The sequence below is a fragment of the Archocentrus centrarchus genome, chromosome 2 (assembly GCF_007364275.1).
Source record: "Archocentrus centrarchus isolate MPI-CPG fArcCen1 chromosome 2, fArcCen1, whole genome shotgun sequence".
Taxonomy (NCBI): domain Eukaryota; kingdom Metazoa; phylum Chordata; class Actinopteri; order Cichliformes; family Cichlidae; genus Archocentrus; species Archocentrus centrarchus.
In genome coordinates this window covers 12832027-12883022 of record NC_044347.1, presented here as the reverse complement: position 1 = coordinate 12883022, position 50996 = coordinate 12832027, and the positions used below count along the sequence as shown (strand labels likewise).

General features: G+C 41.7%; 3 protein-coding genes across 6 annotated transcripts in view; 1 reads left to right on the top strand and 2 right to left on the bottom strand.

Annotated features, from left to right (window-relative positions):
• Window positions 1-2900: 2900 nt before the first annotated feature.
• On the bottom strand, window positions 2901-21489 carry cyp27a2 (cytochrome P450 family 27 subfamily A member 2). 2 transcript variants are annotated; one of them, XM_030749830.1, is made up of 10 exons: window positions 21162-21489; window positions 19397-19587; window positions 18161-18360; window positions 17882-18079; window positions 17626-17789; window positions 13263-13429; window positions 8089-8170; window positions 7749-7985; window positions 4985-5118; window positions 2901-3770 (listed from the first exon to the last, which is right to left on the bottom strand). In XM_030749830.1, exons 1-9 carry the CDS (start codon window positions 21411-21413, stop codon window positions 5002-5004), a joined length of 1608 nt encoding a protein of 535 aa, XP_030605690.1. In that variant the 5' UTR covers window positions 21414-21489; the 3' UTR covers window positions 2901-3770; window positions 4985-5001. The 2 variants fall into 2 exon arrangements, with proteins under 2 accessions (XP_030605690.1, XP_030605699.1); XM_030749839.1 differs by lacking the exon at window positions 2901-3770 and having other exon boundaries at window positions 5020-5138.
• Window positions 21490-22781: 1292 nt separating this feature from the next.
• On the bottom strand, window positions 22782-41668 carry map3k2 (mitogen-activated protein kinase kinase kinase 2). Of its 3 annotated transcripts, XR_004021246.1 has the most exons (18): window positions 41340-41668; window positions 37904-37976; window positions 37469-37587; window positions 37332-37372; window positions 37134-37233; window positions 35391-35504; window positions 35005-35101; window positions 34627-34757; window positions 33723-33802; window positions 33564-33628; window positions 33097-33189; window positions 32773-33012; window positions 32525-32673; window positions 31438-31569; window positions 31059-31188; window positions 30779-30956; window positions 26553-27329; window positions 22782-26395 (listed from the first exon to the last, which is right to left on the bottom strand). XR_004021246.1 is itself a non-coding variant. In XM_030751033.1 (17 exons), the coding sequence occupies exons 2-17, from the start codon at window positions 37956-37958 to the stop codon at window positions 27110-27112; spliced, it is 1944 nt and encodes a 647-aa protein (XP_030606893.1). In that variant the 5' UTR covers window positions 37959-37976; window positions 41340-41668; the 3' UTR covers window positions 26407-27109. The 3 variants fall into 3 exon arrangements, 2 of the variants coding, with proteins under 2 accessions (XP_030606893.1, XP_030606906.1); XM_030751033.1 differs by lacking the exon at window positions 22782-26395 and having other exon boundaries at window positions 26407-27329; XM_030751046.1 differs by lacking the exons at window positions 22782-26395; window positions 41340-41668 and adding an exon at window positions 38757-38775 and having other exon boundaries at window positions 26407-27329.
• A 4309-nt stretch (window positions 41669-45977) lies between these two features.
• Window positions 45978-50996, top strand: part of sumo1 (small ubiquitin like modifier 1) — a 7772-nt gene continuing 2753 nt past the window's right edge. Inside the window, exons 1-4 of the mRNA XM_030755389.1 lie at window positions 45978-46108; window positions 46482-46556; window positions 49852-49929; window positions 50033-50104. Of these exons, the coding sequence (XP_030611249.1) occupies window positions 46097-46108; window positions 46482-46556; window positions 49852-49929; window positions 50033-50104 (237 nt within the window). The 5' untranslated portion in view covers window positions 45978-46096. The remainder of the gene's footprint in view (window positions 46109-46481; window positions 46557-49851; window positions 49930-50032; window positions 50105-50996) is intronic.

Genomic DNA, 50996 nt, shown 5'->3' with positions numbered 1-50996 from the left:
GTATATGACAACAACATGACACTAATAACGCTTCAGTAACACTTGGCCTATCACCAAGTGACCAATTTTTCCCTTTTTTTTTTGTCCTTGTAATTAAAAAAAAAAAGGACTCCTTCTTGGAGGCTGCTTGTAGTTTCTTCTGGACTACACATGCATCCTCATTTGCTCCTTTAGGAAAGATGTCTGTGTTGTTGTCTTTGGTTGACTTGAATTTATTCAATAATGCATATCAGTTAAGACTGTATTTATGATTTATTCTGTGGCAAATAATATTCATATTATTACAGCTACTCCCACTTCCATTCACCAGCCTCTTCACTGGGTACACATGTTCCACTGTTCGTTAACGCAAATATCTAATCAGCCAATCACACGACAGAAACGCATTTAAGCATGTAGGTGTGAGGAAGGTGACCCGCTGAAGTTCAAACTGAGCATCAGAATGGGGAAGAAAGGTGATTTAAGTGGCTTTGAATGTGCCGTGGTTGTTGGTCTGAGTGTTTCAGAAACTGCTGATCTGCTGGGATTTTCCCACAACCATCTGTAGGGTTTACAGAGAATGGTCTGAACAAGAGAAAATATCCAGTGATTGTTTGATTGCAGATAAATTAAATATTTATATATACTATATTACTGTCACTCGTTGTTTCTAGTTAAACACACACACACAAGAAAATTTAAACCTACTACTACACCTGCTCCTCTAGAGTGGCAATAGCTTCCTCAAGGCTCTTTTATTTCGAGGAGTGCGTGCTGGCTATTTTTAGCACGACCAGATCCAAACAAACTGTGCTGCTCAGCAACATTATGGGAACACCTGATCATCACTGTATAATACAAAGTCAGTGAAACCTCTGAGATATTTGTGTGTCCAGTCAGGAAGTATAAACCATCGTGAATCAATTTCAGCTGCTTTGGTGCAAGTTAAGGTGGCAACAGGTGCGCTGGAGAGGCAACAACAGGACAAGTGACTAGTGCTAGTGTCGCTGTCCTTAACATAAACTACTATTCATACACTTGGAGCACCTGGTAGACAAAAACAGCTTTCGTTTAAAGGCTCATGAATGTAAAAAAAATACAAACCGGATACAGAAAATGAATTTGAAAGAGACGTGATTTCACTTCCTGCACCTTTAGCTTTGGCTAATTTGATGTAGCTCCTCACTCTCGGTGTGGAGGCACAGTTTATTTTGCTGCTGCTGCTGCATGCACTGCAACAAACACATCCACACGCTGAAACCATATCAAAAATGTGAATTAGACTGCTGACAAAAAGTAAAAGCATGACAACAGACAATATAGAGAGGCACTCTAGCTGTGCAAGGAGTCTCAGTGTTTGCACTGAGACCTTTGTAACTCTTCAATATCACATCAGATCTTAGTTCAGTCTGGAAAAGCTTGCGGGACTCATGTAACACTGTGCATTCTTTTTGAACTGCTTAAAGCACCAAAGCTGATGTTTGGAATGAGAAATATTTTTGTGAACACACCTCCAAATACCAAAGAGGAATAACAGAAACGCCTTTTAATGTAGATGAAGTAATTCCACAGGAGCCAATATTATTACACGTTGTCCTTTACAGTACTTACCATTGGTGATTATTTGTAATTGTGTGCTGGTGTTCAGTTACTGGTTACTGGTGTAACCAGTAACTGAACAATATGGGGGAAAATGCTCCTTATAGAGAAATAAAAGCTTAAACTGGGTGTGGGAAAACTATTTATTTAGCAGATATGCAAAAAAAAAAAAAAAAAAGAAAGAAAAAAGTACCAATCCATGCATTATAAGAGTAAGCGTTTTAAAAACAGGAAAATTAAACTACAACCCTCGGGGACAGGGGTCCAGTTTTTTTCCCTAAACGTTTTGGAAGAGAATGTGGGAAACTCAAAGCATGAAGCAAGTTTCTGAAACCTGTGTTTCTGCTCCTTTATATAGTTCTCCAGCTTTCTGAAGGTCTTCCAAAGTTCTTCTTTGGACATTGGCTGCTTTTTCACTCATTTGCAGTCCAGGCCTTGTACCGGACCATTTTCACAGGAATGTTAAGCCACTTAACACAGAGCTATGAATCACTCGAGCAGTAGTTGAATCTATGAAAAATCCCAAAGATAACATGGTTTGACAGCCATAAAATTGTATTTTTGCACCAACAAGGTGATTCCCAAAGAGCTGTTAGCTGAAAACTTGGCATATCTCAGCATGGTGTGCAGTGTGTCCTTTAAAAAACTGGACAACTGGCAGATAAAAGAAGAAAAAAATAACCTGACACAGGACCTGAGAGATGGATCTTCAGCTGATCCATCTACTGTTCACTGAAGCCTCATCAGAAATGGTCTCAGTGGAAGAGTGGCTGTCAAGAAGCCATTCTTAAGGAAGGGAAACGGGGAGAAAAGGCTGCAGTATGCCACATTACACAAGAACTGGACTGCAAATCAGTGGTAACAGGTCTGATGGAGGGATGGATCCACATTTGACATTTTTGGATCAAATTAATAGTGAGTGTCTGCAGCCATCTGTAAAACATGGTGGAGGCTCTGTCATGGTTTGGAGCTGCATTTGAGCCAGTGGTGTTGGAGATCTTATCAAAATTGATGGAATTATGAACACAGAAAAGTACCATCAGATTTTGATCCAACTTGAAATACCATCTGGAAAGCATCTGATTGACAACAACTTTATTTTTTTTTTCAGCATGACAATGATCTCAAACATACTGCCAATGCAGTAAAATCATACCTGGATAGAAAAACACACAGTGGAACACTATCAGTCATGGATTGGCCTCCCCAGAGCCCGGACTTCAACATCATTGAAGCAGTGTGGGATCATCCTGACAGAGAACAGAACAAAAGGCAGAAACATCCAAAGAAGAGCTTTCAATGTCCTTCAAGAAGCCTGGAGAACTATTCCTGAAGACTACTTAAAGAAATGAGAAGAAAGCTGCCTCAGAGAGTTCAGACTGTGCTGAAGAATAAAGGTGGTCACACCAAATATTGACTTTCAAGCTCATTAGAACTCCACTTTGTTCAATACATCGGTTAAACTGCTTTGAGCTGATCTGAAGTGGACAGTAACTCAAATAACCACTCATTACAACCATGATACATGATTTACTTGGAAAAAAAAAACCTAGCCCATACTGGGATCACAGTCACATTTACATTTAACATCAGTGTAATGTAACAGAATAATAGTGGTTAAAAAAAAAAAAAGGAAAAAAATACATTTCTATTTGTTCATAAGTGCTCAGTGAGAAAAATCTACATCTACAGCTTCAAACTACAAATATTAAATGAATATTATTAGAGAAAGTTGGTGAACGTCCTTCTTCAGGTTCTCTCTCCAGTCTGCGTCTTCTCTCCTCATTAATATGTTTAATGCGGAAGTTACATTAAAAACCACCTGTGCTAAATAAAATGTTTTATCAGCCTCAGCATTAACATATAAACAGACTGCCTTTCCTCACAAGGAGGCAGCACACACCATCCATCTTAACAAACACCTTTTCACACTTCCAACACCCTTCTGTCAACACCACCTGTTCCAGCTTTGTACCACCCAGAAAGATGAATAAGCATAAGTATACAAAGTTCATTCAGTTAGGCTTACACACACACACACACACAGTGATATTACGGCTTATTATTATACAATTACACTGACTGTATAATGCAGAGGGCAAGCTGTGGCGATTAAATTTAAAGTTCATGTTTATATCGACACAGATGAAATTAATCCGCAGAGAAGCTCTTTTCCTCTCTCCTTGGGTTCTCTGAAAGAAGAAGATAAATATTAAATTGCTTCCAGCATGAATGTGTTAAAGAAAGAAAACAAAAAAGAAGCTTATTTTAAAGTAAATACATAATTATGCTGTAAAGGCAGGTAATAACTGCATCTGTTTTGGGTTAATGATAAGGAGGGCCCACACACACACACACCCGGGGGAGGCTTAACAAACACAAAGCGCAAAAAAAACTCACCGAAAATTCACAACTAGTCCAGAGGCTAAAACAGGAGAATATGAGGAAAAACACAAAGAGATCAAACATGCAGGCGAACACGGTCAACTGCAGGTGACACTAATGACTCACAAAGCCAGCAGAGAGTTTTTACCAAAATAAAACAGGAAGTGACTAAAACAAAAGGTCCAAAAATGTACCTCCTGTTTGCTTGTTTGGACTGTAAAATGTGAAACTTGTCTATTAAATCTATTCCTAAAGAGAAACTTGTGTGTTGAAAAGAGTTTCACCTCTCACTATGTAGAAATCTGTTGTTATTAATCTGTTGATCCAGGTTAATAATGGTCCAGTGTATCCTCTGCTGAAGGAAGTAATAGAGAAAGTGCTGGAACATCTTTCCCAGGCTTTAGAGGCTGCAATAAGGCAGGAGTTACACTGAAAAGATAATCATAATCCCACTGTGACCGACTTCAAAAAAAAAAAAAATCCAGCTGGAAAAATATCACTTCATTCAGCAGGAATTTATGGAGTGAAGAAACTGATATGCAGTTAAGAGACCATCAGTCCCGTCCAATTCTCTGAGCACAGCTGCTTTCTTTTTCCTTTTATGAATTCTCCTCCAAAAGTTTTTTTAACCAATCAACCACAACATCACAAAGGAAGTAAAATAACCAGAGTCTCACAAATAATGAAATTGCCAAAATCAAACAGGAAGTGACACAAAACATGCAGACAAATGGGGAAACATGGCAGTGAGGAAATATATCAGAAATTTACAAACTCCTGCATGTGTCAACCTGGGTTGGTTATTTACTCACTGCCATCATTGAAATTTGTGAAAAGCAGGCACTGACAGGAACTGCTCACAGGGCCGCGAGGGCTGACGTGCATTAGTCCACCGCACCCAGATTAACAAATGCCAAAGGTTCACGTATCCCTGATCCAATTACTCATTTTTGCTTTTGAGTAACAAGCTGAAATTGCACAAACTCTTAAGTTATACTGAGGAAAAAAAACATATGCTGACCATCACTGGCACCAGCTTCAGGTTCTGGGCATGAAGCGCAGGTTGATGGGCTTAGAAGGGATGAGTAGCGTCCGAGTTTTGGCCTCCACAGTCGGTGCGCCGTCTTCAGGCTGGATCTCGTAGTGCTGCATCAGCTGCAGAGCAACAGCAGGAACTGATCAGTAAAAAAAAACACCATCTTGTTTAGATTTTAGTCTCCTTAGCACATAAATTAGTTGCTTCCTGTGTTGATTACATAAGATGTGGCTAAACATTTGTGTAAATATATTAATAAAATTTGATCTTTTTTTTTTGAGCGCGAAATTTGTGATTGATCGGGAGTTTGAGAAAAGTTAAGAAATTTTTGGAATGGCCCCGTTTTGCTTTTCCTTATTTCCTGTCATATGTCTTGTTTTAACGGTGCATACTTTGAAAAATCTACAGTAAGCCTGGAGAACTAATGCTCAAGACCACTTTAAACATTAGACTGAAGGCTGTTGGAAAAACAAGCAGCCTGTTCCAAAACAACATTTGTTATCAGGAATTCGGCTCCCCTGCCGGCCTTGGGTTGGCAACCATATCTCTCTCCAAGGCTCTGTGTGCGGCTGCTCTTCCCCCCACTCCGCGTTGTGATTTGTGAAGCTGGGTCTGGTGTACCACGGCCGCTGATGAAATTCCACCACTATCAGCGAACTGTTTTGGCTGGATCCTGGCATCTGGCTCCACAATGCCCCCACCTCTCGTCTCCGTCTGCATTCCCTCCTGACCTGACCTCACCTACCGCCGCTGTCCTAGCTTTACATGTGCAAATGCTTTGCTAAGGTGGTTTTTTTGGACCCTGGTGCAGTGCTCTTTTTGAGCACTGTACCAGATGACTTTTTTTTTTAACCTAACTTCCCCATGATGTGTTGTTTTCTCCTCCTGCCAAAGGTAGCGCTGCAAGTCGGCTGCATGACCCTAGGACACATATCCCCCCATGTGTGTTGTGTTTTGTGTATTCTTGGATGGTGTTCTGTAACTGCAATTTGCAATGTGTGAACTTGTTCACCCACATGGCAATAAACTTCATTCATTCATTCATTCATTCATTCATTCATTCATTCATCATTCATTCATTCAACAAAATCTGGCTGCTTGGAAGCAAAATATAAAGAAATGAAGGGTGACTCAAGACTTTTGCACAGTACTGTACCTACTGTGTTTGCTCGAGTTCATATGAATTCTATAAACACTAAGAAAAGGCCCTTCAGTGCATTCAATGGACACACAAACTCCACCCACCGCTGTATGAAGAGCAGCCAATCAAAAACAGTTGTCTCAAAGGGGGTGGAGCTAAAACATCTGAGCAGCTGCACCAAGGCTCAGCACAAATATTCCAGGGTGAGGGTGTGTCACCGGGTCTCCCCGCCTTCCTGCAATAGCCTCACCTGTGGTGAGTAGGCTGATCTACTCATCTGCTGCTCATGTGCACTCATTCAGGGGCGGCTATTTAAAGCTGAAGAAATTCCTCAATCACCGCCAAATTGTTGCGTCAACTTCAAGTATGCACGCTGGCTCCCGCTCCTGTCGTTTCGTCAGTCAGTTTGTCTTTTCTGTGCAGACCTTACCTACTCTGTGTGTGTATCTGCCCACAAAGAACCCTGAAGCTGTCGCCTAGTTAATGAAGCTCATTAACCGGTGTAGACTTTTCCCAGTGTTCCATGGGTGAGTCCTCTTTCCAGTGTGGTTTGACATCGCATTACTATCTTTTTTTATCCTTCAGCATGTCACAGCTGGATGTCGGACAAGTAGAAGAAAGAGGTACTTGAAAGGACAGACTAATGTTATGTTTTTACATCCACTTTATATAAGGGGCTCCAGGAGGATATTTTTTTTTTTTTGCCAGACTTTGTTTAGCATTCATCATTTTGTTATAAACAATCATAATTCCCGACACAGGGTTTGTGAAATTTCTTTTGAATAACCTTTATATAATACGGAAGAGGATTAGGGCCACTATAAAAAAAAAAAAAAAAAAAAAAAAATGGGGCATTGGAAAAAAACAAAAAAACAGCCAGAATTGTGACTTTAATCTCACAATTCTGACTTTATTCTCAGAATTCTGACTTTATTCTCAGAATTCTGACTTTATTCTCGCAATTCTGAATTTAATCTCAGAATTCTGACTTTTTTCTCGCAATTCTGAATTTAATCTCAGAATTCTGACTTTTTTCTCAGAATTCTGAATTTAATCTCAGAATTCTGACTTTTTTCTCAGAATTCTGACTTTTTTCTCGGAATTCTGGGTCTTTGAAGTAATCAGCTTAATGACAGAGACATGCAGAGGCGTGCAGTTGGTGAACCAACCTGCAGACGGACAATGGCTGATTTAAGTGAGTGAGTGAGTCAGAATTCTGAGATTAAAGTCAGAATTCTGAGAAAAAAGTCAGAATTGTGAGAAAAAAGTCAGAATTCTGAGATTAAAGTCAGAATTCTGAGATTAAAGTCACAATTCTGGCTGCTTTTTTTTTTTTTTCCAATGCCCCATTTTTTTTTTTTTTTTTTATAGTGGCCCTAATCCTCTTCCGTAATATAACCAGGCAAGGCAGCCTGGAAAAAAGGCAAAAGTCTCTTGAGCAAAGCTGCACACATTTAAATACATCTCAACACAGCCACGCACTGGGAAAACACTGCCCTCTGGTGGTGAAAGTTTGAATTGAATTGTGTAGAGGGTAACTACAAAAAGTACTTTTAATGGAGTTACTTGAGCTAACTATCCAGGAAAGAGGATTTCCGCACCACTCACCCTGGACAGAGCAAAATGCATCTCCATCTCCGCCACCCTTTTCCCCACACAGGCTCGCACCCCGACACCGAACGGGATGAAGCTGTACGGGTGGTGCTGGTAGAAGCCGGGCATGGCTCTGTTGCTGCGGCTACTCGGTGCCTCAGAGTAAAACCACCGCTCCGGGAGGAAGCGCTCTGCATCCACAAACTCGGACTCGTCGTGGCAGGCTGCGTAATGGCACAGATGGAACTGAGTCTAGGGAAGAAAAGTACAAGAACAAAATTTATTACATGAAAAGAAACATACATCATGTCGTGTGTGTGTGTGTGTGTGTGTGTGTGTAACAGTGCCTTCATACCTTCTTTGGGAACCAGTAGTTGTCAAGAATCACCTCATTCTCTGAGATATAGCGTCCGTTTCCAGGTACCACAGGATACAGACTGGTGGAGGAAAAAGCAAACAAATCAAGCTCCACAGATGTGACTCATGGAGCATTCCCATGCTGTTTCTTTATGTTTCCACATTAGGCATCAATCACAGCTGACATGTTGTTCTTTGCATAAGCAAAAATGCCTGAGGACATAGGCACAAAGGGCAGGGTAGATATTTACTCAATGTCCCGCTCCTTGTTTTTATTCTTGGACTCTACTGGAGGATTCACTGTTCAAAATAGTTCTTTGTTTTATGCTAAGCCTCGGTGCTGCCCCCCACTTCACCCTGGGGGTCTGAAACAAGCCCTTTAATTGCCTCAGAACTTTCTTCTGGTTGGCTGCCCCTTATAAAAGGTTTGAGCAGCATGTGATTGGGGCTACGAAGTTCACTCAACCAAGGAAGTTATGACCTTCACAGTGCATTTACAGCAGTGAGAGAACCCACAGAACCCAAGTTCCCGCATGAGCTTTAACAGTTCCATTTTGTTTTTTTAAATGTGGTCCTTTGTGGTTACTCCGCACTTTCCCCTCTTATTAAGAAAAAAAGGTTACTTTTGGCTGCTCTCTTATCAACAAGGGGTCCCCACAGGGGGCAGAGCTCCACATGTTTGCTTTGGCAGATTTTTTACACTGGATGTCTTTCCTGATGCAGCCACTGTGGGATTTTTTTTCCCTCCCCGGAATCAAAACAGTTATTTTTTTTTTTTTTTTTTTTTTTTTTTTGCTTGTTTAGTGAATTAAAAACAGCTTGCAAAACACCAGAACCTCAAAAGTGATGATCCTCCCAGGATTGCACTGTCCATGAATTCAGATTGTTGATCTATCCACTCCATAAAGTTTATTTGGGTTTTCAGGCTTATGATGACCTCCACTCACTTGCACTGACATGTCATTGGACCTCATGCACGTTCAACACTTGTAATGTCATGGTTAGCTGTGGCAGGACTCAAAAGGCAAACTGAACTTAAATGTGGTTTTATTGAGAAGGATGACAAAAGATTCAAACTGGACAGGTGCCAGAACTAAACTAAGGGACCGTGAAACAGGAAGAGACACAAAAGGGATCATAGACAACAATGCAACAAAGAACAGAGAAAAACTAAGGGCTTAAATACACACACTAGGTAATCAGGGTAAGTGGGAACAACAGGTGAAACCAATGAAACTAATAACAGAGGAAGCAAAACAAAACACACCGCACAAGGAACTAGGACCTATCAAAGTAAAACAGGAAAGACACGGGACGGAGACGCAGACCAGTCACAACACTGGGAATAAAACTCAATACAAAAACACAGGTGGCCAGGGACATGACAAAAAGGACAAAACAGACACAAGAACACAGACGCTGGGGAGACAGGAACAAAGGGAACTAGGAAATCAAAATGTAACAAAAACGAATAACAATGCTGGAACTAAGATGGAAAACAAACTGGGAAAATAACTCAGTGGAAACACAACCTAAACACAAAACTCTGGGCATACGGCCCAGGACCATGACATGTAATCAGCTCCTTTTATCTGGTTAATCTGGCATGGAATAATGAGGGGAAAGACATCACCTGGCCAGGAAACTGCTTGTCAGTAAATTGTCTGATTAGCTTTGAGCTTCTGGAAATGGAGGAGTGTGTATAAAAGAGACTTTATTATAATTTTGCCTCTGTAGAAAATTGCTGTCTAAAATCCTATGGACCTGAATGTATGGCTAGTTTTCTGGATGGTTGTTTTCCAGGTTGGGAAACTCCTGTTGTTTTAGGAGTGCTTTCTATTCTGAAGACAAACGTATTACTGTTCCGTGGCTTTAAAAACATAAAACCCACACGAATAAATAACATCATTATAAATAATACTGAAACAGATTGGTGACTCGTCCAGGGTGTACCCTGCCTCTTGTTCCATAACAGCTGGAATAGGCTCCAACCTGCCAGCAACCCCAAACTGGATCCAAGGAAGAGGACAGACAGAATGACCTTCACTTGATTAGAAGTCAGTTAAGCGGGTCTGAAATAAATGGCTCAGTGGTTGGACTTCATGTTGGACAGGACACTAGAGAGTCCAGTCTAAAGGGGGAAAAACAGAGAAAGCTCCACTGCCTTTAGCTAAATCACACAAGACGCCATCCAGGCAGATTTGGAGTTGTTTTTATTGGAATCTCCGGAGTCTAAAGTTCAACTTGGAAATTATCAGGAGGACAAAATTAAACAACGAAAACTCAAAAGAAATGCTTTGCTTTCTGGTTGTGCCATGATCAGAGTCCCCACTACAGGTTTCAGTTAAAGGCTTGATTCAGTCGATTCTAAGTTGGTGGGATTCTGCGGGATTTCTCAGGAAATTAAGGACAGAGTTCCTGGAATGTGTTACCAGTGTTAACTTTGGAGTCTCCAAAAGTTTTTGGGATATGTACAGACCCTTGCAAGATAAGCCAAAATGAGTCACAAATACATCTAGAAAAGAAAAAAAAAAAAAAAAAGGTTTATTATTTTTAATATCATTAATTAATGTCTGGTGTGGAGGGAGGTTTCAACCTTGGCAGAGGCGTGTGTTCTGCTCTTGTTCTTCCTGTGAGGAGTGATTGTTGTGCTGGCTGATAAGGTTTTTTTTTTTTTATAAAAACACACCTCGCTGATATTTAATCGTCTAAGAGGCGAACCGTGTAAGAAGAACACAACGTGCATTTGAGTTTCAAAAGGTGATGACGCACAATGAGCCTACCATTTCAGCAAACCACTTGAGGTAATGCAAATGCCACAAGAGTTTGCATTCGGCAGCCCGCAGAGGCAAGAAACTGAGGTAAACCCAGCAGATTCAGTGAGCACATTTCCTGTATGTGCTTCCTTAAATTTGACTCATATGTAGGTGAAGGTTTTCACACTCACTCAGTCTGAACTGTTAAAGCTGAATGTCCTGATGCTTATAGCCAGGTGAACAGTGTGTGTCTGTCTCAAGATTTAACTTGTTTAAAATACCACAATCCTTTATCCTGCAAGCTTCACACATGGCAGATATGCAGTGCTGAGTCTGACATTATTTGGATGAGCTGCTCTCATACAGTATTGTGTAAAAGTCTTGAGCCACCCTTTTTTTTTAATATATATTTTTCTTTCAAGCAGCCAGACTTTTTTTGTCATTTGTTTAAAATGGTCTTAAGCAGGCTTTCTGGTTTTTCTTAGCCGAAAACTTGGCATATCTCAACATGGTGTGCAGTGTGTCCTTAAAAACTATCTACAGCAGATGAACAGGATCTGCAAGTTATGTCTTTAAGAAACAGGAAAAAAAAAAAAAAAATCCAGCAAAGACCTGACACAGGACCCGAGAGCTGCATCTGGACCTTCAGATGATCCATCTACTGTTCACTGAAGCCTCATCAGAAATGGTCTCAGTGGAAGGGTGGCTGTCAAGAAGCCATTCTTAAGGAAGTGAAACAGGGAGAAAAGGCTGAGGTATCCTATATTACACAAGAACTGGACTGACAATCAGTGGAAACAGGTCTGATGGTGGGATGAATCCACATTTGACATTTTTGGATCAAATTAATAATTATGAAAAAGGTCAGCAGGGAGGTACAACAGTGAGTCTCTACAGTCATCTGTAAAAGATGGTAGAGGCTCTGTCACGGTTTGGAGCTGCATTTGAGCCAGTGGTGTTGGAGATCTTGACAAACTTGATGAAATTATGAACACAGAAAAGTGCCATCAGATTTTGATCCAACGTGAAATACCATCTGGAAAGCATCTGATTGGCAGCAGCTTCGTTTTTCAGCATGACAATGATCCCAAACACACTGCCAATGCAGTAAAATCACACCTGGATAGAAACATACACAATGGAACGCTATCAGTGGATTGACCTCCCCAGAGCCCGGACCTCAACATCATTGAAGCAGTGTGGGATCATCCTGACAGAGAACAGAACAAAAGGCAGAAACATCCAAAGAAGAGCTTTGAATGTCCTTCAAGAAGCCTGGAGAACTATTCCTGAAGACTACTTAAAGAAATGAGAAGAAAGCTGCCTCAGAGAGTTCAGACTGTGCTGAAGAATAAAGGTGGTCACACCAAATATTGTATTTCAAGCTCGTTAGAATTGTACAAACTCTGCTTTTGTCTTATTTACTGTTATTACTCTTATTTACTTCCCATTTTCCGAGCAACATATTCAAGAGAAATTCAAGAAATTAAGGAGTGGACCAATGCTGGCGTCAGTGTATCAAGAGCCACCACACATAGATGTCATCAGAAATGGAGCTACAACTGTTGCATCACTGATATCAAACCACCTCTGAACCACAGACAATGTCCGATGTGTCTTACCTGGGCTAAGGAGAAAAAGAACTGGACTGTTGCTCAGTGGTTTAAAATCCTCTCTTCAGATAAAAGTAAATATTGAAGTTTTCCACAGTTTATAATGATTTGGGGTGTCATGTCATCTGCTGCTGTTGGTGGTCCACTGTTGGTGTTTTTACTCAAGTCCAAAGCCAATGTAAATGTTTTCCATATGATTTCATCCTTGCATCTGCTGACGAGCTTTATGGAGATGCAGATTTGCCAAAACCACTACCAAATGGTTTGGTGACCACCTTATTACTGTGCTTGAATTTTGAGATGCACTAACATACGCACGTATGTTTGTGCAATCAGTCACACTAAAGTATCCCCAAGCCTCTTATCTCTAGGTTTAATCATCACAGTTCGGTGTTAATCCCTTACCCCAACCCGATTCTAGCTTTAAACCTAAAGCCAGCCTGAAGCAGGTAACTGGAAGGGTGTGAAGTAAGTGAGAGTGGTCCAAAAAGTCCTAACTTCTACAAAATCTTGTCACCGATGGTCTAAAACAAACTGTTGCCTTCAGTCACTCACTAGTGTAGTTTGAATGAGTGCACAGCCCCACATTTTGAACACATTCAGTGACTGGATCCTTAAAGCTGGTTTGGTCTCTTTGCAAAACGCCAACTTAATGACTGTCCACATGCAGCTGTAAAATATATCACAGGTTTCTTAATAATTTAGGAATTATAGACTTACTTTAAAAACCATTACATCTTTGGTTAAAATGCTCTGGGTCAGTAAACCCGACTCCTTTGAGATGCAAACAACTGTCAGCTCACCGTAACGTCTCCTTTATGACGGCCTTCAGGAAGGGCATCCTGCTCACGTCGTCCATGGTTGGCTCCTGTTTGTTGGGACACACCGAGTTCACTTCGCTGTACAGTCGGTCCTGAGCCACGCTGTCCCTTGCTAAATGGTACAAAGCCCACGACAATGTGTTGGACGTCTGTGGTCAGGTGGGAGAAGAATGGAAGAGGTTGAATAAATACCTGTGTAAAGTTTTAAGCTCATTCTGTGTTCACAGACTGGAAAAAGTGACCACAAAACACTAAAAAAAACCCCCAAAAAAAACAGTTTTTTAGTGTGTCATTTTTTGTACATAAATGCTTACAATCCAAAATAAAAGTTTAGTTTCTTGTTTTCCCACCTTCAAAAATAGTTCAGTAGTACTGTGTACACAGCTGCAAAAACAGCCCTCCTTCACAGTCTGGGCTCAACAGCTGGACGCCACAAAAACACCTCAACTGAACTGAATCAAAGTCTAGAGTGGTTTTATGGTAGTCTACTATCCCTCACATATAAGATATAAATGAGTCTCACGCACACAGCAAGGGTTACTAGGCTCAGGGTAGTCTTAAGAGCCTGAAATGAAGGCAATCGATTCATTAAGATGTTTTGCTTGGACCTTCACACAGGAGAGAACAAACAACCTATCAGCAGACCCACGGCACAATAAAGGAGAGCCACCTTTTAAGAACAATACTCTGTAGTGCATCTGCACCTAACGAAAAAAGGATGCAGTCCTGAGATCCCTTCTCAGGTGATTTAACTACCACTCACACCTTAACCCGTGTAACCTTAATAGCTCTCATAATGGTGGGGCGGAGCAATGTCTCAAAAAAAAGGATCCACACCTTCGCCCTTGATTCATAGCTTGGCTCATGTCACTCTTAAAAACTCACATGACAGGGAGGGTCAAGGACTCTCAGGACCCCCTCCTCTAAGGGTTTAATTAACTGAGACTCTCCATCAGTTTTTGGAACTGAAATTAAAAAAAAAATCTAAATCCTTGTTTAAACAGGTGGGTTTTTAACTGAGATTTAAAGAGAGATAAGCTATTCATGACCTTCAGAGATTGTGGAAGTGCGTTTCAGAGATGAGCAGCTGTGCAACAAAATGCTCTAGACCCCATTGTTGAAAGACAGGCAGAAGGTATGGTAAGAAGCACTGAAGAAGAAGAACAATGTGAACATGAAGGTGTGTAAGAATGGATGAGAGCAGCAGTACAGGGGGGTGCAAGGTTATGGAGAGATTTGTAGGTGAGTAGAAGAATCTTGTATTTGATACGATGGTTTATGGGGAGCCAATGAGGTTCCTGAAGAATAGGAGTAATGTGTTGAGTAGTGAGTTTGAGCCCAGAATCTGCTGCCATCAGTAGATTATTGGTGATCTTAACTCTGTGCTGTGTAAAGGATGAAAACCAGATCGAAGAGATTATTGTTAGAGAGATAATTGTAAACCTGGTCGGCTACAGTCCGTTCAAGAATTTTAGAGATAAATGGCAGATTAGAAATGGGCCAAAAGTTATTCAGATTACTAGGATCAGCCCCAGGTTTCTTTAACAAAGGAGAGATTACAGCTGTTTTAAGTGATGATGGAACCTGGCCAGAGGTGAGAGAGAGGTGGATGATATCTGTTATGAGTGGTTATGAGTACCAAATAGACTCTCAGGTGAGGGATAAAACATCTTCACGTATTACAAAGAAGTCCAGTGCCTTCAACTCAAGTGCTTAAGATGTTAAAAAGAAGACAAACATGATTTATATTAGATCCTAACCCATATATGTGTTCATGAAGTTACTGTTACTGTTCCATGTGCATCAGGGCATGCACCTGTATCACTTTCCTTCCTGCATGCCATGTTAAAGTCAAAGAAATGAAGGTGCCTCACAGCCACCTGTGGGCAACAGTCACGCTCGAAAAGCAGTCAAACATAGATAAGGAACAAATGTTTCAACATGGTGAATAACAGATATGATGCTGGAGAGGAGAAAATGTAAGAGCTCTGTGTGCACACTGCTGAGAAAACACACATAGACCCCCACCCCCACCCCACCCCCTTCTGCACCGCTGCACGTTACGTTCACTTCAATTACGTTGCGCTCTGTTATATTATAATACCGGAACGACTGAGTCTGAAATATTCGTGGTTTGGCTTTGATCCAACAGCTTACGTGCCAGGACAACAACAGCTCACTCCTTACCTTTCAAAACAGGCAACGTTCTCAAAGCAAACAGCAACACTGACTCCACAACAGAAACAAATAACACATGCAGGTTTTTGTTTTTCTTGTTCAAGATTCAAGGCCAAGATAAACTGCGCAGTTTCACTCATGACAGCAGATCAGCTGTCATGAGTGGGCCCAGCATGGGTATAAAGGTTTCTGGATGCCATACTGAAGCCATTAAAGGTGCTGCTGGGCCTTTTGGTCACTAAAAAGTCTCTATAACCAACTTAATGAGTCCAGTTTATTTTAAAGGATGAATCATGAACTTTTATTTGTTAAAAGGAAACTTCTTAAAATAATGGACCCTGACTTCCTACTATTAATATCCTGTTCACCTTAAGATCAGCCTATTTCTTTTCTCATATCAAGAGCACGGCATAAAATCGCTGATGAAACTGCTTCAATGCTTACATTGGATGACAGAGACGTCTCAATTCCACAAACCTTCAATATGCTGCTAGTGGCAAAGGACGGGGACAAGCCTCAACCTCACCTGGGAATGCAGCCAGGCGGGCTCTGTGACAGCTTGCTGTACGTGCAGCACCAGATGTGAGCACCACTGGATTTGTGCCTGTTTTGAATGCCAGAGGTTTTGATTTCCAGCTCAGACAGACTCTGGAGGCTGCCAGAGTCTGAATGCTGTTCTGAATCAGCGCAGCGAGTGTGCGGCTTTGCTTTGTGTGAATGTATCAAGAGGGCTCTAAGGTGGGAATGGTTGTAGTTTTTGGAGGTGTAGGTGCAGGGAGAAAGAGGCTGAAATGCTTGAGTCAGACTGAAAATCAAGACAAACAAGTCCACACCTCTAAATCTGTGTGCAGAATGATCTGTGGCACTCTGCCATACAGCTTTTCACAACACAGAACAGCACAGAAACAACAGCAACACAGAAATTCTGTGTAACTGCTTTGTTGTCACGTGTCAACGTGTTTAGAAAAGGCTTGGTTATTTCACAACGTAATGTAATATGAACTTAGGAACACTTTGTCTATAGTTGTACCAGTTCTCCTAATTCATATGTATGAAATATTGCAGTCTGACACATAATCACCTGCGGGAAAGAGGCTTTCAGTGGCCCCCAGAGAACATTTAACAATGAGTCCACTAAAGGAAAATAAAATGCAGCCTCAGGTAGCAGGATTGCTGATGTCTGTAGGTCACATATTTGAGGTTATGCAAAAAAAGTTGGGGCACTGGCAACAAAATGTCCAGTAACATGATTCGGTATAAAAACAGAGCATCAAAGAGAGGCCGAGTCTTCACCACTCTAAAAGACTGTGTTCAACAATTTAAGAGCAACTTTTCTCACCATAAAAGTGTAAAAACTGTGTTATATCATGTAAAATACATCATATCAATAATTCATAAAAATCCAGACTATGTACCAGAAAGACAAGGGAAAAAAACAACTTTAAAAAAAAACTACGCACAGTGCCAAAACTTTGGTGCCGTCCTCTGATTCTCCTCCCAGCATACTTAGAGTCTGCTCTGGTCCTCAGTTATGCTGACATTTTAACTGAGCTTAACTGAAGTTGATACAGAGCGCTGGAGGGAGGGGGAGTCCCACCACAAGTCACAAAAGATGGTTATTACTGGCAGCCAAGTTCATTTTTGCAGTGAGCTGATGGTTTAAGGGTTTATCCTTTTTATTTAGATTTTATTTATCCCTCTCTGTGCTTGCTTTTGACCCACCAACTTGACATGTTGTAGGTAGAATGCCGGCCATTATTAATGAACTGCCTGCATCTATTGTGCATATAAATTAAATTACCCTCAGAGCTCCCCCCCCCGGTAAGTTAAAGTGTTAATTGATTCATAGAGCCAACTCTTGCATGAAGTAACATGCAAGGAAACATTCCACCTTAAAAGGTGTCGGTTACAGATTGAGTAAAAATAAAAGGTGTTTGGCAGCAGTTTAAACTGTAAAGGTTAACCAAAATCAATTCCTCTCTGCCAACAGTGAAAGGATGGTTTAGGAAGAGGCATGTGATCTGCAGAAGTTGTTTAAGAAGCTGCTAATGTAATAGAAAATCTCTGCAATAACAAAAATATCTCAATTAAAATGTGTGTTAAAAAATAATTTTTTTTCTTTTGTTTAAGCACAAAACCAGACCACAGTATCGTTCTTTTTTCTCACCGTATCGACTCCTCCCAGCATCAGCTCTGTAACGCTTGTGTAGACATCCGCTTTGCTCAGCTTGTCAGAAGACAGCAGGTAAGTCAGGTACATGCCCTCTGCAGGCTCACCCCTGCTCACCTGAGCTTCAATTTCAGCCATTCTTCTGTCGATGAGCATCTGAGCTGCCATGCAAACACACAAAAGATACTTATGAATTTAAAGCGACCCCAAAACTGCATGAATCTTCCAGTTTGTAGTTTCTTTTTCTACATACCTATATCAGAGAGGTCGTCCCAGGCCTGAATGAAGCGTTTCCAGAAGGGGAGAATGTCGCGGCTCCAGCGTGGGAAGAGGAGAACTGGATCAGAGAACGTCAGCATGTCGTTAACAGCTGCAATGAAGCGAAGAGTGTCGTGGGGAATTTCCTCCTGCAGGCAGCCCAGCCTGGTCTCAAACAGGATGGAGGACACACCTGTCAGATAATAGATAAATAAGTACATAAATAACAGAGCTACAAACCCTAACTTTTGGTATTAGCTGCTGTCCTTCCCACCTTCAAAGCCAAACTTATAGAGCTCAGCTGCCAAGTCTGAAACTGTGGCCTGGTCCTGACTGCGAGTTCTTAAGAGCTCAATGCGCTGTAGGAGATCTCCAACCACCTGGTGGATGACAGAGGCATAGGCCGACACCTCCTGCAGCTTCAGCATCTTGGGGTTGAGGGCACTGCGAAGCCGGTACCAATCTAGTCCTGTTCTGTAAAATAGAATAAAAACTTAAAGGGACCAATAAAGGAACCCTGAGGAACTCCACAAAGCAGGTTTTGCCAAAATCAAAGAAAGACTTATCATTTATAGTTGTATAAACTTGATTTTTGTCAGTATCAATCAGTGGAGTTCATCAAGGCTCCATTATATGTCCTCAGCTGTTTTGTCGAGTACTGACAACCTTTTCTGTCAAAACACACTTCAGGGGTTTCAAAAATCAAAAAGTAACTTTTTTAAAAAAATTATTTGATTCCTATAAAACTTGTTTTCAAACTTATGTCAGTTCTGTTCAGTAAAGTCTCTGACACTATGACATTCGAAAAAAAATGTTTGTTTTTTTTAAACCTAACTTTGAAATTGTCCACCAAGCAGAGTCCACATTTCTAGTGTTACCTTTGTTGCTGCTCTCACTGAGGAAGCCAAACGAAAAGGTCTACCACTTAAAGGCAGATCAACATGCAGTGGATTTTTTTTTTTTTTTTTTGAGAATAACAGATTAAACCAAGCATATACTACAGGTCAAGAAAAAAATACTGCCTCAAAAAACAAATGAAGGATTATTTAAGTCAGTGGAATTCCTCCCTCGGCACTCCTTTTTGGATCTGCAGTTATTTTTTGTAAATTCTCTGCTTGCTAGAAAATAAATACAGAACATCCCTATACTAGTATGTTCTTAAGGGTACCCATGAAGGAGCCCTGAGAAACACCGCTAAAGTTTTTTTTTTTTTTTTTACAAAATCAAACTTTTAAATTAAAAAAAAAAAACCCACAAGCTTTATTTTTTTTAGCTTAAGAAGATCCTTCACAAGAGCAGATGTTTGCTACAGGGGCTTAAGTTTAACAAAAATCTTCCAAAAATTGAAGAATTACTTGTGGTTTATGGCTGTAAGAACTTTCCATTTGGTCAGTAATAGTCAGAGGAGTTCCTCTGAGCTTCCTGGGTACCCAGTTGTTTGTTTTGTTTTGTTTTTTTGAGGATTTGCCAGCACATGACTAAAACTCTTTTAAACATCATCTACACTCACTCCACATGCAGTCCATAGGCCTGGCCCCTCAGATCCCTGTACTCCTTCCAGTGGGGCAACTCAGCTCGGACTGGGTAGCGTCCTTCCTGCTGGATCACCTGAGCAATGAGGTCAGGTGTCGCCACATTGACAATGTCCAACAGGCCAAACCTGGAGCGCCAGATAGGCCCATACAGACTCTTCTGTAACCCCTAGAAAATTAGTCAAATGAGTTAATTAAAAAAGTGTAAACTGAAGTTTAAAGCAACTGAGACAACTTGAGGTCCATTAGTAATAGTCACTGGTTCCACTACTTTTTAGATTAAAATTAAACCAAATCATTTAATCAACCCAGTTTTATATAGATTAATCTACATACTAGTTTAAAAAGTTGACATATTAATACTGAAAACAGCTAGACCATTAGGAAACTGATTACATGCATCTATGGTAAGATTACAACAAGAGAATGCCACTCAGTGAGTGTGCATTACATGAGGAAGCCTTTACTTTACATAAACTGCATAGCATCAGTATCCCTTATTACCCATTCATGTGTCTCATATTGAGGTAATTTAGCTGTAATGAGAGCAGGAAAGGTCCTCATGAGTCAAGTGCAGGATAGCAATCAACTTTTACTCCCTACACTATAGTCAACAGGGAAAACTGTGAATCACCACAGATACACACATTTCTACAAATCCCCGATGAATGATGGAAATTACCACCAATAAAGGGTTAAAACAACTACTTAGAAGTGGGTGAAGCCAGTGGAAGGCATGTGTTCTGCCTTCATTAGTATTATTTTAAAGGGGAGAGAATAATGATGTGATGTGATCGATGGATCTATCCTTACTCAAAGGTGATTACCAGACAGTATTAATATGCTTTGAATTAGACCAGTGGAGCTCCTCAGGGCTCCTTTATGGGTCCTCAGCAGTGTTTTGAGGATTTGGGCCAATATTAGTCAGTGGAGTTCCTTTTCCTTTAAAGGGCTTCAAAAACCAGAAAACTAACTCTTAAGCTTAAGAAGATTTTTCAGAACAGCAGAGGTTTACTATGGAGGCTGAACCACAACAAGAGAGCTGCAAAAACTGAAGGATTACTTAAGAAACTGAATGGTTAGATTATGGGATTATGGCTGTTTATGGCTCACCAGCTGAGAAAAAAAAAATGATTCTATAAATAAACACATAAGAGGACCCATAAACGTCCCCTGAGGACAAAATTTCATGAAATCCAAATTTGTTTGTTTGTTGTTAAGACGATTCTTCAGAACAGCAGCAGTTTGGTTTATTTAATGATTTATGGCCAAATCAGTAATATTTTGGTCAGTATTATCTGCAGTCATCGGGGCTTCTTTATGGGTTCCCAGCTGTTTTGAGGATTTTCTGCCAATTAAATGTGCTTTAAAATAAAAAAAAATAAAAAAAAGTCCTGACCATAAATTAAATTTAAGGGAACTCTTAAATAGGTTTTCAAGGAGTCAAACTGAAAACCACAATCATTAGTGTAAGACGAATACAGAACAACCTTTAGCTTTATTTTTGCTTGGCTTATATACGGAATTGGGAGACCACCTATATGTAGACTCGTTTTATTCTGGTTGGGGTTAATACAGCACTGAGCCACTACGGATAAAAGTCAATAAAAATAAAGTAAAATTGCTGAATGCACAGACGACGCTTTTGTTCTCAGCTAAAGTTAATCTCACACTTGTTTTAATCTTTCGTGGGAACCTACAAACAAGTTGAGTAGGAAAAGGCACGCAATTCGCCTCCAGTACCTGCAGTAAGTGCATCTTCTCCGCGTATCCTTTGACAAACAACCAGTACAGAGTGGTGGATCGGCTGGGCCCCGGCAAGTCATCAATGCTCTTCAGCTTACCCGACTCAGTTGCTGTCTGGACGTTCAGATTTCTTCTGGCCGAAATGGAAGCGCAGGGTCCGGGTCGGGGCACCTGCGCGACTTGCCGTGTTGTGCCGGCGCACAGGACATTAAGGCGGCGGTACCAGGTTGCAGCAACCCGGGAGCCCATAGTGGAAACTGTGTGTCAAAGAGCTTGAGAGTGCGCTTGAGTGTACTGTCTTTATAGCTACAGTTAGATTGAGTACAAGCCTTCAATTGTGCAGATCCACCCCCTCAGCCAGTTTGCGTGAGCAATGGCTATTAAGCCTGTGAACTGGTTCAACAGTCCACACATACAATTTTTCATTAAAACAACGTGACATTTTCTGGCATCTTTAGAGCCTCTGCATTAAAAACACGAGGAAATGATAAACTTCCAGCGGTAATTATATAAGATCATGGCAACATTTGCACAGAAAAGGAGCAAACAGCACAATGCGGACATCTAGTGGTCATCTAAAGCTGCATTAGACTTTGCATGCAAAAGTCTTGAGCCACCCCCTCATTTCTTCACATGCTGTTCAAACAATAAATAAAGTAACCATTTTTAATCAGATTATAGCATCAATTTCTGGGATGTTGATTTGGTCAGTTAAGTAGCAGAGGGGCGGCTACAGTCTCAACACGAGACAACCACAAAAACAAGTGTTTAATTGTTTTGAGTAGTGTAGGATTTTTTTTTTGCACCAACAAAGTGATTCTTAAAGAGCTATTAACTGAAAACATGGCTTATCTCAGCACACAGGACCTGAGAGATGCATCTGGACCTTCAGATGATCCATCTACGGTTCACTGAAGCCTCATCAGAAATGGTCTCAGTGGAAGGGTGGCTGTCAAGAAGCCGTTCTTAATGAAGGAAAACAGAAGGAAAAGGCTGAGGTATGCCACATTACACAAGAACTGGACTGGACTGAAAATCAATAACAGATCTGATGGAGTGATGGATCCACATTTGATCTTGAACCATCTTTGGTTCAAGTCGTCTGGAACACTATCAGTCATGGATCGGCCTCCCCAGAGCCCGGACCTCAACATTATCGAAGCAGTGTGGGATCATCCTGACAGAGAACAGAACAAAAGGCAGAAACATCCAAAGAAGAGCTTTGAATGTCCTTCAAGAAGCCTGGAGAACTATTCCTGAAGACTACTTAAAGAAATGAGAAGAAAGCTGCCTCAGAGAGTTCAGACTGTGCTGAAGAATAAAGGTGGTCACACCAAATATGGACTTTCAGGCTCATTAGAATTGTACAAACTCTGTTTTTGCCTTATTTAAAGTATTTCCATGCATGTTTGCACATTTCAATAAATTACTGCACCTACTTGTTCATTTCCCTGGCGAAATAGAGAAATGCAGTGTAGCTCCAGGCTTTTGTACAGTACTGTATACAGACTTAAAAATCTCATAACACTATATAAACATTTTAAATCAAATGCAACTTCCAAAAAGATCAGATGTACAAATATGATGCCAACTACAAAACACACCAAAGTCCCAATGTGAAATAAATATCTTTTATTGTTTTCATCATCATAATTGTTGTAATTATGAACATTGAGCTCTTGCAATTTTGCCAATTAAAAAAAATAATAATAATTTGACGGCACTGCTGCGTCTCTCAGGACCCAACCATGCATACAATCTCCCATTGAAAAAGAAAAAAAAAAGGAAAAATAAAAAATATATTAAAAAATTATGCGTACCACTGATATACAGATCTGATATAAACAGGCGTATTGGTCATAAACCAATTAGAATTATAAACATGGCTTCTTTTACAATACACAGACCAAACATGTGGGATATAAGTTTCCTTAAAAAAAAAGAAAAAAAAAAAGTACAATTTCATTTTTACACTTCTGTACAAGATTTCTTTTTATTTTAACGCTCTCATCCCCTACAGTCAGAATGCTCAAGGCATTTCAGGCGCAGTGTCCAATGAGCAACATCTGCAGTAAATGCACATTAACACACACACACACACACACACACACACACATTCATTCGTTGATTCAGGAGTGGCAGCAGTGGCTTTAAACGAGAACTACAGGTGTATCTTGGCACTCCGCAGGTGACAAATACCGGTACCGCTGTGGTGAACGAGGCCAAGAATGAGACGTTACATTCATGTGAAGATTAACCGACCCGCCATCATCATCATCATCTCTCTCACACACACACACACACACACACACACTAAAAATTAAAAAAAAAAAACAGTCTTTAAAAATGTGCAAAGAAAAAGTCGCCGATCCGAGCTGCACGAGCGTCAGGAACCGTGGGGTGGGGTGGGGGGGGCATCAGTGAGAAACAGATAGTGCATAATGGTAGTGCGTATCTATGACGACCAGTGCTGGCGATCTCCATCGGTACTAGACGGTTTACCGTGAGTCGCCTGAAACTCCAAGCGACGTACCGCTGAGAAGATGCATAATGAGTGTAAAAAGTTTCCACAGAGCAGGAAAGGCTCAAGAGCAGTTAAGTGCCTTCAGAGGAAGTCAGGGCAAAAGGAGGTCACAGAAACCGCCTCCTCCTGCCTTTAAAAAAAACGGTGCAATCGGGAAAATCTGACTAGTAACGCCTAATAGTCACTACAAGTGCATAATGTTTACTTTTTATACTCGTACCTCTGCAGAGGTTTCAGGGTCGGGCCTAAGAAGCTGTAACTATTTAAATCTTCTCTTCAGCTGCAGTGATTAAGAAGCCATCACACTGCATTAATGTGAACGCCAAAAATCTTCGTACTATCTGAAATTATTCCAGACTGCAGAACCCAAGCAGGAACCTCCAGGGAAGCTTCTGAAACTGCAGTTCCTCTAGTGGCCACCTCCAAAATCCTCATCCAATCAGACCGTCTCAAGGTTTAAAGAAGGGGGTGTGGCCACACTGACAGGCAGCTGCAGCTGAACCGAACATCTCGACCCCTGTTTGTGCTGTTTCTCTCTTCTGGAGCATTTTTAATGCCATTATCTAATAAATAATATGCTCGGCACAGCTCGTCCAAGAGCTCTGTGGTTCTAATTAGCAGGTATCTGCATGCTGCAACAAAACAATTCATAAAAGCAACATGCTAACTGAGATTATTGGCACCGATTAAGTGTCATTTCTTCACATCCTGCTACTGTAACCTGTAATCCTGCCATATTCTCACACATCACTGAAGATTTAATCTCTTCCAGTCTAAGAAAAACTAATCAAAACAGCTGGAAAAATTACGCAATGCTTTTTAGGGACTTTTATGGTAACGTCTATATAAGAAAAGAAAAAAAAAAAACAGACATTACAATCAAATATTTGGACAACGACGCTTCAAAGCCCTCCGACTGCTACTCTAAGCTAAAAATGTAAATTACAGACCCAACGATCTAACCACCGCAATAAAAGCTCATCCTGGTAATTAGTGAGTAGTAAAGCAGAACAGAAAGGTGCTGGAGATGTGCTCTTCCACCTGTTCAGACAAAGAGTTCAAATTAAAACTGAGTGCAGAGTGAAAGGTGGGGGAGCTGAGGAGGGTCTGATTAACTTTAAAAGAGTCACAGTCACTTTCACTGCTGGTCAAATGTTGCTGATTGCACCAGAAATGTTTTCTCACCTGCTCTGCAGAAACCATCTCTGATGAGGAGAAAAGGTTTGCATATCGTCTCTTTAAACCTAAAAATATTTTACTATTAGCAGCATAACAATAACTCCCACAAGACTGATTTCCGTCATTATTTTAACATTTAGAAAGTTTGTACATGGACTGCCTGTACCATTTGCTGCAAATGCCCAATATTTAAGGCAACTTTTGAGTCCTAAAAATCAGAAGTCTTTAATGTGGGACATTTTCACCAAACAGGATTTGATTGGCTGCTGGCCGAGCTGCTCAAAAACATCATCGTTCCTCCCCAAAACAAAAAAGGGGGGAAGGAAAAAAAAAAAAAAAAAGTGGTCATCACGAGCCAATGTATCAGTGACAGACTACGTTGGTCCTGCTGGCCGGCGTGTGCATAGTCGTGGAGTCGATGCTTTAAAGCCAGACGTGCTGAACGGAGCGTTTGCGGTTAAAGTGACGAGTTAACTCTGATGCATTTGATTCGGCGGCGACAGGGACCGCAGTACCAAGCGTTAAACGTGAGAACGGAGCTCTGCGAGCCTGTCTGAAAGCGGCGATGAATGTACCGACTGCAGCGGTGGAGCACGAGGAGAGGCCGCGAGTACCTGTCGGTTAAATGATAAGCAGCTAAAAACGGTTAGTTTGAAATGAAACGGACAACAGAACGAGATCTTCAAATTTTCCTCCCCTGCATCTCCAAGCTGAGTGCTCAAGTCCTCATCATGGCAGAGGGTCTCACTATGATGAAAGCACCAAATTTTATCTTTTTTGAGCACATTTAAGTACTGACTGGCTCTCTGACATGCACACGTTCACCATCCCCAGAAAAGCTGAACTACTGGTGAAGCTACATGACCTGCATGGACCTGACCTCCTTGTCCAAGGGATGCCGTAAGCACTGCAGACTAAAACAAACCCTACCTGGCCAGCTTTCGCTCACCAGCAGCTTCAGCCCTTGTTAGGGCTCCTTCAACATGAGTGGCAAAACAAATCAAACGGTTTAAACAGACAAAAACAGAATATCTGAGCAGTGTTACAGCGTTGGACTGAAAGCCACAATCAATCACCTTCCCACCTTAGTTATGGTGGTCTAACAAGGACATGGATGTATTTTAGTTGAGTTTCTAATGTATTAAAAGCAACAACACGCTTCACCTTTAAAGTCTGGTTGTGTAAATACTCCTGGCTTGCTTCATGCGGCTGAACTGACTCGAAGCTGCTAAAAGCCAACATCTATCTGCAGTAAATTCATTAATCTGCTGCTAATCTGCCGTGATAAGGGTTCATCCAATCAGATCAGAGAGACCTTGGAGAAGCAGAGGAGGAAAGAGAGCACAGGTACCGATGTGGCGCTTCACTTCTACACCAGCACGACAACTTTTCAAACAGAGGATATTTGGTTTCCAGCCGGCGGAGCTGGTACAGCAGGCGGACGAACAAACCGAATGATCAGCACAGCGGGTCCCCGGCACAGAAAGGCAGAAACGGCTGAACGGGGATCAGCTGGTGTGAAGGCAGTCTATCCAGGAAGCCAAAAAAAAAACAAAAACAAAAAAAACTTTAGACTCATTCCCAAACAGAAAAAAGGCACAGAGACGGGGATGACGAAGCAGAGCATTTCATCTGTGGTTCAATCAGGAAAAAAACAAAACAAAACAAAACAAAACAGCGCAGACCTTCAGCGAGGGATGAGGGCAGGCAGGTGGAAACTTCTCGGGGAGTGTTCTCCGGATTTGAGTCTGAGATTCAGGTTTGTCTATAGCAGCGCGCCCGTCGCTCTGGGTTTTGGCAGGAGACTACATTCTGGGGTCGGGTCAGCGAGACATTTGGGGGGTAGGGGTGGGATTTACTCCAGAGTCAGGCATCAGCTCCTGTAGGTCCACAACACAGACGCCATCCTGCTCCAAAACACACAGAGCGAGAAACCGTAAAAACATTTAAAAAAAAAAAAAAAATGTTTGTCAAAGAGGAGGAGGAGGAAGTGCGCGACCTCCTCCACGTTGGAGACGTTAAGGTGCAACTTGCGGAGAAAACTAACATAAAAATTTGTGTCCTTTATGGCAGTCTCATACAAACAGAGACAGGAGGAGCCCCCCCACCTTCTTCCAGCCAGTCCTTCCTGGTCCAATGTGGTCTCAGCATGAAGGTGGAGGGGGGGGGGGCAAGTTCAGATAAGGCCGTATTTGGCAGTTCGGCAGGCAGGCGGGGGTTCAAGATTTCGGGTTTGTGTGTGTTAATGTACAAAGATGTGCCTGAGCAGCTCGTCTGCAGACGGCCGCTGCTTGGTCTCCACGAAGATCCGCTTGAGGAACTCCCGGCAGTGGTCCGACACGTGGGCGGGCAGGACGGGGTTAGTGGGCTGCGTGGCGATCTTGAAGATGGCGGCCATGGCCTCAAACTCCGCCCATGGAGGTCGCTGTGTCAGCATCTCCACGACGGTGCAGCCGACACTCCTGAGGGCGACAAAAACAAGCGTTAACCTTCACAAGGAAGAAAGGGGGAGGAGTCATTGCATTCACTTCTTTTTGGTTTTGACTGGATCCAAGTTTTACGCTGTTCATGGCCCGAAAGGGCAGGAAATGCTCGCGCTCATCTTTCAGCGACACATGCCGCTCATTAAATTGGCATTAAGATTAACGGTTAACCAGCCTTTACTTTCAAAGCCATTCACCTACCTGCTTCTTTCCACAGCTAAAGTCATGATTTTATAAGAAGCCGTGCAGCATCACCATCTTTCACCTTTAAAGCCACATGCGGCTAAAGCTTCCTGTTCATGGCTACACGTCTACCCTGGTTACACGTGATCAGCACTGGCTTGTTTACGAAATGCTGATTTTCTGACAAACAGGAGCCAAAACAGAGTTTCTCACAGGTCCTACAGTACCAACAATGGGGCATTTTTAACATTTAAAGTCAACCCCAAAATTCAGAGCCTGCAGAGGCCCGCTTCAGACTCACAGGCCTCTTTCCCACCAACAGGGTTCCGGAGCCTGTGCCGTAATTTGAACCGTTAGGCGGGTTTTCCACTGCCGAAGCACTTGGTGCTCGGCCGAAAAACGGGTTCAATTCCGGCCCCGCAAACTAGCTGGTCTGGAACCAGGAACGCATGGCGAAAGCGGCAGAGGGGCGTGACTCTGCCGTCTCAACATCAAGTTTTCTACCATTTTACATGTGTATTACATGAGAAAAGCGAAGCGATTTTCACGGCTCTAAGGCTGAACTTGCTGCTTTGTATCAGTTCATATCACAGATAAAAGGACACAAAGTGCGTACTTGCCGTCCTGCTCTCGCTGTCTGTGTTTCCCTCTGTGCTGCACACAGATGCTGCAGTAGTTTGGTTTGGACCGTAAAACGTATTTGCAGCACAAGAAAGGAGAGCGTGTTCTCCCACGTTTGTGCGCTTCGGCTTCCGTGTCCAGACGAGGACCCGCCCACGCTCATACGTAAAGGAGCAGTTCACAGAAACGCGGTGGGAACGCGGGCCCGTTCTTAAGTGTTTCGCCGGTTCACTGGGATCGGCACGGGAACTTGCTCCGGGTCCGGAACCTCGGTGGTGGGAAAGTAGCAACTGTGGCTTACTGATCATATGTTAGCCCTGAGGTTCCTGGAGATCATTTTAAGTTCTCAAAGGCTAAATTTTCACAGCCTTTTTGATTAAAATTATAAAAATGATACATTTAAACCAAATTAAAAGGACATTGGGGGAAAAGGACATTTCCCCATTTGTGGGACTAATAAAGGCATTCTTGATTTAAGAGCTTTTAAACTTGGGAAAAACTGAACCTTGATTCTTTTCATGCACTGAGTGGTTCTCAAACTGTGGTGAGGTGTGAATAATTTTAAGGAAGTGTTTTGTTGAAATTACTGTATGAGAAATATTCAACTGTTGCTCTAAGATCACCTCCACCACCAGCCGCTCCCAAATTGCCAGCACTCTCTGCACTGGACCTTATTTTTGTTTTGTTCCAACAAGCCGGTCTGACAGCTGTTCTCACCTTTAGTTTTTCCACATTTTTCCTGTTTGTACAAAATTCAAGGCTCTTTATTTAGCCTGTTGCCCACGTAATACATATAAAGTTTTCCAAGTACTTTAAAGAAGAATAAATATAAAAGTAACAATATTTTTATATTTACTTAGTTTATTTAATATTTAAACAACTTTAAATGTGGAATGGCACGTGGTGTCATAGCAGTGACTTGTGCATGACACCAGCAACAGCAGCAACACACACCTTGTTACTCTGCCAAGGAGGTTATGTTGTTTTTGGTAGTGTTTGCACACGTGCGTGTCGTTCTGTCTATAAACACGATCACTCGTTAACATTTGAATGAACTCCATTAAAACTTTGCAGGGGTGCAGAGTGGGGTCAAGTTAAGAATCCACTAAACTTTGCCTCACATCCACCGAGGTCTTCAAGGTCAACTTCAGGATTTATTGATCCCAAACTGACAATAACATAGAAACTATCATTCTTACAGGTGTGGTGTGTGTTGTCAACATCCATAAAGTACCATATAAAATGTGTCCCATTTGACCTCTGACCTCTCCTTCAAGGTTAAATCTTCATAAAATGTCTTTAAAACCATGCTTAAAATTCTACTGCTACATGGAGATATTTGATCTCTGCATAATCAAAGTAAACATCTCTAATGCCACCATTATCTGATTTTTGCTGCACTACAGACTTAAATTTAAAAAGAACAAAGAAAACTAAATGAATATTTACAAAACACAATACCACTCCCTCAAAGTAAATACTGCCCAGACAGTGAGCTGCTGTGCCACCTTCAGGCATATTACATCCTACCAAGTGGCAATAAAACGCAGGAGAAACCTTAATGACCTGAAACTATGACCATCGTTAGTGTTTAAACAGACCAGAAGCTGTTTGTTCGGGTTTTTTTTTTTTTTTTTTTTATTTAAACAAAAGTTATGTCAAACCCTGATTTAGGGAATTCCTTTCATCAATATTCTTGATTCATTGTTCTCCATAAAGGAGCCCAATGACTGTTGGATTCAACCCAACAAGCTTCAAGTTCTTTATCACTGTGCATTACTGAGAGCAAGTCTCCAACACTTTCATCTGAGTGCTGATTAAATACAGATCTTACACACTGAAATAACAGCGACTGTCTCAAAGTTTGGCGGAGAGAAATTTTCACATATTTCTTGAACAATTACTGAACACTCTCATTGAAAAACTATTAATTTTAAGTTACTGGTCTGTCTTTAAATGGGATAACCACAGGGACCCTGGTCAAATGAGCTTGTGGGGTTTAACTGTGCACATAAGCAGGACTGGTCCAAATACCATGAAGTCAAAGAGTTTGTGCTACGTGACTTTTTTCCCGGGCATTTCCGGCCTTTTAATAAACAAAAGTGTATTTTATTCTTGTCCAAAACCTCTTTGTTGGGCACCAACAGAGAGGTTTTTTTTATATATGCAAAAAGCATGCCAACCCTTAAAGCAGGGATTCTCAAATCCAGGCCTCGAGGTCCGGTGTCCTGCAGGTTTTAGATGTGTCCCTGATCCAACACACCTGATTCAAATGACTTAATTGCCTCCTCGGTATGCAGTCAAGTCCTGCTAATGACTTCTATATCTGACTCAGGTGTGTTGAAGCAGAGACACATCTAAAACCTGCAGGACACCGACCCTCGAGGCCTGGATTTGAGGATCCCTGCCTCAAAGTGATGCTGAGGGGAGCTGTTAGGATACAGCAGTTTATTGCTGCTTTGTCTGCTCAGTACTGAGGTAAAGAAGCCTCACTTTGTAACACTGCAGTACAAAGTCCAATTTCTAACTCAGTTCATCCAGAATCAAATTACATTTTAGCTCACTTTCATGCATTTCCGTGGCTACGCTGAATAATATAAAGACTGTTTTGTGGGTGGTTTTACCAGATGTCAGCCTTCCTGCCGTACCCCTCTCCGCTGATCACCTCTGGGCTCATCCAGTACGGGGTGCCGGTCACCGACTTGATGCCTGTTCCTGACAGACAGATGGTCTGCAGCCGCCTGCTGGCCCCGAAGTCGCCCAGCTTCACGTTACCCACCGAGTCTCGGAGGATGTTGGCACCTGAACCAAGACGAGAGAGTTTCATACTCTGCGTTTCCCACTTTTACAAAGTGTTTCACCAGTGAGACCAAACAGCTGAGAGAAATAATCAGTCGAGCTCACCTTTGATGTCCCTGTGGACGATCATGTTGCTGTGCAGGTAGGAAACCCCCTCCAGGATCTGCCTGGTGTAGCGGCGCGTCACGTTTTCCGTCAGCGCGCCGTACGACTTCAGCTGGTCTTTAATGGAGCCCTGAGGGTCACCGGAAAGGAAGGAATCATCAAATATCCCCACATTAAAATTCAGTGTCTCTCAAGGAAAGTGTTTCTTGGTTTAGAAAAGCTGACATTTTTCCCTCTTACATGCAACACAGGCTTAAAACATACACCGAGGGAGGTTTATTCAAGCGGAAATCCCTCCACTCACCAAAAAAAATGAAGCATGGCTGCAGTTTCATGCTTTCACATAACTGGAAACAGTAAACTGTTAACGTGCACTCACTCCAGGCATGTACTCCATAAAGATGGAGAGCGTTCGCTCCATCGTATCTCGTAAGCAGCCGTAATACTGGACGATCCGCTCGTGGCACAAGTTTTTCAGAAGCTGGATTTCACATTCCAACGCGCTCACCTCCTGCAGGAGAAACAGGACGACGCAAAAGTTAGAGTCCACAAATAAACTGATTTCAAATGTTCCAACTGCAGCGCTTATCAAGTGAGAACCTCCACAAACGAGGTGGCTTCCTGAGCAAATTAGAGTCCCTGCAGCAACAGATAGAGGAGAGGGCTGGAAACAGAGACCAGCTTATCAAGAGGGACTGAAGTCACTTTATGCCCCGTTTTATTCTTTAGTTACTCAGTTTTTAAAATCACATTTTTTCAGGGTTTTTAAATTATAATCAGTCAATAAGGAATTGCATAAAAATAGATTTCTAACTATAAAATAATTATCATTAATCAGCAAAAGATGGCAATTTGTTAGAATGACAAGAAAACAAAGTCCAAATCTACACCACTTTAAACATGGATTAATTTAATTATTTAAGGTGATCTCATTTTTAGCTAGTTGTCTCATTAATGCATTAAGATGAGCCAACTCTACCACTATGATGACATTTAATAGAGTGCTTAAATTTATTAGACCACCTGCCATAAAAACAAGAACACCCTAAATATTAGAAATCTGTCAAAACCCTAATAATTATATTGATACTTATTCAGAAATGAAAGAAAATTGATGTTTTTATTCCCAAATTTGAGTCAGAAATCACATTCAACCACTAAAACTCATTTTACTGTTCAGGAATGCAATTAAATGAATAATTTGGCATCTTAATTAAAAATAATATTTACTATTTTTTCTGCTTTTTTGTAACAGCAAATTTGAAAATTCATATTTTAGTATTAAAAATATAATTTTCAGTAAAGAACTTGTACACACTGGTGGATTAACCATCAGAGAAACATAAAAACTGATTTTGATTATTACCAATGCTGTTAATTTAGGGCAGCTGTGGCATAAACCTCACACTGGGTGGTGGTCCAATACATTTGTTAAGCACTGTATAGTCTGTGGTGCTGACATATACCTTGCTGGTCTCGGGACTCTCTGGATCAAACTGGACTTGTTTAACTGCTAGTTCCCGTCCAGTATCGGCGTCATAACACAGGAAGACCCGTCCGAACGCCCCCTGACCCAGAAGCTTCCCCAGCCGCCAGTTGGTTGGCGCTCGCGGAGCTGCGCACGAGACATCAGACTTACTATAAACATCGAAAAAAACAAAAAAAAACAAACAGACGAGACATCTTGAAGACTTGTCGTATTGTGAGGACTCACAGCGACTGGGTGGACTGATGTCCATGACGGAGAGCGTCGGAGGCACGGCTGGATTGGGGTTTGGCTCGATGTCGCTGCCCCTCCGCGGCCTCCTGGCGGGCCCGGGGGCCTCCTCCAGGTCGGGGGTGAAGACGCTGCTGCCGCTGCTGGTGCTGGGAGACTGCTCGGTCGGGCTGAAGCTGATCGGCGAGCGGAAACTGTGAACCTGCGTCCGCCGAGCCCGAGGGAAAGTCTTCCTCCCTGATCAGAGGATGGGGAAGAGTGATATTTTTAAGTCTTCGTTAACAAAGTCAAAGTGCTTCAGTGTCAGTAAGAATGACCCACCGTCACTGTAATCCTGAAGGCCAAAGGGAATACCATATCGGCGAGGATACGTCCCTCCTTTCCCCGACTTCTCAAACACGGGGATGTCGTACTCTGCGGAGGAAGAGGAGGATACGAACGATGAAATAACCGGTCAGACCTTTCTCAATCCAGATGAGTTTATTTGTATCAAAGATGTAAAATACTTTTGTTCTTTTGCGACAAACTCGACATATGAACATGTTGGGCCTTTCCAACTGTACAGACAGTCGATCCATGCATTAAAAACACATTTCCATCAGACATCTCAGGCTATGATGAAAAATATTAAAATATGAGGCTACCAGCTGCCGTCTGGCGAATTTTTAAAGGTTTAAAGGGCTGTCTTTCACTCATTTCAGCTTTTAAACTCTTGAAGAGGCCCCAGGTGATTATTTATTTATTACTCTTAAAGAGTCTGACACCCCTGAGCTAATACCTACTCTCACCTGGAAAGTCCTGGTGGTTGTCTGGGTAGCTCTGAGCTCTGGGCATCCTGGACTTTGGGTAGTCACTGAACATGAAGACAACAGCAACAAATCAGAGCGAAGTTTATGTTAGGGTTTGTTTTGTTTTTCTTGTTTCTGGTTTTATTCTGTGATCCTGACCTGTCCAGCGGGCTGTCTAAGGAGGGACAACTTCCAGAAGCCGAATTCTCCGGGCTGCTCATGGACAGAGGGTCCAACATCTGAAGCAAAGAAAGAAAAAATCAGAGAGAGAGAAACTCGCATACTCTCAAAACCCAAATAAAAACAATGCTCATTAGCAATTGGGTGAATTTAATTTGATGTAAACTGATGCCGAAAGCAACTTCAGAAAACTACTCTTGAAAATAATAAATGCATGAAATTAAACTGAAACTTTTTAACAGCTTCCAAGACACAAAGAAATCCTTCCCATCTCTCTCGAGTGCTGCAGTAGTCATTAGTTATATGCCACTCGCACTGAAGCACACAACACTTAAACAAGGGCCTTTTGTGATGCTACACAAACTGCCCGCGCCTGCGAGGGAGCACGCTGACCTCCGCAAATCACATCTCTACGACCTCACCTACGAGTGTGCGAAACACGTCCATGTACCCAGACACTCGACGTGGTATGAAAAGAACCAGATACGCATCCACCATCTGCCCTGCTGTGCGCGCCCAGGTCCGTTTGGGAGTATATCAGGGACTTAACCTGCCCTCCACAGTGGCAGGTACACCACAAAACTCAATGGTCACAGCAGGGAGAAGAGGAAGAAAAAAAATAAACTTTAATAAAACACTAAAAGCTAAAAGGTTCTGCTGTAACTACTATAAAGTCCAGGGTCATAACTTAAAAAATTTATTCTCTCTAAATGATTATTTTGTGACTAAGCAGCTGGTGGAAAGAACTCATCGTGGAAATCAAAACTTTAAATGTATTTTACATCTAAAATGTCCTCGAGTTTACATTTAAATACTGCTTTGTTACACCAGAGGAGCTCCTTTTTTATGTAACGCTAGAGTCGACTGTCCGGAGCGTCAGTACCTGGTCCATGCTCTCAGGGATGAACTCCCCTTCGCTGTTGATGCTGGTGAAGGAGCCGTTCCTCGCCACCTGCTGCAGAGCGTCGGGAATGTATCCCGGAGGAGGAGAGCTGCGGTCTGTTGAGTGGGAACCTGATGGGACAGCATTTAGACAAAGTAAGACAGTTGACCTGTGTGCATCACAGTGACAGCTAAACATGTGACCTTCATTTTGGGGCAAAATTAAAACCCAAGTCAGTGTTTCCTTCATGTGGGAATATCCATCCCTGCATTTTCTTATTCACTTATCCACTATTTGGGTGTGGTGGGCACTAGAGCCCATCCCTGCAGGCTCTGAGTCTGCTTCATGTCGGCGAACCACCCTTTGAGAAACAGTTACCTATCAAAGCCAGCATGCTCTTCTTGTCAGCGACCCGGAATCCCGTGTTGTCCAACTCCTCGTGGGACGGCAGGAGGTCCATGTTAGATGAAGAGTTCTGCAGAAACAAAAACTAAACATTGCAAAGACCTCATCTGACAAAACACGCGGGCTGTTTGTTAAATCTACGAGTTTCTGGAAGCAGTTCAATTTACTATTCCTCATTTTTCAGCTAATCTTTGTACATTAAAGCTGCTCTAATATGAAGGTTTTAAAAAGAAAATTAAACTTTGAGGGGAACAGATTGAGAGGCAACCTTATACATTACAGGACAGAAAATTAAAGCAGCAGGTGTAGCAGTCATAACATAGATGTATATATTGTGTAAAACTTGGTGTGTGACGGACCTCAGAAGAGACCTGGAGCACGAGGAGGATCTTTAGACTCTTCATGTGAACACTGCGATCCAGAAGCTCTACAGCCTTATCCAGGTCATCCTGAGTGGTCAATGGGATCACCAACTGCAAGGTGGGGAGAAAAAACAAAAAAAAAACAACTGTGGTTTAGGTATGAGTCTTCGCCATTTTTATTTAATATCAGTATTTATAAGACTGGTCTTAGGATCTCTGCTTTTTGGAGATGGTGTGGCTTCATCGAGTGGTGACCTCCAGGTTCCTGAAGCAGGACTAAGTCAGAGGTCATGACTCGCGGATGGATAAAGAGTGGACTGTATGCTGTAGGTTCGGGAGGAGCTCAAGTATCTCGGGTGTCTGACTCACATTTGACAGCGCATCTGCAGCGATGCCTGTCTGTTCCAGTGGAGAGAGCTTAGCATGAAAGCAAAGCTACTGATTTAACCTCATCTATGACCACAAGCTGTGGGTAGTGACTAAGATCAAGGATAACAACGGTTTAAATGACCTTCCTCAGAAGTACATCTGAGCTGAGTCTTAGCCACAGGGTGTGGCTCTCAGTCAGGGTTTTCTACAGATACCCCGGGATCACACGAGGATGTTCCTGGCAACTTACTTTACCCGTTCTTTAAACAGGAAAGGAAAAAAAACTTGCAAGATTAAAAATCAGAAAACATTAAAACTGAGAACAATCTGATGGATGAGGTTAAACACTGGCCACACAAATACTGCACATTTAAGTGACATCTGTTAGCCACATTCTTCAATAATTAAATAGTTTTAAATGTCACTGAAATGTACAGCACTTTCCTCTGTGGATAACACTGCGCACACACAGTTTGCAGAGTGTATCTAACCTAACGAGTAGCAGCAGCAGCAGGTGAACATCCACTCGCCTGTGCAGGATGTGGTCTCATGTTGCTCTAGCTGATTATTCTAATGCAGCGCTCATATAATCACTCGTTTTCTACATCATTTCTGCAGAAATCCACTGGTTAGCGTGACTGTGGTCTATTTACTAGGAACAGACCACAGACCACGATGCCACCCGCCCCTACCAACAGGCATCTTAGAACCAACAGGTAACTAGTGTTGTACATTAACAAGTTTAACCCACCAGTATTTCTGGTGCTGACTAGCGAGGGCGCGAACATTTAAACGTCTGGCTGGCTACTCACAATTATGCAATTCCACCGAATGTGCCACAGCGCGGGTCAGAAGAGACACACAGGTTGATCTTGTGTTCCAAGCTGCTCAAAGAAAATCGCAGGTCTTTTTTTTTTTTGTTGTTAACAAAAGCTGTGACAAGCTGCACAGAGTCAGACACAAGAGCACCCTGGAGTATCTGGTAAACGGAAAACCATGTTCAGGCTAAATGCTCTGCTTCTGAAACACTGCAGGTGTGCAGAGCATGGACCAAAACACGATTAGGGACCAAAGAACACCCCAGATGGGCCTTCACTGTATTCACAGGGACAGGTTTAGGATCTCAGGAGGAGCTCATAGTTAAGATGCAGCTCTTCCCCTTCAAAAGGAGCCTGTTTTGGGAATCTGACCGGGCTGGCTTGGAAACACCTTTGTGTCTCCCCAGAAGAGCTGGAGGATGTCGCTGAGGAAAGGGAGATCTGGAGATCTCTGCTTAGACTTCTGTCCCCATATCCCAGAGACAGATAAGCAGTAGAAAATAGATGCTTGGTGTTGTGATAGTCAGGCTTGCGTGGTCTTTTAGTTTTGTACCTCATTGTTTGTGTAGTGAAGGTCCATTGTCTGACCGAAAGCCACTTTAGCTTTTGACCTCAGGTCCTCCAGCTTGACGGGTCGAGGAAACTGCAAAATCCTGCAGAGAGAGAAGACAGGTGAAAGGTCAGAGGAGGGCACAGCTGCTGCTCTGCACTGACAACACTGAAGGGGTCAATGTGGCGGCGGAAACCTCACCTCTTCTCCCCTTTGAACTCAAACTTCACCCTCACATCGTTCTGTTGGACACAGAGTTGACAGTTAAAGTCAGCAAGAGCAAATAAGTGCCAAATGGAAGCAAATCAGGCTGAGCCTTCATGCTTTCACTGCGTTACCTGGTTCTTGGGCGAGGACGCTTTGGGTTTGCACAGGTCCCCAAGGAACGTGGCAGGACGACTGGAGCGGTGCAGTTCGGCCAAGTCCTGCATGATGGAGTTCAGCGCCTCCTGCTCATCTGCAAGACAACATGACTTCTATTTATTTAACAGGTTTTATCATTAAAAAAAAAAAAAACTCAAACATCTCACTGCAAAAGACTAATCTAAAACACTTCTTATAGTATGAACATTACAAATGAAGTTGTCTTGTTTGAACTTATCTCTTCAGACAAGCCGCTTCCACTTAACCGCATAACACAAGGGACTATTGTCAGGCAACTATGTCAAAGAGCCATTGTTCAGGGGGGAAAACATTCCTCAAATTATGGGCTTGACAAAAGATGAAGCTGGCTCGTTGCCAAACAGTAACATCATCTCAAAGCATGTACGTACCCATCTTAATGGCACGGCGATTGACCCAGGAGGCCAGAAAAGAGGATTCTCCCATCAAAGGGATTCCTTTCTCCTGAAACAAAAAGCACACCATAAATCCTTACATGCAGTTAGATGGAACAAAGATAATCACAGTAAGTGTGAAAAAAAAAAACATTTTTGTTAACAGAAATAAAGAGGAAAATCTAACTGGTACAATATATTGTATTTCAAAAATAAAAATATACAGGAATTGTCAATGTCGACAAAAAACAAAAGGACTATTTGATGCATGTGTTTTGTTTTTTCTTTAGGAGTGGGATCTCTACATGACAGCTGTATTGTATTTCCAGACGCACCAAGACAATATTTGGATCTGATAGAAGTTGACCTGTGTTTCAGTTTATTTAGCTCAGTTCAGCACTGTCAGCAGCAAGAGATCTAACACATCCTGGAGGACACCAACAGCTTTTTCTTTGTGTGTTTGCAAAAGTTTTCGAATTAACTGCAGTCAAAGTGAGTCATTACAAGTGAAAAGCTAAGGCGAAGATGCTTTCTTTGTCGGCTTCTTGCTCTCCCTATTGTATGTTAGATGTAAAACTTTTTGGGAAGCATTTATTGCATTTTTATGGCAACATAGCATTATCTCAATATTTCTTACATCACGTGTCTGTGCCACACCACACACGATGTTTGTGTGTGAGTAAGGAGCAATAAGAGGAGGAGCACTCACACTGAGCTGAAAGGAGAATTATGAACGCAGAAAAGTACCATCAGATTTTGATCTACTATCCAATACCATCTGATTGGCCACAGCTTCATTTTTCAGCATGACAAGGATCCCAAACACACTGCCAATGCCGTAAAACCATACCTGGATAGCATTCAATTGTTTGTTTTCCTATCAGTCATGGATTGGTCTCCCCAGAGCACGGACCTCAACATTATTGAAGCAGTGTGGGATCATCCTGACAGAGAACAGAACAAAAGGCAGAAACATCCAAAGAAGAGCTTTCAATGTCCTTCAAGAAGCCTGGAGAACTATTCCTGAAAACTACTTAAAGAAATGAGAAGAACGCTGCCTCAGAGAGTTCAGACTGTGCTGAAGAATAAAGGTGGTCACACCAAATATTGACTTTCAGATTCTGTTTTTGCCTCATGTGCTGTATTTCTGTTAATGTTTGTGTGTTTCAATAAATTTCTGCACCCATTTCCAATTTTTCTAAGAAAATATAAAGAAATGAGAGGCGGTTCAAGGCTTTGTACAGTACTCTACCCAAAGCCAAGGTATCTGCATCATATTGGAATTGGACAAAGTTGGATTAGTATATCCCACAGCATGTGAGTCACCCAATTTCTATCCTTATCAGACAATTTGGTGCCCTGTTGAAGCTGCCCTGGAAGAGATCCCTTCCATCAAGACAGAAATATTCACCAAAGTCTAACGGCGCTGATCCAGCCGAGGTCAAAGGTTTTGCCACTTCACTTCAAAAAGCCAATTTAATTACTTAATATACCGCTAACTTAACCCATAAGAATACTGAGGTCAACTGTGAGGTTCCTGAAGTGAAAATCCCATTCTTACTGTGCACAGGGATTTTGATTATGAGTCATAATGTTGTAACCATTCAAAGCAGACTTAGCACTAACATAAAACATTGTGAAACTGTAGTAGGTGCTCTCGTCAAAACTACGTCTGTATGACATCAACCCTGGTTTAAGAAAAATGCATTTTATTTACAATGTTGCGGAAAAGAAGTACTCTACCAACAACCCTAAATCGAAAGAGCGAAGTCTCTGATTGGTGGGGGTCACCATTACCATGGAAATTTTTAAACACAGGAACATCAGGTGGGCACAAAACTTCAGAAAACACGAGTTCGGAGATTGCAGTGAGGAATGAAGCACTGTACCATATCAATAACAAGGTTATACTTCACCACACACAAATTACAACATATATTCAAACAGGGTTATTATAAAACATTAAGAGAATGAAAAGGATTAAATTCAACAAGGCTGGAAGGCATTCATTGTGATATCTGGGATTTGCAATGCATTATGGGATGAGTAGTTCCTGTACACAGCCCTTTTTTGTTTGTTTTACTTCATTTTTTAATCCAATTCAAATCTTTTCATGATTATGATTCACCTCATAGCTGGTCTGTTTGGTTTGAAGCTTAAAACTCTTTAAGTAGGTATTTTCTGAAACAAGGTAGATAATGAATCAGGAAAAACCACTTCTGGAATCGGAGTCCTTAAACTGTTGACCCTAAAGCAGAGTTTATTAGGAGTTATGATTTTATGTCATAAATTAAATCAGAAAATAGGAGTAACAAAATCTTAACCATAAAAACGTAGTGGAGTAAATGCTGATCCCACTTTAAACTAATTTTCCACACAGACGGATGCTTTAACTGCTATTTTCCTTTTATTTTAATGTAAAAATACTAGATTAATGGGGGTCCATTTGAGCCAGTGTGTTTCAGATCAATCGACTTACACAGCACACTTTTTTTTTTTTTTTTTACTGATCAATGGTTATGTCAAACCATTAGGAGGTCAAGAATTCAGGTTTTTACCTTTATTTGTCACCTATATGTATATTATACTATTGTACTGGTGTGTATAGTGGAATATGCAATTACTGTAGCTGTGAGTGTCCAGTAAAGGGGCCATAAAGGTTACAACACAGGGCTGCACACCTGAATGTGGAACAGAAGCAGTTTATTGATTATATTCATTAATATTCATTGATATTTCCCAGGATTTATTCAGCACAATCACCAGCACATCTGTCACCTCATCGTTGATACATAAAGACAGTGAAAGTGGAAATTTAAGTCAAAATGTCCTCTGCTGACGAGGAGCTTTTTGGAAATTGATGATGAGTCTGTGATCATCACTGATTGATGAGAGAGCTGCAGCACTGGTGCTAGCTTTAGCTTAGCATTTTGTTATTCTTCTTACATACACCACCACTAACATCCTCCTCCCTCCTCCGTACTGGCTCTTGCTCGGCGCTCACAACAAAGTTGGTATCAACAACAACGACACAATTACGGTCTCGTTTGGTAGATAATTAGCTTGCTTTAGATTAACCTGCTAGCGTTAGCCGAGTAGCCGCCGCAACACAGCAACTGTTGCTAGCAGACTGGCAACTACAGCCGATATAATGAATCACTAATAATAATAATAATAGTAACAATAAGCCACTTCTGACATGTACCCCTAAATACAGTTTGCTGTATAACTACAGAGCTGAAAGGTGAAGCTCAGCTGGACGTGTGCTACTAGCTGTCAGGCCGAGGAAGTTATCAAGCTGAGCTAATGCTAGCATCTAGCCGCACAGCTAATCAGCGTTCACCTGCGCTGCGCGGCTCTGAAAGAAAAACAGTCCGTAAATGGGAAAAAAATACACGCTTTAAGCGGAGCCCATTCCTGTTTATTGCCGTACCTGGGCACTGATTAGATGTGTAGTCACTTCCTCATCCACAGGGCCAGTGACAGGAGCCCCGGGCCCTGCGGAGAGCCGCTGGAGGAAGCAGAAGTTTGGCAGTCCGCTCCCAACTTCACTCGAGTCCTGCCGGACCACGACGACGACGAGGCCCGACGGCTGTCAGAGGAGCCCGCTGGAGCTTTCCGGGAAGAAAATCACAAAACGGCAGCTCGTCCAACAGAGTAGCTCCGTGTCTGTGCAGCGGTTAAAAGGCTAAGTTAATCGGCGGAGTTTCTTTAACTGTACTTTACACCCTGGTTAACGGTAGCTCCGCTCGCTGCTGACCCCACAGCGCCATCAAGCTAGCAAGTATTAGTTCGTTTATACCGGAAGTACGGAGACAATATAAAAGGACATATAATTAAATACGTATTGTGTTTTATTATGAGTTTTATTTTGACAGGTAATAACTGGATATCACGTTTAACTTTGAGAAACTTGGCAGGTCTTAACCCCAACCTCGTTGGAAGAGTCTAATAAAAAAATACGACCTGTCAAGTCAGAGAAATTTGCGTTTCCTGTTAAATAATAAATACTTTTGATTGGCATTAAATAACCAGCTGACATGACTAAAATAATTGAGTTATTTTAGTTTTTATTTTTACAATGCTTTCTATATTATTTATATTATTGTTATATAGATTTATAGATTCAAGAGTCTTTATTGTCATTATGCAAGTATAACGAAGTCATAGCGATAGTCCCTCACATGGCGCATAAAATTTGGATAACGGATTAATATACTGAATACACTCGGTGGTGGCATGGTGGTGCAGTGGTTAGCACTGCTGCCTGAATCTGGGTTCAAATACAGTCTGGGGCCTTTGTGTGTATGTTCTCTGACTGGGATCTCTCCAGGTTCTCCTTAGTCCAAAGGTTAACAGGTGTCCACGGTGTACCCTACCTCTCGGCCTGTGACAGCTGGGATAGGCTCCAGCCCCCTCCGGGACCCTTAATTACATAAGTGAAGGAAAATGTGTGTGTGTGTATGTATGTATATATATATATATATATATATATATATATATATATATATATATATATATATATATATATATATATATATATATATTTATATATATATATATATATATATATATATATATATATATTTAATTTGTAGATTAATTTACTTGTTATGCTCATTATTTCACTTGAAATTTGAAAGAATTAAAGTACGTCTTATCTTTATCTGTATAATGTCACTGTCTCTTAATTCTTTGTCCATATGTATAAAACAGTGGTTAATAAAATGTGCTGGTATGATCTGAAATGCTGTCACAAAGTGTCTGTTTTGTGTGTTCATGTGCTTTAGTATATGTGAGTTTTTATACATGTCTTTATGTTCTATAGTTTTAGTATATATGACTCTGGCTATCTAAGTGTACAGTCATAATCACACTCCATGACTCAGTAGCTTGCAGAAGCATCTTTGGCAGCGATAACTTGAAGTTATCATTTTCTGTATGACTTTATCAGTTTCTCACATCACTGTGGAGGAATTTTGGAGGAGTTCATTGATGTTTGTGGGAATTTGTTCATGCACAGCGCTCTTAAGGTCCCAGCACAGTATTTCAGTCGGGTTGAGGTCTGGACTTTGATTCAATCATTGCAGCACATCAGTTCTTTTCTTTTTCAGCCGTTCTGTTGTAGATTTGCTGCATGACCCAGTTTGGGCCAAGATTTGCCTCTAGAATATTTTGGTATACAGAGTTCATGGTTGTCTCAGTGACTGCAAGTGGCTTGGGTCCTGTGGCTGCTAACAAGCCCAAATATATGGGGAACAGTTTAGACCAACCACAAACGGAAGTCCTAATATCAGCCAGATGAGATAAAAGCAGGTTTTAAAAAGTTCAAAATAAGTCAGTGTTCACGTGTTTTAAGGGCCGATCAAACCAGTCAAGTGTGTTTTTTATAGCAGCTTGTATTGGCTAGAGGTAATTAATTTATGAATAACATTATGTTGTGTTTGATAGCTTTTAAATGATCCTGCAATAAAAACACAATAAAAAAAGAGAGACTAGAAAGTCATAGGGTTGTTTTTTAAGTACACCTGACATTAACGAAATAAGATAAACAGCCCCATGTGTTCTGTAATGTGTCTTCTTCTCACTGATTTTAACTAATGTTTTAGTTTGAGCTTCTTCATGTTGTCTGTGTTTATTACTGCATTTAGAACTTGTGCTATTGAGACAGGGTTTTATGGTTTTGGTCTTTAGATTGTTACACCCAGCTTGATAAAAATCAAATAAAGGAGGCAACGAGCATTCATTCCTTTAAAATGTGCGTTTTCATCTTTAAAGAATTTAATGAGCAACAATATTCACAGGTCAGGTGACCTGTACTTTTGATCATTTCGTATTTGTTCACAGTTTTCTGCCCTTTTGGATCAGCATTTTATTTTTATTTGCCTTTAATGTAAGTTTGGATTTGGTGTATTTTGTTTTTGTTTTTTTGCTTTGCTTGATTTTAGTGAGGGTTAAATAAATTAACAGTATAATTTTACCTTTCTCTTTGTTGTTGTAAATGCACCTTTTTCTTTCTTTTTTCTTTTTTCTTGTTTTTTTTTTTTTTTCCATTGATGCCCAGTAAAAATACAAGTTCATATGTGTGCGTCATCGTAAAGTAAACTAAAAACATGATAATCCACAGACTACAGATACCGACTGACAGATAAACATCTGTCCTCTGCACTGTGTAGTCAGTTAAGTAGCAGAAGGGGTTGTTAATCGGTTTCAGTTGATTTGGTGTTAATGACATTAACAGCAGGTGAACTAGAGGGGCAACAATAAGATAACCCCCAAAACAGGAATGGTTTCACAGGTGGAGGCCACTGTTGAGAGGTGGACAGGGTCGTAGAAGGTCCTTAACCCATCAGCAGGACCAGTATCTGCTCCTTTGTGCAAGGAGGAACAGGATGAGCACTGCCAGAGCTACAAAATGACCTCCAGCAGGCCGCTGGTGTGAGTGTCTATGACCAAACAATCAGAAACAGACTTAACGAGGGTGACCTGAGGGCCCGACGTCCTCTAGTGGGCCCTGTGCTCACTGCCTGGCACTGTGGAGCCCGACTGCCATAGAAAACCAGACTTGGCAGGTCCACCAGTGGTGCCCTGGGCTTTTCACAGATGAGAGCAGGTTCACCCTGAGTACATGTGACAGATGTGAAAGGGTCTGGAGAAGCTGTGGAGAACGTTATGCTGCCTGTAACATCGTTCAGCATGGCTGGTTTGGTGGTGGGTCAGTGATGGCCTGGGGAGGCACATCCATGGAAGGATGCATAGACCTCTACAGGCTAGGCAACGGTACCCTGACTGCCATTAGGTATCGGGGTGAAATCCTTTGACCCATTGTTAGACCCAGGTGGAGCAGATGGAGATGAGTGTCAGGGGTGATTTCTGATAGACATGGTAGTGAGACCTGCTATAATGTATGGTTTGGAGATGCTAGCACTGACAACAAGGCCAGAGGCTGAGTTGGAGATGTTCAGATTTTCATTGGGTGTGACCAGGATGGACAAGATTAGAAATGAGTACATCAGAGTGATAGATCAATTTGAGCAGTTTGGAGACAAAGTCAGAGAGGCAAAGCTGAGATGGTTTGGACACGTGCAGAGGAGGGATGGTGGATATACTGGAAAAAGGATGTTGAAGCTGGAGCTGCCAGGCAGGAGGAAAAGAGGAAGACCACAAAGAAGATTCATGGATGTAGTGAAGGAGGTCATGCAGAGGGTTGGTGTGACAGGAGGATGTAGGGATAGGGTGAGATGGAGGCAGATGATCTGCTGTGGCGACCCCTGAAAATTGCAACCAAAAAACAATTAAGATTTGAATAAAATTATAAAGGCAAAGTACCAAATATGATACTTAATATGATACTTAATAGGATTCACATCATAGGGGTTCATTATGTTTTACGGTGTTGTGCCAAAAAGTGATCGTATGCCAGAAAGTGATTTTTGATGTTTCTATGTGCTTTTATGTGTAATGTATTTGCTCATATTGGTGAATAGAGTGTAGTCAATAGGATTTATGAAGGGCTTAGATATAAAATGAAGAAATGACCTGTTATTCAAGTATGTTTTTGACTCTGCATTTTTGCACGTACATTATAATAAATCCAGTCCTCTTTGGTCACTTAAATATCTTTATAGAGTGTAATGTCATATTTGTTCTGATTTCTGCTGCCCTCTTGGCCACATATCTCTTGAAAAATCTGGCCAATCGCAGTTTTTACCCTGACAAATAAAGAATATATAAAAGTCGCTGCCAAAAACTGATTGCAGCTTCTACCTTGTGATGGAAATGTTGTTTCTTACTCAAAATGACTTGATATCATTCACGAGAGATATGTTTGACATATTTTTCACAGATTATAGGTCAGCAAGTCATTTACAACAGTTTAAATATGGGCAATCATTTTCTGGCAATCACTTTTTGGCAGACGATCACTTTTTGGCACAACAACGGCTCCATACAGTGTTTTTTCGGGGGGGGGGGGGGGGGCTCTTTTTACAGTACAGGTTGCCGACCCCATTTTTCAAAATTAAGCTTTCACGACACTACTTTGCATTAGAGAGACTCTTATTTTGAAAGACGCAGCTCACTGCGTCACTTCAGGTTAATGTCGAGCAACATCAGGCAGCAGCTGCGCCTCTGAGCTAACGCTTCATCTATTGTCAGTGTATTTTTGCTCAGCACACACAGAGAAGGAACATGTCAGATACGGTAAGACGCGATCTCTGAAGACTCCGTGCTGTTTTATCACCTGTAGGAAATGGAAAAAGACTGGTTAGCGTTTATTTACGGCCGCTACCTCGTATCGGGTCATCTAATATGCTAGCCGTTAGCTCATGTAGCTTCAGGCCCTGAAGTCACAGCTTATGTAGCAGCTAGCGGCTAGCTCTGGTTTCTTTCTTAAAGTTCTGTTGCGGGTCAGTAATGTGAAACTGAAACAGCAGGAAAATAGTGTCAGTGTTGACCACAAAGCAGCGACATTAAGCTTTCGGGCCCGTTGGAAATATATAAATATATACGGGTGTGTGCATGTGTGTGTGGTGTTTGGAAGTGTTTTGTTTATTTGCTGTTTGTTTACTTTTAGGAGACAAAACCATCCAGCCAAGACGGAGGGGATAAGAAAGACGGAGAGTACATCAAACTAAAAGTGATTGGTCAGGTGTGTATGTGTTATGTTATTAATAGTTGTTACTCATACACTTTGAGTTATTGATAGCAATGTTACTGTAGAGTCAGCTCCGGAGAGGCAGGAGAGGCTGTTATCAAAATAATGCCGGACTCTATGACCAGAGGTGTGTATGTACAAGAGTCTAAGGGTTTATGTATATAAAAATAAAGTGTACATAAAATGAAACAGAAGAACCAAATCAATAATCTGCCCAGTGGCCCTATTAATAAAAATCTAATATTTGGCATGAGTCTTGACTGATGCTTGTGGTGGTCTTTTGACTTATCCATAGAGCCCGACCGATAACCTCGGCAGGCTGACGTTTTCTGCCAATATTAGCTATTCATCAGTCCTGGATTTATATATTTTGCAGGTGTGAAAATTCACGCTGTTCAGCTTTAGGAGCGTGGAGCGTGAATTTCTCCAGAATCTGGGTGCATAGCGTGAGGCGAAGGCTGGGGGTCTGGGGGCCACTGAGGCTGACTACTCACCTCAGTGGCAAGCCTTTTTATGTTTTAATGCTTTGAGAGCCAGTTGTGTTACCCACCTTCCTGTATTATTTTTTTGCCAGCTTATCTGCAGGATCCATTTTAAATTGTCATTTAAAAATGTTGGATTGTGCGACAGATTGGTTCACGCAGAAAACTATGTTGCAGAAGTACGCTACTATGCCGGAGCACGGGGCCAAATCTTTAAACACAACAACCCCACCTCAAGGGATATACGTTCATGTGCTCATTCAGCAAAAGCTGCCGCAAGGTGCACCCTACACAGTGATGTGCGATCGCAATTTTTCACTCTTGTCAGTGAAGGTCTAGGCACGCATTGTTGTGAGGATTGATTTATTATGTTTTTATCAGCATTTGTAATGGCCGATCAGTGAAAATTAAAATGTAATCGAGAGATAGGAAAACCATCTTTCAACCATGTTATGAGTGTTGACGTTGCACAGTTTGCCCGTAGTTTGTGTTCAAACGTGTCACAACTTCCCTGCTTGCAAGATGTGCTTGAAATGCCACAAACACAGCAACCAGCTGAAATGAGTCGGGCGGAGCATAAATGAGACGATAAGTAGCTACACGACACAAGTGTGAGGGAAATCTGTTTCTGAAGGGGGGGGGGGGGGGGGGGGGGGGGGGGGGGGCAAAAAATATTGGCTGATATGTCTGATTTGTGAATCACCAATTATCGGTATTGGGAAAGCTTCTTTTGGTTGTTCCCTAATTTGCAAGTTGTTGCCATGGCAGATGAATCCACATATTTGGCGCAGACTTATTTATTTTTAGTGCCGAATGTCCTTCCTAATGGAGTTTTCCCAGGGATTTGTGTGTCTTCCCGGTCTCAAACTGAGGATCTTTTGCATGTTAGGCAAATGCTTTAGCTACTTACTCTAACATCGGCAGTCAGAGTAAGCGGTCACACAAAGCTGGTTATCAACTCACCAAGTTAGCCCAGAGTTTTAGAGTGTGTTTAGATGAAAGGGGGGGCATCTAACCCATCACAGTTATGGATGAGAGTACTGGCAGCAGAGGATCTGATTTTTACAAAGAAAGATGAAATTTTAATGTGGGGAAAATATAAAGAGGTTAAAGCATAATACAGGCTGAAAGCAGCACAGCTGCCTCAGACAAAGCAGCTCTGTGTGTGTGTGCGTGAGAGAGTGAGAGAGGAAAAGTGCTGAACAGTAATTTAATGTTAAAAGCATTGTATGACTATGTGAACGTGTTAAAGTGCTTTGGTCTGTAAGATTGGAAAACATGTATATTGATAAAGTTTAGCCTGTTTGAAGCCAAGAAAAAGAGGCAGCAAAAACAGCCGACTATGTGAATTAACAGACTTGTCGATATCAATATCACAGCTCTATCATTAAGACACGGGAGAATCTGATGGATTATTATCAAGTATTTCCATTAATGTTTACTGTTTTTAGTTTTTATTCTTTCAGCTGCTGCCTCAGTGGTGATGAACAGCCTGAAAGTAAAGAATAAATATAAAAATAGAACTGAAACGAAGGCTCAGTCTGCATGCAAATTTGATATCAGGTCAGCAAGTACAAATAGGTACTGTGTTTCAGGATCATATATTCATGCTTGTAGTAGAATGAAGCTGTTGTAAAATTGTGTGCACAGAGGTCTGAGGGGTCTTTCAGAATTGACTGGTCAGTAGGTGGTGATTTCATATCTGTTGAGGTGCTGAGAATATTACCTGGGCCAGAGCAGGCCATTTTCAGAGTTTTGGTTTAAAATTGACTGGAAGCTTCACATTTTCACTCATTCTTTTATTGGTGGGCTCCAAGTGGTGTTTTATATTAAGAAACATACACTATTTCCAAAAGCATTCACTCATCTGCCTTCATACACACATGAACTCGAGTGACATCCCATTCTTAATCCATAGGGGTTAATATATTGTTGGCCCACCCTTTGCAGCTATAACAGCTTCTTCTGGGAAGGCTTTCCACAAGGTTTATAAGGTATTTATAAGGTATTTAATGGGTTCTGACACAACATGATTGATTGGAGTATAGTACCTGCGGCAGTACTATTTGGGGGGGCTGGATGGAAACCTCTGGCGGGCCGGATGTGGCCCACGGGCCACCAGTTGACGTTTCCTGCTCTAGTGCCTGTTGAAGGTCACGCTCTAATGAAGCCAGCAGAACCATATCATCTTCAAAAAAAAAAAAAAAAAATGCAGGGTTCTGAGGTTCCTGATTCGCCTTGAGATCCTCTCCATGAATGTCACAGACAGGATCCAAGACAAGAGGCAACACTGTTAAGGACTGTTTTGTCATTAATTGTGTTTTTCTGTCTTTTTTTTGTATTTTATGAGTCTGTTTTCATCTTTTTGTTACTCTCATTCTTGTATTTCAAGCTAAATTTAAAGATCTGGTTTGGAGATGTGGAATATTTCAAATATTTGAGGCAAAAACACTCAAAAAATTTAGATTATTGCAATATCTGTGGAAAAAAAGATGCAAAACTTTACAAAGTAGTGAAAAACATTTAAATAAAATCAAAGCCTGTGGTATTTAAAAACTTCCATGAATGACCCCACACAGTAAAAAATATCACAGCAGGGCACAGAAATGTGTGGCACTGGGTCATTTGAGAGTCAGAGGTGTTACAGTCCACCTGCGCTGTGGAATCTGAGTTAATACAACACAAACTGAAGGTTATTTACAGCCAGAGGTGTCATAAGTTTTAGCTTCTTGCTTCATAAACACATTAAAGTTCCTGATGTCGTATGTGGGTTCTCATCACTCTCTTGCTCCCCCCCCCCCCCACAGGACAGTAGTGAAATCCACTTTAAGGTGAAAATGACGACACATCTAAAGAAGCTGAAGGAGTCGTACAGCCAGAGACAGGTAAATCAGTGACACAAGTTTGGTTCCTGGCCACACGCAGAAGGCTGAGAGCTGAGAAATAAGTCACTTTAAAAAAACCTTTGTGTTTGTGTTTTTACTCCAGGGTGTCCCAGCAAGCACGCTAAGGTTTCTGTTTGAAGGGCAGAGAATCGCAGACAACCAGACTCCCAAAGAGGTAACCTTTCATCTTTAGGCTTTAGCGTCCGTTTAAGTCTGACACTTTAATGCCGCTTTCCATTTACCGTGAGTGCTCTGACACTGCGGTCGTGGCTGTATTTGCCGCTGAGCACTAACAGCCACATTAACCCTATAACGCCGGGTGATCACCGCTGAAGCACCCATTACCTGCCCCTACTAGCCGTGAACAGCTGGTTAAGACCGAGTGAAAGAGAGAGAGAAACCGTTTTTCCGATAGGACAAACGTAGCGTAATTACGGTAATTTAAAGTATCTGACGTCTCAGTGGTGATATGCTTGGTGTTAACCAGCTGTTCATGGCAGGTAACAGGTGAATTGGCAGTGGTTGTCCGCTATTAGAGGGTTAAAATGATCTTGGAGAGTGAGAGGAGGCTTGAGGAATGGGGAAGAAGTGTACTGGAAATGATTTTCGAGAACAAGGATGATGTGCAGTGCTATAGCAATGACAGAGGGATGAAGCTGATGAGCCATACCATGAAGATATGGGAAAGAGTTGTTGAAGCCAGGTTAAGAAGAGAGGTGATGATCAGCGAGCAGTGAGAAGATGTGATGTTTGCTTTGAGCGTGTTGATGGAGAGGTCTAGAGAAGGTCAGAAGGAGCTACAGTGCGTCTTTGGCCCCTTTTCGACCGACCCGGTGCCGGTGCCAGTATTTGAACCGTTCAGCGTTTTTTTCCACCGCAAACTCACTCAGTTCTTGGCCAAAAAAAACGGGTTCAACTCCGGCACCATAAGCTAGCTGGTCTGGAACCAAGAACGGGTGACGCAAACAGCAGAAGGGCGTGACACCATAAAGTTTTTCTGCATGGTGTGTATTACACGAGAAAAGCCATGCGATTTTCACGGCTGTGAATTAGGTTGGGCCCTAAGG

Coding starts and splice junctions, on each gene's coding strand:
- cyp27a2 (XM_030749830.1), bottom strand. CDS start 21,413: ATGGGCTCCCGGGTTGCTGCAACCTGGTACCGCCGCCTTAATGTCCTG. Junction 18,080..18,160: donor CTATAAGTTTGGCTTTGAAG/GTGGGAAGGACA, acceptor ATTATCTGACAG/GTGTGTCCTCCATCCTGTTT. Junction 8,171..13,262: donor GTCATAAAGGAGACGTTACG/GTGAGCTGACAG, acceptor TTCCTCCACCAG/TCTGTATCCTGTGGTACCTG.
- map3k2 (XM_030751033.1), bottom strand. CDS start 37,958: ATGGGAGAATCCTCTTTTCTGGCCTCCTGGGTCAATCGCCGTGCCATT. Junction 37,373..37,468: donor CGTCCTCGCCCAAGAACCAG/GTAACGCAGTGA, acceptor TGTGTCCAACAG/AACGATGTGAGGGTGAAGTT. Junction 30,957..31,058: donor CGTCCACAGGGACATCAAAG/GTGAGCTCGACT, acceptor GTCTTGGTTCAG/GTGCCAACATCCTCCGAGAC.